This window comes from Mytilus edulis, chromosome 6 (assembly GCF_963676685.1).
Source record: "Mytilus edulis chromosome 6, xbMytEdul2.2, whole genome shotgun sequence".
Taxonomy (NCBI): Eukaryota; Metazoa; Mollusca; class Bivalvia; order Mytilida; family Mytilidae; genus Mytilus; species Mytilus edulis.
The window spans coordinates 2,634,997-2,695,944 of NC_092349.1; the positions used below are offsets into that span (position 1 = coordinate 2,634,997).

The 60,948-nt window shown below is 34.0% G+C and overlaps 3 protein-coding genes across 5 annotated transcripts; all 3 read left to right on the forward strand.

Annotated features, from left to right (window-relative positions):
• The first annotated feature begins 4,104 nt into the window (after nucleotides 1–4,104).
• On the forward strand, nucleotides 4,105–37,174 carry LOC139526931 (uncharacterized). Of its 3 annotated transcripts, none has more exons than XM_071322112.1 (9): nucleotides 4,105–4,281; nucleotides 7,099–7,153; nucleotides 8,389–8,561; nucleotides 9,598–10,019; nucleotides 12,357–12,525; nucleotides 23,240–23,445; nucleotides 26,281–26,320; nucleotides 26,973–28,802; nucleotides 36,282–37,174. In XM_071322112.1, exons 2-9 carry the CDS (start codon nucleotides 7,146–7,148, stop codon nucleotides 36,299–36,301), a joined length of 2,868 nt encoding a protein of 955 aa, XP_071178213.1. In that variant the 5' UTR covers nucleotides 4,105–4,281; nucleotides 7,099–7,145; the 3' UTR covers nucleotides 36,302–37,174. The 3 variants fall into 3 exon arrangements, with proteins under 3 accessions (XP_071178213.1, XP_071178215.1, XP_071178214.1); XM_071322114.1 differs by having other exon boundaries at nucleotides 4,107–4,281; nucleotides 8,342–8,561; nucleotides 26,973–28,613; nucleotides 36,975–37,174; XM_071322113.1 differs by lacking the exon at nucleotides 36,282–37,174 and having other exon boundaries at nucleotides 4,137–4,281; nucleotides 8,342–8,561; nucleotides 26,973–28,891.
• LOC139528993 (26S proteasome non-ATPase regulatory subunit 10-like) lies at nucleotides 37,121–37,539 on the forward strand. Its single transcript, XM_071325232.1, has 2 exons — nucleotides 37,121–37,131; nucleotides 37,173–37,539. The coding sequence occupies exons 1-2, from the start codon at nucleotides 37,121–37,123 to the stop codon at nucleotides 37,537–37,539; spliced, it is 378 nt and encodes a 125-aa protein (XP_071181333.1).
• Nucleotides 37,540–37,543: 4 nt separating this feature from the next.
• Nucleotides 37,544–38,264, forward strand: LOC139528994 (fibronectin type 3 and ankyrin repeat domains protein 1-like). The gene is made up of 2 exons (XM_071325233.1): nucleotides 37,544–37,634; nucleotides 38,056–38,264. Exons 1-2 carry the CDS (start codon nucleotides 37,544–37,546, stop codon nucleotides 38,262–38,264), a joined length of 300 nt encoding a protein of 99 aa, XP_071181334.1.
• The last annotated feature ends 22,684 nt before the right edge of the window (nucleotides 38,265–60,948 follow it).

The following is a 60,948-nucleotide window of genomic DNA, read 5'->3' on the forward strand; positions in this document are numbered from 1 at the left end:
TCTAGTATATTTAATAGTACTATATCAACGTATGTGCACGGGCAATTCGTTAAGCGGGTACTCGATGTACCGAATCTAAAAAGTATTCACAGTTAAATAACAATGCATGTATGATAATACACGAAAGCGAAGTTCAAGATTTAGTATATTATATTACAAACTAAATTTAAACCAATTATCAACTCATATTGTTATTCCTTTTTGTATAAAATTTTATGTTCAATCATTATTATAATAAAAAAAAAAATATTCGTAAATATTAAGAATGGTAATAATTATTATGTTCATACTTTCCATTTCCCTTTTTATATTTATCACTTTTTAACCATGATTATTTAAATTAATAGAAAATAATGTTCACTTATGACAGCCATAAGAGCATCATAGCTATGACTCTCTTAAAACAGCTTTGATTTACATCCTATGACATATCATATGATAGTCATAAGATGATCATAAAATATGTCCTAAGATATATCCTTTGACATATTTTATGATACTTTCGAAAACCAGACCCCAGTACTTTAAGAACAACATATTAAAAGATGCAATCTTAATGATGTCATACAAGAATATCTTGAAACATTTTTTGATCGGTGGTACAATATTTTGTCTATCCTGTTACCATTTTCAAAAGAAATTTTGGGTTATTAAGAAAAGGTTTAGATAAAATGTTAAGCTTGTTTTACGTAGCCAATTAGATGGTTTTCAAGAGAATAAACTTCTATATGTATTCATTCTGTAATATAATAGATTATTTTTCCAATTTTCCAGGTTATACTGAAAAATGCCTCTAAAAATTGGTTTTCAAAGGTTGTAAAAATTACCACCAGTAATGCAAGTCTAAGATAGCAATTTATATTGCTCGGCATTTTTTCACCCTTTCAAATAAACCAAACATCAAGTAAATCCCACATAAGTTAGTTTACTTTTCTCTTTATTTCATTGGTAACAGAAGCGTACGTTTATGATATATCACTATATAAAGTCTATCCTGTTACCTTTTTGTCTATCCTGTTACCGATATCAGTATTGCACCTGCAAATGCTTAATTGGGAAGATTAAGACGTTATAACCTTAAGATGAGTTCAAACAACGAAATATATAAAACTTTTTGCACCTATATGTTAAGATAAAATATTGAACGAAGTTATTGTCTACAGTTGTCTATCATGTTACTGTAACCATAGCAACCATAATAACAGGAAAGACATAACAGGATAGACAAATTTCTTCGTTTTTGATTGCTGTTGTGAAATAACTACTCCCTTTGGTGAATTTTGTTTCCAACACGTTATTGCACTTTTTACGAGTATCACTGTTGGTGTAATTAATCAAAATTGTTGGTAACAGCATAGACATGAAATGCACTAAAATGTCTTGACATTTTTTTTCTCTACACTGTAGTTCGATCAAAAAACGAGGCGTTTTAAATGGCACTTTTGAGATCAACACTGACTGATTCAATATTCATAGGGAGAATAATTTAACGGCTGATTTAAGTAGTGGTAACAGGATAGACATGAACCTCCCGTACGCTGATTCAATTTAGTTTGTAGATAATATGCTACATACAATCATAAAGAAGCTACGATTTTTCGTTAGAGTAATAATTAACGTTCTTAAAAAGTCCCTTTTGCAGATATCAAAGCGATCAGAAAATCGGGAAAAAAAACATTTGAAATGTGTTTTTTTGACACTGTACGCACAAAAATACCCCCAAAATCGGACTAATGCATTTCAATCTTATCAAAATAGATGTAAGGTGTGTTTATTATTAATGTTCTGAATCACAAATCCGACAAGCTTTCATTTAAAACATTACATCTGAAATTTATATTAGAAATAAAATGTTAGCATGGGTAAACTGAAAATTTGACATTTTTTTTAAATAACCCACATCTGGTCTAAAGCTCAAGATATACGTACGTTGCCCCATACATTGTACATGTTGTACATGTCCATGTAGTCCGAATATTTATTAAGTCTGCTCTTGCAACAAAATGCTGTTTTAATTGTTTGCTTTGACTCCTTGTCGCAGTAAGACGTCAAAGCAAAACAATAAAAATAGAGCCTTTTCAATATGTCATAACTATTGGGACTATATGTTCATAGTGTTGTAGGCAAAATTTTGTCAAAATCTGTGACACATCCCATTTCCTGTACTTTGGCCTTAAAGACATTATACATGATATATGCACACGCATGCGGAAGAATATCTCAAGAACGTTTTCTTTTTCAAGGAACGATAACTCTGAATGGATGATTAAATATTTTTTGCGGGAAAATACGAATGCTTACTCAAATCCATTCTATTAGAAAAATTGAATTATTACAGAAGATTGACATGTCCACCATGCACTTGCACTCCACTATTATTAATATAGTAAAATAGAATGATATACAAATCCATGAAAATTATATATACATGTAACTGTAATATACAAGTATTAATATAAATAAATATATAACAATAAACCAGAGTGTACTGAATTGTATCACTACAATATAATAGTCATTACGGTGAGGACGAATTCCCTGTCATTAATTTATCATCCACGCACGAACTTGTCCCAGAAAAAATTATGTCTGAACATTTCCTATATCTATATTAACCTCACTTTCAGGTATAGAGATGTGTTTTCTTTTCTGAGACAAGTGCTTGTCGGACCATCCACAAGAACTTGTGGCCATCCGATATTTAGTACTTCAGTACTTTGATTTTTTATTTGTTACAATCCGGGATATGCATTAGGCCCACCTCCGGGTGCTGGATTTTCTTCCTGCGTTGAATACCCATTGGTGGCCTTCGGCTGTTAATTATCTGCTCTTTGGTCGGGTTGTCTTGTTGTCTCTTTGACATATTTCCCATTTCCATTCTCAATTTTATGAAATATTTGCCAATGGATCTAAAGCAAGCAAAACTCAATCAACCAATCTATTCCACATTGTAGTTATTCTAGTATACACCAAAGTTTTAAACCATGCCATTATACATTGGACTCTTGTTTTTGGATTTTGATCAGAATTAATTACAATGATGTTTCCTAAGTAATTCAATAACATACTTACTAAAATGAATACTGTAGTTTCTACCTATAATTTTAATTGAAGATCGAAGACGCAATTTATTTCTCAATAACAACAAAATATTTATCATACGTTTATTTACTATGATTTAAATATTGATCGATCGAAAACTTGTTAAGTATATACATTAAAGGTCCCCATTGAAAGGTAAATATTGTAATAATTGTACATTTTCTACGCTACGATGGTTACTACCATTGATAAGATATTCTTGATTAGAGAGGTACACTAGGGGGAAACTTCGTTTTTAGGTATAGTAATACGGCATGCCAAAGCTAACGTTATGCGTTAAAATTTAATCAACTGATTAGGTCAGGTTAGGTGAACGTTCGTCTGTAACGCCCACTTCGTACCTAAGATAATTGAATACATGATAGGTTGAAGACGAAAGAACATACAAACACATTTAATCGATGTTTAAAGCGAAGTTATTTTTATATCTGGTTTCAACAACTTACATTTAGAGAAATAACCTTCAAAGTACATAACTAAGCTCCTGACTCCATTGACATTTGACGACAGAACAATCCCTACACCACCAAAAGTATCAATAATTGAAAACGAACCAATTATAAATTGCTTATTTTTTAAAAAGAAAATAGGACTCTAACGAGCAGTCACAATTTTTGACATGATCTAAAAAAATATATGTATTTTAAATTCCCAGTCATACATACAGATTATTATAAGATATTAAGGTTGCAACTCATCCAGGCAAAATTGACCTGATATACTGTATTACATTCGTTTTGATCCTTTTAGTCATGTATACAGCTCTTAGTGTTTCGGAGTATTAACACATCCCTGGGTTTCAAATGTATATGTTTGAGCTTACCTGATAAAAATAGACCCTTAACAGCATTTTAAAGTATTGACGTTTTTATTTCATTTTTGACGATTCTTATGTATGTGATTTCTTAATATGAATGATTTCCAAAGAAAAGACGCTACCATTAATTAACCACCTTTAACAATAAAACGATATATTTACACACACACACACGCTTTTCAAATTCCAAAACAGTAGTGAAATGATGCTACGCATCTCCAGCGATAACGCTTAGTAATACATTGCATGGAGTTTGACTAGCTTTGTACATTTACACCCAGGAAATAAATGTTGACGCTTAAAGCTTTCCATACATTTTTTTGATGGCTACAACAACACTTATTTCAATCACCCATTATCAGGTATGTTTTTTTTTTATTTACGTTTAAAATAGTAGAATTATCAGACAACATACTATCTAAACTGACACACCTTCCATAGCATGTTCTATTTACTTTCATCTTTGTGACCAAACGCTTTTGTTTTCAACGGTAGCCCAATTTGCATAGTAAATACAAAGGAAGTGTATTCCTTGTATATACATATTGAAACCGAAAGTAAATTTTAAGTAAATTTTAAAGAAGGATTGTTTCTAAATGGCATTAAACAAGCTGATACATTCAGGATCATTCAGGAACATTATTGTGACTCTGGTCAATTAAACACTACCATGACTACAGTGTAGTACTCGTTTTAATTAAGGTTCTTCATAACTAACGAACAAAAATGGCGGTGAAGAACTAACGAACAAAAATGGCGGTATTTCCACCTCAAAACCTACTCTTTGTAGGTGGCACGGTAGTATTTCCTGGCCCATAAGGGGTAATGATAGCCTTTTTAGAATTTTCACCACTTTCTTACACTGCAAAAAATTCCACATTCACAGTTAACTGAAGTACTTTCATTTTACTATTCAGAAATGAATTTGAATATGCATCATGACCGTTTACTTTTTTTGCTATTTTTAAAAACCTAAGGCCACTAGTACTTTTAGGTCTTTTATGGTGCAGTGAATAAAAAATTCTCAAAAATTCTCAAAAATTCATTTTCATCTGTATGTAAAATTATTTCATATTTTTCTACACCTGATTCATCCCTCAGTTTGGGAAAGTATGTTCAGTTGATACTGTATTTTTTGTCCAATCACACTGTTTAGATACATTAACCTAAGTAGGGTGCACAAAAGAGCAACCTAAATTCTGGAGTGCAAATACTACCATGACACCTGTACAGACTCATCTGTCCAGTTGGAAAAGTTTTAAGTAACTACAATACCGTTCCCTTTTCACGAATGTGATATTCCGAATTAGACTATTTACCAGATTTGTAATACCATAAGTAGAACGACGGGTGCTACATGTTGAACATGATCTACTCACCCTTACGGAGCACCTGCTATCTGCCCCAGTTTTTTGTGGGGTTCATGTCGCTAAGTCTTTACTTTTTGTTGAGCCTGCGACTTTAGTTGCAGAAAACTCGACATAGGGATAATGATCCGGCGTGTTAGCTCACTTATTAAAAGCTTTATATTTTAGAAGGTAGAAGACCTGGATGCTTCGATCATACTCACAGGCACAATTTTTTTCTCAGAAACAATTTTTCCTATATATATTAATATAACATTAAGGTATATAGGGGAAACAAATTCTAAGACAAGTGCCTGTGTTCATACTTTGTATATAGATGCCTCATGTTACGAAGTGTCCGTCAGTCACATTTACAATGTCCTTGACCTCATTTTCATGGTTCAGTGACTACTTGAAAAAAAAGTTGTAATTTTAAATTCTCTCTTATTAAATGTATAAGTAATAGGATAACTATTTTTGGTATTTTCACAGTTTTCACTTGACCTCAACCTCATTTTATGTATCAGTGAACAAGGTTAAGTTTTGGTGGTCAAGTCCATATCTCAGATACTATAAGCAATCACTCTTAGACTAGTATATTCAGTGTATGGAAGGACTGGAAGGTGTACATATCCAAGTGGCAGGTGTCATCTGTCCTTGACCTCATTTTCATGGTTCAGTGGTTATAGCTAAGTTTTTGTGTTTTGGTCTGTTTTCTTATATACTGTATGCTATAGGTCTACTATATTTGGCGGATTTAGGGGGGGCAGGGCAGTGGCGGATCCAGAAATTTTCATAAGTGGGGGCCCACTGACTGACCTAAGAGGGGGCCCGCTCCAGTCACGCTTCAGTGATTCCCTATATAAGCAACCAAATTTTTTCCCAAAAAGGGGGGGCCCGGGCCCCCTGGGCCCCCCCCCAAAAAAATCCGCCTCTGCAGGGGGCCTGGGCCCCCTTTTTAGGAAAACATTTGGTTGCTTATATAGGGAATCACTGAAGCGTGACTGAGCGTGGTCAAAGTTAAGTTTTTGAGGTTTGGTCATTTTTTCTAATACTATGTTCAAATAAGTCAGCTATATTTGGTGTATTGAAATATCTTATGATCTATATATCAGTCTTAACTTTGACCTTGACCTCATTTTCACAGTTCATTGCTCAGTGTTACGTTTTTTGTGTTTTGGTCTGTTTGTCTTAAACTATTAGCAATAGGCCAACTATATTTGTTGTATGGAAGAATTGTTAACTGTACATGCCTGCCTGCCATGGTTTATCTGACCTCGATCTCATTTTCATGGTTCATTGGTCAATGTTTAGTTTTCTTGATTAATGTTAAGTTTATGTGACAGTTGTTATAAATCTTTATATATTTAGGACTGTCAACATAATATCAATGATTAGTAAAGAAGGCGTGTGCACTCTTGTCTATGTTGTGTCCTGTGTAATTATTTGTCTGTTTGTCTTTTTATTTTTAGCCACATGTGGGTCAGTTCATTTTAAATCAATCTAAGAGTTTGACAGTCCCTCTGATACCTTTTCGCCCCTCTTTTGTAAGGCTTGGCATCCACTAGATATATAAACGTTAAATGCATTTTGTTTTCTATAGATCATTTTATAATCTCTGGAAAAAATTTAAATTATGTTTTAGTTGAAATTTTCTAAGTTAAATTTTGATGTATATATTTTACAGTAAATGTTTGTATATTTATTAACCAGCTGTTTATGGGATATCGTAAATTATTCTCAAGGTTTTTCGACTACCTTACGCGCCCGTCTGCTTCAAATTATTATTAGAAAAAATAAGTTTGGTAAAACATTCACAATTTCTTTTTTCAGAACATTCAGAATTTTTATTAAGTGCTAGAATTTCAACTTAAATCGAAATGTACATGTAAGTATAAACTATATGCTATTTTCAATTGTCCCAATCATATATATATGATACTGGTTCAGATTGTGACATATGGGTAGAATACTTATTCCAAATTGATCCCGGTATTAACAATCATTTCCTGAAAAGAGTTTGTGATTTAAATTAAACTTTGTTTTTGAAATTGATTAAAATGTACAAATGTTGAAAAAGAGGAAGTTTGTTCGTTATGATTGCAATTCAAAATGATGTAAAAATATAATATGCTTTTTAAAACTAATTCCAGGAGTCAGTATTGGCTTTCGATGATAAGTAACACTTCTTGAATAAAGTCTTTATGTCCACAATATGTAAGAATGAACATCATCAGTGCACGATTCAAATAAAAGAGGGACGAAAGATACAAAAGGGACAGTCAAACTCATAAATCTAAAATAAACTGACAACGACATGGCTAAAATGAAAAAGGCAAACAGAAAAACAATAGTAAACATGACACAACATAGAAAACTAAAGAATAAACAACATGAACCCCACAACATGCACAAAAAAACTAGGGGTGATCTCAGGTGCTCCGGAAAGGTAAGCAGATCCTGCTCTACATGTGGCACCCGTCGTGTTGCTATGTGATTACAAATCCGGTAAATAGTGTAATACGTGAGAAAACCTTTTAAAGAATGAAATTCAAAACAGTGTGGCTGTGGCCATTGATTGACACATTAAATTCATCCATTGACTGGGATAATTTACGTGAACGTGTGTCTGTAACGACCACTGTTCACGACGTACCTACGATAGACATTTAAACTGTGGGGCCACCAAAGGTTTCTTAACGCCTTTAATTATAAAATAATTCGAAAAATTAATCAGGAATAACCTTTATGTTTTGATTTATACAATTGATATAAATCAAAACATTGTGTTATTCCTGATTATTTTTTTCGAAATACTTTATTAAGGTGTTGAGGACCTTTGGTGACCCCATAGTTTAAGTGTCTTTAAAAAGTACACAGTGAACAATGGTCGTTACATACATGACATACAAACGTTCACCTAAATTGTCCCAGTCAATGGATGAATTTAATATGTCAATCAATGGCCACAGCCACACTGTTTTGAATTTCATTCTATTTAAAAGTAAACTTTTATTACAGACCAGAGCCTTCCTAGTGATAAATTACGAACTAAAGTCTCTTTTTGTTATTCCAGAATGAATTGACAATAAAAGTATAGCTGTCTAAGTTGTTTTAAAACAGAGTTAGAGAAACGAAAGACGATATACGTTACCATGGTGTGACATATCTAAAGGTGTTAGTGCTGCACAACATGGAGGAACAACCTTCAACATCAGGAGGCATAAAGCGTTCAATACCACAGGAATTACAAGACGAAATCGACAGGATAGCTTCAAAAGTACCACGAAACACAGGTATCTGTAGCTTAACTTATGATCATCTGAAGCCCATTGACACTGAAATTTATTGAAATTTTTACGTTTTGAGGACCTTTTTTAAGTAGACAATCTGTATTCCTAAAGGAAACACTATTGCTCTTCTCCTCACGGACTTATTCCTTGTTTTTTATAAGGCAGACTTTTAAATCGAATCGTATATACATGTAGGCATTAGTCTTAACCATCACATTTCCATATATAAATAGTACTTTCTCGCTGATTTATTCAAAGATTGAGATATCTACTTAACTGGCCTAAAAGTAAAGGATACAACAGATTCAATAGCGCATGTTTCATATCCTGACTCCAATATATATACAAGGGTTAATTGAAAACGCAACATTTAAACACTTTAAACGAGTAAAAAAAATCTTTTTATTGAAAACCAATAATAAAAAAAAACAAATATGTCAGACATATGCTTAAGCTCATTTGCAATTAACCATTGCATTATATCTATATTTTGTTTCGTTTATAGTTTAGAGTTTTAGACATAAACAAAGGCTTAGGTTGGTGGATTTAATTTCTTGCACAATTTACTTTACAATTGGTACTATTGGAGCATTTTTAAGCTGACGGATTTGATTTCACTAATTGTATTAGGTCATATGATGACATAAAGAAGCTTATAAAAATGTCAGATGAACCCCGGTGGATAGTGACTGTTCTATCATTTGCAATAAAAAAAATCCTATTTTTTATTGTTTCATTTTCAACGTCGAGTAAACTAAAACTAGTCTGACTACAACAATGTACAACACAAGTAGCCCTTAGTTTACAAAGAAATAAATGCAACGAATAATCACTCTAAATGTAATGTCAATGAATTTTTGATACTAATTATGCGAAGTTTATATTAATTAGTTTTATTCATTATTGATATGCAATAGTTCAGCATGCAGGCTGTGTAGTCAGTTTGGTGTGCATTCAATTCGCCATTGACCTGTTTGATAAATTTATTTCTGCATTTGAAGATTTTAAAAAGCAATAATATTTTAATCCTTATTTACAGCAAATCCTGCAGATTTAGATGATAACCAGAGAAGATGGTTGATTCTTGGAATATGTCTTCACAGCGTAATAACACCAATACTGAGGAAATATGTTGTTCCAATTTTAACAGTACTTTATAATGAATTAACTCTCAAACATAAGATCGATACGCAAACGTATCCTTCCCAATTAAAGCAATATCCACCAACAAAAGCCTACCTGAATTATGAATCTGTCAACAACAACAAAGCAACGTTTGGTAATCATAAAGCAAAGTACGACTACACCATCAAGAGTGTTGTAGATGTATCCAAGCTATTTCTACAGACACATATGGCACACTATATATACTTTGATGACACATGCGACTCATCTGCTTTGCTGGGATTAATCATCAACATTGACAAGTTCCCCCCAGTGGTAAAGTCTGATGCTGAAAATGTATGTACAATATCTGTGTAGGCTGGTATCTTACCGTTTTTGCCTCAAAAACTCATCATTTTAAATGTGTCTTCTATTTCAGTGATTCAAAGTCATGATATTCCCTTGTAAACCACATGTTCTTAAATTCTAAATCACAATTTATCACATTTTGTCGAGAAAACCTTCAATTACAAAGTTGTGTAAAATATAAGCTTATATGATCAAATGGCTATTAATCTGTGTTTGTTATTACTACAGAATCTACATTCACAAAGTTATATAAAACATTGATTCAAATCACTAAACAAATAAAAACAAAAGCAATGCAAAATGTGAACCGGACACATTCTTCTTGAACCAATCATGATTTGTGAGGCGAGAAATTTTAAATAAATTAAAAATAAAATCAACTGTTTAAAATATTGTATGATCATGAAGATCGGTAACCGGACATTGATATTCAAAAATTATTATGTATGTCATTACTTATTTTTATTTAATTTTTATCTGGTACAGCTGTCGAATAGATCTATCAATATACACAATGATCAGTTAGCATTTGAAAGAACACATATTTTTTTCAACAAGAAATTTCACGTTAAGAAATATGTAATGACCAGTTTTTATACGACCGCAAAAATTTTAATTTTTCGTCGTATATTGCTATCACGTTGGCGTCGTCGAGTCGTCGTCGTCCGAATACATGTACTTTTAGTTTTCGCACTCTAACTTTAGTAAAAGTGAATAGAAATCTATGAAATTTTGACACAAGGTTTATGACCACAAAAGGAAGGTTGGGATTGATTTTCGGAGTTTTGGTCCCAACATTTTAGGAATTAGGGGCCAAAAAGGGCCATAATAAGCATTTTCTTGGTTTTCGCACTATAACAGTTTAAGTGAATAGAAATCTATGAAATTTTGACACAAGGTTTATGACCACAAAAGAAAGGTTGGGATTGATTTTTGGAGTTTTGGTTCCAACAGTTTAGGAATTAGGGGCCAAAAAAAGGGCCCAAATAAGCATTATTCTTGGTTTTCGCACAATAACTTTAGTATAAGTAAATAGAAATCAGTGAAATTTAAACACAAGGTTTATGACCACAAAAGGAAGGTTGGGATTGATTTTAGGAGTTGAGGTCCCAACAGTTTAGGAATAAGGGGCCCAAAGGGTCCAAAATTGAACTTTGTTTGATTTCATCAAAAATTGAATAATTGGGGTTCTTTGATATGCCAAATCTAACTGTGTATGTAGATTCTTAATTTTTGGTCCCGTTTTCAAATTGGTCTACATTAAGGTCCAAAGGGTCCAAAATTAAACTTAGTTTGATTTTAACAAAAACTGAATCCTTGGGGTTCTTTAATATGTTGAATCTAAAAATGTACTTAGATTTTTGATTATTGGCCCAGTTTTCAAGTTGGTCCAAATCGGGGTCCAAAATTAAACTTTGTTTGATTTCATCAAAAATTGAATAATTGGGGTTCTTTGATATGCCAAATCTAACTGTGTATGTAGATTCTTAATTTTTGGTCCCGTTTTCAAATTGGTCTACATTAAAGTCCAAAGAGTCCAAAATTAAACTAAATTTGATTTTAACAAAAATTGAATTCTTGGACTTTTTTGATCTGCTGAATCTAAACATGTACTTAGATTTTTGTTTATGGGCCCAGTTTTCAAGTTGGTTCAAATCAGTATCCAAAATTATTATATTAAGTATTGTGCAATAGCAAGAAATTTTCATATAAACAATATATATTCACTTTTACTACCAACTGATAAATTAAAACAATCTTTACCATTCAGTGATAGCAAGCACCTTTTGTTACATTTTAATATTTTATGATGTATTTAAATGAGTAGCTATTGTTGCAAACTCCATTAGAAATTTGAATTGAGATCAGTTTTGGAAAAAGGGAAAGGGGGATGTGAAAAAAAAATGGGGGGGGGGGGGTTAAATTTTTCTCATTTCAGATTTCATAAATAAAAAGAAAATTTCTTCAAACATTTTTTTTGAGAGGATTAATATTCAACAGCATAGTGAATTGCTCAAAGGCAAAAAAAAATTTTTAAGTTCATTAGACCACATTCATTCTGTGTCAGAAACCTATGCTGTGTCAACTATTACATCACAATCCGAATTTAGAGCTGTATCCAGCTTGAATGTTGTGTCCATACTTGCCCCAACCGTTCAGGGTTCAACCTCTGCGGTCGTATAAAGCTGCGCCCTGCGGAGCATCTGGTTCATTTTGTTTTTGTGAAAATAAGTGCTTTTTAACATGTTTAGTCTGCCAACAACTTCTTTATGTAAATCTTTGAATACAAGTTATACATAAAGTATACATTTTCTATCACATTAGGTACGAAGAAATATAAGAAATCCATGGGCTCATTGTGATTTCACTGAGTGGGACGCTGTAAAGTATTCTGATTCATTCCAGCTGATGGAAAAGCTAGTTAAGAACCTCAGTCTGATTTCCACTGAAGAGCATCAAATAATAGGGGAATTAAAAAAATGGGAAATAAATGGTGAGAACAATAATTATTAGTTTTCAATGGACCAACAAATTAGTTTGCTGAATGTTTTGTTGAAAATATTTCATACTTGTAGGAAATAAAACTTTTTGTAACTGCACTGTAAGGCCACACCAATTTGATTAATAGTTCTTTGGATTTTCCTACTCCTGTTTTTGAGAAATCAAGTTTTCAACAACAACAAAAACTACTCCTTCTGTATTTTTTGGTCCGCATGCCGCTCCGAAATTAGTCTTGCCTTGATTTTTTTTTTCTCACTGACGCTTTGTTTTTGCATATAATCTAATCTGGGTTCAAGCTCACGTGTGATCAATCAATAAAAAGTGAAAGGAAATATAAAAATCAAAATGTCAAGCCATCAGTTGTGCAGTCTGCGACGTTAAGCGGTAGCCCGAAGCCTGTGTCTAGTTTAAATAAGCCCGGACTAGTTAACGTACGCTGCCGATAGTCCGACCGACTGGTCTAGTGCATATCTGTGTGCACTTTTTTAATCGTTACCGTAAGTTAACGCAGAATGTCACTCAACGCCATCAATAGTAATAAACTGACACTCTCTTCCTTGCAAAAATTCCGTAAACCAGTTTTGACGATCTCCCTAATAACCAATTGTTCAAAATTTAAAAAAAGCGCGAAAACGGTCAGTACCACGTTTTTGAAAATGTTAAATTTTGGTAATTATTGATTTATGTTGCAAAGGCTGAATAAAATATTTATATAATCATAACAGTAAATTAAAAAAACATTGAACATTTTTGCGTCGGAAGATATTAATTCGTAACTGCCCGCTTGACATCTTGTGTATTTTAGACGATTGTTTATTAGTACGACTTTAGTGACTGGTTACCGTTAATTTTATGAAGAAGTGGAACCAGTTTTGTTTTCATTTCGAAAAAGTACACATAATTTTGGTCACAAACATCGTTTAATGTACATGGCCTCACTGTCGGAAATTGCGAGACCATGAAAGGCACCAAAAAGGGGGTGGGTCTTTTCACCACCGAACACCACCAACACCGCCGAACACCTGAAAAACCACCAACCACTAAGAAAAACTTTGATATTATACAATAAAACGATAAAATAAATTAAATTACATATACATGATATAATTTAATCAATTTTTCGATTTTTAAGGGCATCATTTTTATGTTAAAATCGAAAATCAATATATGAAAAAACGTCTCCGGATTCACCACTTTCCGGATTACATTGTGTGTGTTATAAAATTCAATTATATATTCATAATTAGTAATCGGTTCAAGTATCCTGGATCTCTGTTCATTGGTTAGATTTTGATATTTTTCTCTTTTATTATTATTGGTACAACTATTTTAAAGAAGAGTTAGAAGAAGAAAAAATGGAAAAAAGTATATTTGAGGTGTCCATGAGGGTCAGCGGAGTTCAAAAAGTGGGGGTGTTATTATATAAGACTCTTCCTTTCTGTTTTCTGTAGATATTTGAACTTTAAATCTTCTGATTTGTTGAATTAATAACTTGAATATTATATTTAATTCACATTGATAACGATAAAAGACAAAATAATAAACTTTTGGGGTGTTCGGCGGTGTGCGGTGGTGTTTGGTGGTGAAAAGACCTACCGCCAAAAAGGCCGTCTCGCAAGTCCACCAAGTTACGGAGGCTAAAAAAAAAATACGAGGATAAACGGGTCCGAGAATTTAAAACTCATTGGACGGCCAGTCGTCCCTGACCCTGGCTCCAGTACGAGAATCTAGGATCATCTAGTTATGTTTTGTGGCTACTGTAAGGAGCAGGGAAAAGGAGGCAAATTTGTATCTGTATTTGTATTTGAACAGGAGTTGTTCAGCAAATTGAAAAATAATATGAAAAATTATGAAGAATAAAATTTTAACTGATTGATTTTCTTGTTTTCTTGGACTGCAACAGAAAGGATGATCTCTTTAACTTCCAAAGTCAAATTTGAACGAGAAATTAATTTAAATAAAATGTAATGGCAAGGGGTTTATATCTACATGTATACATTTATTTTACATGTATGTCTTAAATTCAAAGAAAAGAGTCTTAAACAGTCTTGTCAACAGTTTTGAGAAGTTTTTTTTAAGGAAAGTAGAATTTTTTATATTACATGGAGAAAAAACTCTATATTTTTGAAAAGTTATACACTTCCAGATACAAAATTGGAACCTCAGAATGCAGGATTTTACATCTAATATTCCAAAATTTTCGGGTGGCGGGGGGCATGCCCCCAAACCCCCCTAGCTGGTTCGGATCATTTCGTGATCCTCACTGGTGACACAGATTTTATTCGGTCCAGTACATATAAATTCGGGCTAGTAATTTTTAAGCAGTTAAGCTGCTTTATGCGAGCACCCTAGATTTATGTTCTACCCAATAAATGCTGAAATATGTTCCACTTTTATTATCTGGCTGGCTATCATGTTATTTATAACTAATTGGACACTTTTGTCATACTTTTTATCCTGGAATATAAAAAAATATTATCATAAAAACGTTAAATGGTCGTCAATTTTCCCAAAAGTTTTGAAGTTGCACATAGGAAGTAGTGCTCAAAAGAAATCCTTCTATAGTTTATTATCCCCTGTGCTGTTGGCTAAGATGCCAAAGAACAATTGTATGAAATATTTGGTCGCCGAAAATCTATAAAGATGAGTCGTTTACATTTCCCAAATGGCAAAAGTCGTAGGAATATTGTTTGTCATCGATACGTATTACATACGTCAGTAGTCTATTAATAAGTTGGCGGCAATTTCAAATTACAAGAAGACGAAATTTACGTACCTTTTAAATTGAGAGGATTCTGATGATCAGGGCTTTCGGTGGCTTCAAGTGCCGGCTACTTCACTGACAAAAATATAAATTCAAAAAGATAAAAAATATCTTTTTCAAATGTTTACAGGCTGCCGAGAGACGTATTGTCGCAAAGTCGCGGTCACAATAAACAAGGGTGAAAAGTCAGTGTTTACCGTGGGCTAAATATAGTTCACATGAATTCAGGTCACTGATTGGTTGTCAATTTAAAGTCAGAATGCATCGTTTCTTTTCAAAGATAACAAGAGAGACGTTCCGGTGGTCATTAAACGATAACAATAGAGACGTTCGGATGGGCATTAACTCGTTGGCTTTTTTTTTTTGGCTTTTAAAACGTGAAGACAATCAGATAGGATGACAATCTTATGTTATGGAATTAAAGAAAGTGTAGTAGATCATATTGTTCAGAATCTGGAAAACAGTATCTTTTGAAGTTCATTTTTCAAAGCCTACGTGGTGTTCAGAGAATCAAGGTCAGAAACGAAAGTAGAATATTGTCGACTCGACCTCAAATAAATAACATTTCCAAATGATTTATGTATCAGACTTATTGAACAGTTTACAAAAAAAGAAAATCAGAGGATATATCAATTTTCTGTCAATGCTTGAGAAATAATTGTATGATTTAAATACGCGTAACAGTCTTTAGAGAGAAGGGTATCGCCCTAATGACATGTTCGCCCTGTGTCCGTTCGCCCTTAGTTCGTTCGCCCATAGAGTCCGTTCGCCCTACTTTAAAATATCAATATTCGGGGCATTAAAGTTGTTGAATAAACTTATTCAGATATTTCTATGGTATATATTCTTATTGTCGAGCCTGCAACTTTTGTTGCAGAAAGCTCGACATAGGGATAGTGATCCGGCGGCGGCGGCTACGGCGGCGGTGTTAGCTCACTTCTTAAAAGCTTTATATTTTAGAAGGTGGAAGACCTGGATGCTTCATACTTTGTATATAGATGCTTCATGTTACGAAGTTTCCGTCAGTCACATGTCCAATAACCTTGACCTCTTTTTCATGGTTCAGTGACTACTTGAAAAAAAAGTTCAAATTTTTTGTAATGTTGAATTCTCTCTTATTATAAGTAATAGGATAACTATATTTGATATGTGCGTACCTTGCAAGGTCCTCATGTCTGTCAGACAGTTTTCACTTGACCTCGACCTCATTTCATGGATCAGTAAACAAGGTTAAGTTTTGGTGGTCAAGTCCATATCTCAGATACTATAAGCAATAGGGCTAGTATATTCGGTGTATGGAAGGACTGTAAGGTGTACATGTCCAACTGGCAGGTGTCATCTGACCTTGACCTCATTTTCATGGTTCAGTGGTTGTAGTTAAATTTTTGTGTTTTGGTCTGTTTTTCTCATACTATATGCAATAAGTCTACTATATTTGTTGTATGGAATGATTGTTAAGTGTACATGTCTAGCGGGCAGATGTCATGTGACCTTGACCTCATTTTCATGGTTCAGTGGTCAAAGTTAAGTTTTTGAGTTTTGGTCTTTTTATCTAATGCTATATGCCATAGGTCAACTATATATGGTGTATGGAAATATTTTATGATCTTTATGTCAGTCGAGCAGGTTTTATTTAACCGTGACCTCATTTTCACGGTTCATTGCACAGTGTTAAGTTTTTGTGTTTTTGTCTATTTTTCTTAAACTATAAGTAATGTGTCAACTATATATGTTGTATAGAAGCATTGTTAGCTGTACCTGTCTGCCTGGCATGGTTCATCTGACCTGGACCTATTTTTCAAGGTTCATTGGTCTTTGTTTAGTTTTCTTGGTTAATGTTAAGTTTATGTGACAGTTGTAATAAAGCTTAGCTTTATACTTAGGACTATCAACATTATATCAATGATTAGTATAGAAGGCGAGACATTTCAGCGTGTGCACTCTTGTATTTAAAAGTTTATGGCCTGTTTAGGATCATTAGGATCATTAATTGTTCAATGACTAATATTAAAAACAAACGTTTTGTTTTGATAAAATATTCAGCTTGAAATTAATAAAAACAATGATGTACGAACTGTGAATTATCATGAAACGGATTTTCAAGTTCATTTATTATAATAAATATTCTGGGACTAGTCTCATTTGAACTGCATACATTCGTGATTGACTGAATACAATTATTTTGCTAACAAATATCAATAAAGATATATCAATACATATTGTATTCCAAGTATTCTACTCTGCAAATCAAAGGGAAAATGATAAATTGATTGCGGCAATATAAATATTTTGTCAATTTTTCAACAAACTTGAACATATTTTGTCAATTTTTCAACAAACTTTAACATATTTTGATAAAATATTTAAAATTATGCGACTAGACAACAATTAGAAAAAAATAAAAATCAGGGCAAATGGACTCCGGGCGAACAGGTATAAGGGCGAACAGGTGTTAGGGCGAACGGATCCAGATTCAGAGAGAAGAGGGGGGTCATTTGTTTACAAATGCACGTAGTTATGCAAAATAAATCGATCAAGAGTTATAACAAACAGGATTATTATATAAATAAAACTCCTTTAAAAGTAAATGAATTTTAAGCATAAGGTAATAAAAATAAAAAACTATAACATAAAACAAATGAAATTTCTTTGAGATTTTTTTTTCTTTCTTAAATTTCATACATAAAAAATGGTCAGTTGAAAGATGAAATTAGGTGCCAGGAGATTGCGAGAATGCAGGATTTCATGCTCTATTTATGCCAGAGCTTCTGGGGGCCTTGAGGGGCCCCCAGACCCCCTGCCGTAATGCACAAAGCTTACAGCTTGGTGGGCGTCTGGCTTCGCTGAACGCATGTTACAGCCGCCTATAATTTTAATTGAGCCTTCTACTTCAATTTCATGGGAAAGCCCTGCATTAGTGGGTCCTCACTATGGACAGGTGCATACAGAATGTGGCGGCTTAAACATCTTAACTGGCACAAAACTCTCCCCTAACATAGGACAGTGTATGTGTATAATCTCAAACACTGAATCTTTATAAATATATAAATTGGAAATAACTTTTGAAAGTGGTAGGATTGCATAACATAAACATTACTGTACAATCATTATTTGATACTTTAGAAATAGCTGAGAACAATGCCTGAGATAAATAATTGACTAATTCTTTACACTATTCATCTAAACTTAGCTAAGTTTGCCTTTGGGTTTTTGATTAACTGCCTATAGCACCCTTTGGTGCTTTGATTTTTTTTACTAGCCCATAGGGCTAGTACTTCAAATAGTTTTTGGCACAGACTGGTTGTGATTCGGATCAATTCCCAGGACAAGTAATCATTGAATAAACGGCTGCCATCCGTTGTTCGTCATCAATTACATTCGAAGATATATTTTATGAAGACAAAAGGGTAAAGTCTGTCAATACTTTGTTTGATGATATCAAACACATACAAATTCAACAACAGCCGTCGTCATCACCTATATAGTCCGAGATTAGTCTGACATCCAACGATAGTTTGCCAGACAAGCTGGGTGGTAAAACAGCCGTTGGACGTCAGAAATATAAAAATAAAAATGTCAAGCCATCAGTTGTTGTGGTTTCGGCTCAATGCCGAGGACAGGCAATCATTGAACAAACGGCTATCAGTTGTTCGTCATCAATTACATTCGAAGATATATTTTATGAAGACAAAAGGGTAAAGTCTGTCAATACTTTGTTTGATGATATCAAACACATACAAATTCAACAACAGCCGTCGTCATCACCTATATAGTCCGAGATTACTCAGACATCTAACGGCTGTTTTGCCAGACAAGCTGGGGCTGGGGATTGTCTGGCAAAAAGCCGTTGGACGTCAGAGTAATTTCAATAAGCCTGCAATTTACTGTGAAATATGTCAAAATCCTACTATCAAAAAAAAATCTATCCGATATTAAAAATTATTCATTCCCAGAGTGCATCTTACAATTCACAGTACTAAGAAGTTAGTTTTGATGAGAACACATATCCTTCTGTTCTAAATACAGCTCTTAATATAACAATAAGGAGGTGTGGTTAATTGCCAATAAGACAACTATACACCAAAATTCAGAAGAAGTAGATGCAAGCAATTATAGGCAACCAAACATTCTTCAACCATGAGAAAAGCAAATGTTTTGTTAAGAACCTTTCCAGAATAAATTGTATGGGGGAGGAACTTGAAGGCACCTGTATTAAAATTTGCTGGGTGGTGGTTATTTAAGAAAGATTGCTTGAACATTTAAATGAAATAATCCAATCAAAAAAAATGTGCCTCCCCTACATTTATTTTTGGAACAGCCCTTGGTGGAATTTAATTAAACATTTAATTAGACATTGTCAAAAGGGCTTCTCACCAAAAAGTTACAAACTGAATTTATCAATTTAATAATTGTCATGTGTTTTGCATGCTCTTTACATCAATGTTACATTTGTGATGGTCATTGGTATTGCCATTTCTAAGTCACATTTAAGAGGTTTTGATACGACCGCAAAAATTGAAAATTTTTTGGTCGTATATTGGTATCACTTTGGCGTCGTCGTCGTTGTCCTCGTCCCAAGACATTTGGTTTTCCCACTATAACTTTAGTATAAGTAAATAGAAATCTATGAAATTTTAACACAAGGTTTGTGACCACAAAAGGAAGGTTGGGATTGATTTTGGAAGTTTTGGTCCCAACAGTTTAGGAATTAGGGCCCAAAAAGGGCTCAAATAAGCCTTTTCTTGGTTTTCGCACTATAACTTTAGTTTAAGTAAATAGAAATCTATGAAATTTTGACACAAGGTTTATGACCACAAAAGAAAGGTTGGGATTGATTTTGGGAAATTTGGTTCCAACAGTTTAGGAATAAGGGGCCAAAAAAGGGCCCAAATAAGCATTTTCTTGGTTTTCGCACATTAACTTTAGTATAAGTAAATAGAAATCAATGAAATTTAAACACAAGGTTTATGACCACAGAAGGAAGGTTGGGGTTGATTTTGGGAGTTGAGGTCCCAACAGTTTAGGAATTAGGGGCCCAAATAAGCATTTTCTTGGTTTTGAACCATAACTTTAGTATAGGTAAGTAGAAATCTATGAAATTGAAACACAAGGTTTATGACCATAAAAGGAAGGTTGGGATTGATTTTGGGAGTTTTGGTCCCAACAGTTTAGGAAAAAGGGGCCCAAAGGGTCCAAAATTAAACTTTGTTTGATTTCATCAAAAATTGAATAATTGGGGTTCTTTGATATGCCGAATCTAACTGTGTATGTAGATTCCTAATTTTTGGTCCCGTTTTCAAATTGGTCTACATTAAGGTCCAAAGGGTCCAAAATTAAACTAAGTTTGATATTAACAAAAATTTAATTCTTGGGCTTCTTTGATATGCTGAATCTAAACATGTACTTAGATTTTTGATTATGGGCCCAGTTTTCAAGTTGGTCCAAATCAGGATCCAAAATTATTTTATTAAGTATTGTGCAATAGCAAGAAATTTTCAATTGGACAGCATTCAGCCATAGCAAGAAATCTTCAATTGCACAGTATTGTGCAATAGCAAGAAATTTTTAATTGCACAGTATTGTGCAATAGCAAGAAATCTTCAATTGCACAGTATTGAGCAATAGCAAGTATTTTCAATTGCTCAGTATTGCGCAATAGCAAGAAATATCTAATTGCACAATATTGCGCAACAGCAAGAAATTTTCAATTGGAGTTATCTTTCTTTGTCCAGAATAGTAGTTGAATCAACTTAAATCATTGTTTTATACAATATACAATGTATATTCACTTTTACTACCAACTGATAAATTAAAACAATCTTTACCATTCAGTGATAACTAGAACTTTTTTTACAATTTGATATTTTATGATGTATTTAAATGAGTATTTATTGTTGCAAACTCCATTAGTAATTAGAATTGAGAGCGGTTTTGGAATAAGGGAAAGGGGGATGTGAAAAAAAAAATTGGGGGGGGAGGGTTCAATTTTTCTCATTTCAGATTTTATAAATAAAAAGAAAATTTCTTCAAACGTTTTTTTGAGAGGATTAATATTCAACAGCATAGTGAATTGCTCAAAGGCAAAAAAAAAAATTTTAAGTTCATTAGACCAAATTCATTCTGTGTCAGAAACCTATGCTGTGTCAACTGTTTAATCACAATCCAAATTTAGAGCTGAATCCAGCTTGAATGTTGTGTCCATACTTGCCCCAACCGTTCAGGGTTCAACCTCTGCGGTCGTATAAAGCTGCACCCTGCGGAGCATCTGGTTTTCAAATATTTGCATGCTGCAAGACGAAAGAGTCTACAGTTGTTTGTTAAGAGTCAGAATAATGTATTCAAATTGGATAACAGGCCTTATGCATCATAACATCAGTGCTTTTCCTTCTTATTCTGTTTGATAAACATAGCATGTATCACTTTTAAAAAAAAAAAGATACCGCTCGCTCCTTTTGCAGACCACTCGCCTGTCAAAAACTCATTTTCAAGAATTTTTAAAAACAAAAAAATTTCGCTTGCTTGTCCCATTTTTTAAGAACAAATGTCCGAAGAACTATTTATCAAATTGGTATGGCCTAATGATGTCATCCTAAAACCACATTTGCAGCAATATACACTTTTTGAGTTGAAGAGGCGAAAAGCTAACACCAAGCAATCAATCAATACATTTATCATTGGTTGTAAAATGCAGACTTGGAGAGCTGTAAGTTGCACATTGTAAATATAGCTATTTTGGAAACCACACACCTTTAGGGAGAGGGTTGTTGTCTCTTTGACACATACCTCATTTCCATTCTCAATTTTATTGAAGTGAAGGGAGGGTTAGTTCAGTATTTTAGTAAAAGTTTTTAACTCTACAAAGTTCGGGGAATATAAACGTTGGAAATATGCAGCACACATATATATTGTCTTTTGCCAAAAATAAAAAGGAATTTGAAGACCCTAATCTAGAATATGATGTTTTACGAAACTTCATAGCAAAAGTGGTACAGTTTTAGCCGAAATAGCAGTTCCTCTGAAAAATTGTATTGTCTATATTTATAGATGTGCAACGTGTGTTATAACAATGGTATACATAGGATAAACAGATAAAACAAACATTTGTAATGGACATGTTTTTTTTATTCAATAGATATATCATCAGTTTAATAGAGAGACTTTTATAATCCTGATCCCCCATTGTTTATAACATTCTAGCTGCAGTTTCATTTACCATATAAATTCATTAAAGTATCCTGGTTGGTTTGCCCTTGTTTCTTTGAGGTTTACAATTGTGGTATAGTAAATGGCAATGAGAAAACTTACAGTTGACAGTGGTATTTAATAATTATACCCCCGCTTTGAATACCCCCGCTTTGAAAAAAAAGGGGGGTATACTGTTTTACCTCTGTCTGTCCTTCCTTCAGTCCATCAGTCCGTCCGTCCGTCCCATGAATATTTTTCGTCACATTTTTCTCAGGAACTACACTACCAGGATTTCTGAAATTTGGTTTCAGGCTTGATATAAGTCAGCTATACCGTGTGATGCATTTTCAAATTCATCACTCGACAACTTCTTGTTTACCGAACACTTGTATCATTTTTACACCTGATAGCCAAGTTGAAAATTTTCGCCACATTTGTCTCAGGAACTACAATTAACACAAGGATTTCTGAAATTTGGTTTAAGGGTCAATATAAGTCAGCTATACCGTGTGATGCGTTTTCAGATTCATCACTCAACAACTTCCTGTTTACCGAACTCTTGCATATTTTTACACTATTAATATTATCCACTTGCTGCGGGGTATCATCAGTGAGCAGTAACTCGCAGTTTCACTTGTTTGAACTGAATCAAACTACATGATTTAGAAACTGATAAGACCATGTTTCATGTTTATGTAGTCTTGCAGGCGTAAAGCAAACCATAATGTTTATTCTATTACCAAACTATTTTTGATAGGTCAACATTTTTTGAGCGGTACAACTCTTGGTCTGGAATTAGTCAATGATATTCGAAAGCAAACACAAGTTTTAGCTGAATATACTAACCAAGTAGCCGGTAAAACAGATTATAATTCTATCAGGATCATGAATGTACTAGAGAATTTTGATACTCTCTTCAATGCAGTAACTCAGTTGAAGAAAGACATGGAGGAAATTGACAAAGTAAGTAAAACTTTAATCCTGTCGTCTTCATTATGACCTTTTTAGTGAAATTATAAAATGATTAAGATGAAACCACCAATTAACACAATATTTCCACTGCTGGCTGGCACATAAAATGAGACATAGAATGAAGTTTATACAGGTCTATGACCTTGATAACATCTATGCTGATAATGCTATTACATCATTAAGTTTTTTTCTGATTTTAATGCAGAAATGTAACTCATTCCATCATATTCCAAAATAAATTTAATAGCAATAAATTTTCTTTTTTAAATTTCAATATTTCAGTTTTATTATTGAAAATCAAAACAAAAAATAACCACAAAAGAGAGGGTTTTTTGTTCCTTATTGTTAGTTGTTTTTCTTGGATTGCATCTTTTCTCTTAGCCCTTTCAGACCGTGCAACATTTTCCAAGTCGTTCACTGTGATCGTATCTCTATTGATGTTTTTTTTAATTTCAATTACCTTAATCCATGTATAGCTGCTTTTTTATTAAATCAGCGATTTCGCTGCCATTTCGTACTTGCATTTTTTTCTACAAACTTTAATATATACGTAGATTTTTGTTTTGAAGGTTGGTTGTGCCTTTAGAATTCTTATTCAAAATGGAATATCACATTTGTATTTATACATGAATGTTGCTTAAAAAGACCGTATGCTTAGATCCATGAAAAATCATTGGTTATTTAAATTGAAACTTAAAGAATACCAATTTAACTCGAAAACTAAATTTTTAGTTTTCTTTTCACGGATTAAACATTGATTTGTTTCTGATAATTTGAAATATACCTGAATATATTTTCTAACGTGCAGTACGTGTTAGTCTTCAAATAAAATTGAAAAAGGAAATGGGGAATGTGTCAAAGCGACAACAACCCGACCATAGAGCAGACAACAGCTGAATGCCACCAATGGTTCTTCAATGTAGTGAGAAACTCTCGCACCCAGAGGCGTCCTTCAGCTGACCCCTTAAAATATATATACTAGTACAGTGATAATGGATGTCATACTAAACTCCGAATTATACACAGGAAAGTGAAATTAAAAATCATACAAGACTAACAAAGGTCAGAGGCTCCGACTTGGGACAGGCGCAAAATTGCGGCGGGGTTTAACATGTTTTTGAGATCTCAGCCCTCCCCTATACCTTTAGCCAATGTAGAAAAGTAAAGGCATAACAATACACACATTACAATTCAGTTCAAGAGAAGTGGTCAGTCATAAACCTTTAATTTGTCGAAATACTAAGAATTTTCTACCCCATAAATAGATTACTTTGACTGTATCTGAAAAAACATAACGGAATTTTGGACCCTCAATGCTCTTCAACTTTGTATCTAGTTTAAAGGTTTTGACTTTCGAGCGCCACTGATCAGTCTTTTTATAGATATATTGCACAAATTGCATACAAAATTGTAAGCCTGATATCTAAGTTGTTTTAGAACTTTGATTTCTAAAATCTTAAAGTTGGTAATGAAAATTTGAACCAAAATCCTTGGTAGACTCCTTTGGAATTTTTGTTTGAATATGCCGACTTTTACAAGGTTTTGCATTTATGACCAAAAATATAGATTAATAAAAACTGTAAACAGAATAAATGAGCAATATGACAAGATAGAGGCATTTTAATGATGGCAGAAATTGTCGGTTGACATTTTATTATTATCTATTGCTTGTTATGAACCATTTTTACCCTTTGTCTTGTATATTTTGCCAAGACTTAAATTAGTAGAATTATAAATTGGAAGCATAACAAAACGTCTTCAAATATGTCAACATTGCTGAAATTTCACAATCAGTGAACTCTTCATGGGAGCAGGCATGGGGTAATGGAAATTTCTAATTGAAATGCATGGTCGAGAGAATGCTGAGTCCATTTTATATGTAAAATATGGATAAACAGGATTATTTGTTTTACAAAATTTAGATCTGGATGCTATCTTATGATCATAAACAAGCTTCTGTCAAAGTTTTGTATAAATCAATGATGGTTTAAGAAAGTTATTAAAATTTCAAACACTTTAACCACAGAGTGAATATTTGTGTACGCCAACGACGGAATGTAGGATCGCTATGTCTCGCTTTTTCGACAAAAGTCGAAGGCTCGACAAAAACAAATGTAGATTTATAAAAGTAAAATAAACATTAAATTAGAATATATATATATCTTTATCTTTATTCTCGCAAACCAAATTACAAAGGTATAGAGATAAATAGTAAAGAAATAATAAGTATTAAACTTCATCGCCATAATTTCTATTTGAGAAAACACAGATATATATACCTTGAAATGTAGAATTCGCATGAAGGATAAGTTCTTCAAAAGACTTATGATATTTCAAAAATTTTAATATTAGTATCACATATTGATTAAATTTTTTACATGTATACGTAGACTGAAATTCAATACATGGAACATTTACTGCATATGCGATAATCTTTTGTGACCAAAATGTTTGTTTTTTCTTTTGACTTGATATGCCAAGATGCTCATCCTGCCTCTTTTTTTTTTACTTGAAACTCCTGTACTGCCTATTTTTTTTCAAATTTCATCCTAGCCCCCCCCCCCCCCCCCCCTCCCCCCTTTCTTCCCCCTAAAAATCAAATGGTAGCTCCCTTAGACACTGAAAACAGACAAATTGTTCATCAACAAACAATGGAAAATGGTAGTCATGAGTTATCTTCTAGTCTGTAATGTTGGAGAGGTTGTCAGTTTTGAATATTCAAATTTATCTAGCTCAGTGACATGTATTTTAGGCTCTTAGTGCCTGTAGTTTAGTCGTTAATTGTATGAATAGCATATATATAGGAACGTATTTCTTACTTTACAGAGGTTGTTAGTTAAAGAAGAAAAATATGATTCACTAAACGGTAAGTAATACATCTAAAAACAAGATTTCTGTTTAAATATAGGATATGAGTAACCAATACCACTGTAGTTTGTTTACGTGTATGACAGATGTATACTTTTATTTTATAAAACTTAAATATAAATTCCATCGGAAAACGAGTAAAAAGGAGACGACTATAGCTAAGGATTTTCCTATCCCATGCATAGATTACCTTAGCCATATTTGGCACAACTTTTTGGAATTTCGGGTCCTGAATGCTCTTTAACTCTTTGTACTTGTTTGGCTTTATCATGATGTTTATAAATATTTTGTTCTGAGCGTCACTGATGAGTCTTATGTAGACGAAACATGCGTCTGACGTATCAAATTATAATCCCGGTACCTTTGAAAACTATTTACACCACTGTGTCAATGCCACTGCTGGTGGACGTTTCGTCCCCGAGGTTATCACCAGTATCACCAGTCAAGTAGTCAGCACTTCAGTGTTGACATGAATATCAATTATATGGTTATTTTAACCTGTGGACCAAACTGTAAGTTTTCTTATCCCAGCAGTAGATCACCTTAGCTGTATTTATTAAATTATAATCCTGGTACCTTTGATAACTATTATTAATACATTCGAGATTTATTTAAAAATGATTAAAAATTTAACTTTGCCTTTTTTTTAGATTCCCAGAAAGGCGAGATTGAGTTTTGGAAAGAACAAGAAGTTACTTTCGTTGATACACCTGTGGTACACAGGATTTCAAAGATCATTGAATCAGAGCATAGTGTCTTAATAATTGGTGAACCTGGCATTGGTAAGAGCATGTTGTTGCATTATGTCGCTTTGAAACTACAGAAAGAAAATGATTATAATATAATTCCATGTTCTGGAATGCAGGATATACTGCATCTTTATAAAGAGGACAGAAAGCAGATGTTTGTTCTAGATGACATATGTGGACGATTCACAGTTAGTAGGTCTGGTATTGAATATTGGATGAATAATGAAGAAAAGATGAAAAGAATTTTGAAAAAGGGGAAAACAAAAATAGCTGCAACGTGTCGATTAGATATTTTCAATGACGAAAAATTCAAAGAATCATGTACTGTTTTCAAATGCAATATCTGTAATTTATCTGTAGATTATTCAAGGGAGGATAGATTAACAATATGTAAACAATATTTATCCGAAACTAATATTAAGTTGTTAAAAGATACAAATGTATATTTTACACCTTTGATGTGTTATCTTTATTCAAAAAGCAAAACTTTCAAGCTGACTGATTTTTTAGAATGTCCTTTTGAAACATACCAAAAGGAATGGGACACGTTAAGAGTATTTGATCCATACAAATATTGCTCACTATTTTTATGTGTTATTTATAATGGCATCATGAAGGAATCGTTATTTGATATATATAATGAAAATAGTGCCAAAAACAAATTGGTCTGGGAAAACATATTTGAGATCTGTCTAATCAATCGAGGTACATCGAAAATTAAGATCAAAACCATTTTAGACAGCATGATTGGAACTTACGTAATGAAAATAGGACACAAATATAAAGTAATTCATGACCAAATGTTTGATTTTATGTGCTGCTATTTTGGTAACGAAGATGCAATGGTCAGATGTATATTGCGTTTTTCAGATATCCGAGTGTTCAATCAACGAACACAGCTAGAATCTATTAATAAACAACATGGCAAATTTACTATAATGATATCAAAAAAGCATGAAAAGGAATATTTTGAGAGAATTAAATGCGATTTCCTACTTGGAAAGATGAACCAATGTTTCTGTAATACTCAAATGAAGTATGAAGTATATAGAACTTCTTTCCTCAAAACATTAAAGTCGATCGACGACACGTTTTTAAATCGAATTAACGTTACGAATGCCGATTCAATTGAAACAATGGAATTTGAAGATTGTTCAGACGATGATCATCAGCATGATTGTTTTGATTCTGATTATGAGGATGATTATGCGGATGATGTTAACCCTTTTATACAATCATGCCTCCGAGGATATTATGATATAGTTCAATACTTTATTTCTAAAAGTGTTGATAGAAAGAGTTGTGATTCATTTCATTCCCCTCTGACTGCTGCCTGTAAGGGAGGAAATGAGAAGATAGTACAGTTACTTATTGACAAAGGAAGTGATGTTAACCAGGTTGATAGTAGGGGATGTTCCCCTCTGAATGCTGCCTGTCATAGTGGACATGAGAAGATAATACAGTTACTTATAGACAAAGGGAGTGATGTTAACCAGGTTGGAACTTATGGATATACACCTTTGACAGCTGCGTGTAGTGGAAGTAATGAGAAGATAATACAGTTACTTATAGACAAAGGAAGTGATGTTAACCAGGTTGATCGTAGGGGATGTTCACCTCTGACTGCTGCCTGTAGTGGAAGTAATGAGAAGATAATACAGTTACTTATAGACAAAGGAAGTGATGTTAACCAGGTTGATCGTAGGGGATGTACACCTCTGACTGCTGCCTGTAATGGAAGTAATGAGAAGATAATACAGTTACTATTCCGCAGAGGTGCTCAGCAGATAGATAACCATAAACACCGTTGCTCATATTAAAGTTTATTCATAAAGACAACTGTGTATGCAGGTAAAAAGCTGCAACAAGAATGAAAATACCATATAATATTTGGAAAGGCTATTATATTGAACCAAAAATACAACAATAAAAGTGTAATTTTCTAGCTTAAAATTGACATAGTTGAGCAAGTTTAGTAGATACAAAAAACAGCATTTAACAACTTCAAAATCAAATTAAATAAATGAATGTGTTATGAAATATTCAAACTTGACAAATGCTTGAACAGAAACACTAGAAATATAGCTCAGACGGGGTTCCTTACTCAAAATATCATAGGAAAAATGTATGTAAATACTTTGCTCTAGAACTTCATAATTAACTTATTTCCATCAAAAATAAATATGCACATACAAAATATAAACCTTAGTAATAAATATTTAACTTACATAGTGGTTAGCCATAAACGGATGGTAAAGCTACTCGCTAGATAAAGATTAACATTGGTCCAATGTCATTGTGGTTCACAATTCAAAACAGGAAACAGGATATCAACAAAGTAAAAGTGAAAGTGAAAGTGAAAGTAACTTTAAAGTGAAAGTGAAAGTACAATCACATAAGGTCAAAATGAAAGTAAACAATTAAAGTTCTCAAAAATGAAAGTAATTAATTTACTGATAATAAATATGATATACAAACAGAACACTCCCCGTCTGATATGAAAAATATCACCACATTCATAAAAAGAAAAATATGACCTTCAATACATATAAACCCTCAAAAATTAGTTTAACTAACTAATGTCAATAATACAGACAAAAACTCAATAATATCAGTCTTTTACAATGCATTGCGACACAAAAGAACAGTCTGTGTGATTGGTCGCACATATACACGAACTTGTCCATCTCTGATTGTTCTTACTAACACCTTCCTAACTAAATTGTCTTTACTAGGAAATATATGTTCAATAAGTCCTATTGGCCAAAGGTTTCTGTGTTGATCACCATCCTTGAGAATAACGGTATCACCTTCTTTAATGTTCTCCTGAGTTTGTTGCCATTTTCGTCGAGATTGCAACGTTTGTAAGTACTCACAACGCCACTGAGTCCAAAACTGTTCAGCTAATACTTGAACGAATTTCCATTGAGTAGTGTATACATCTCGAATGTTCAAATGACTAAAATCTTCATCACAGTCAATGGTTTTGGTAGTTAGCAGAGCATTTGGCGACAAAACACACGGTGAATCAGGGTCTGATGAAATTGGAATCAATTGACGAGAGTTCATGATGGCCGTTGTTTCCGCCATAAAGGTGCACAGAACCTCGTGTGTTAGTTTGTTGTGTCTTGCATCATAAAGAATAGAGTCAATAATGCGGCGAGCAATGCCTATGAGTCGTTCCCACGAGCCTCCCATATGTGACGAATATGGGGTATTGAACTTCCAAACAGTACCTTTTTCGTTAAGAAAGGTTTTCAAAGTTCTATCTTCCACACATATTGCAGGAATTCCAAGTTCATTCGCTGCTCCAACGAAATTTGTCCCTCGGTCGGAAAAGAATTCCTCAACTTTGCCTCTTAATGACACGAACCGTCGTAGCGCATTAATAAAAGATGAGGTGCTCATCTCTTCAATAACCTCAATGTGTACAGCTCTAGATGACATACATGAAAATAGTACAGCCCATCGTTTTGAGTTGACGCTTCCTCCACGAGTTCGTCTAGTTACAATGTCCCAAGGACCAAAACAATCCACTCCAACGTAAGTAAAAGGTGGGCACGATTTCAGTCGTTCCTCCGGTAAATCAGACATTTTTTGAGTCATAAGGTTACCACGAAATCTACGACACAATACACATTCGGAAATAACAGTGTTAACTAGGCGCTTAAGACCAATTATCCAAAATCCTGCACTTCTGATACTGCCTTCCGTTAAATGACGTCCTTGATGTTTTATTTGTTTGTGATAATGTAAGACAATAAGTTTGGCGAAGTGATGACTACCAGGAATAAGTATCGGATGTTTCTCACCAAGTGTCAAATCTGAATGTTTGAGTCTACCTCCTACTCTAACCACACCGTGTTCATCAACAAACGGATCTAATTTCAACATTGAGCGTTCCTTTGAAATTGGTTTGTGTTCGTTCAAATTGTAAATTTCCTTTTCAAAAATCTCATTCTGAATTTGACGAATTATAAAAGATTCGGTCTCCTTTTGAAATTTTGGACTATCTTTGTCTTCAGACACTTTTTGACTAGAACGTTTTGATTTCCAAGTACGTACAAAATGTCTCAAAAACGAAACTGCCCTAATGAGAGCTTTCAAACTTGAAAAATTCGTAAAACGATGACAACCGATCTCTGGATTTCGAATAACTATTTTCTTAGATAATACTAAAGGACGAATTTCCTTGTCCTCAGTTGGTGTTACTAACGGATAAGAATTGTCTTCAATCATAACATCATGTGATGATAAACATGTCGGACCTGTAATCCATCTAGTGACAAGAATCATATCTGGTGAGCTTGAAAATCTAGTTCCGGCATCAGCTGGATTGTGATCAGTTGATATGTAGGACCACTGAGACGGATTTGACGTTTTGTGAATTTTTTCAACACGATTTGTGACGTAAGTGAAAAATCGTCTTTTGGTATTGCTAATATATCCTAGGACAACTTGACTGTCCGTGTAGTAATGACAAGTCTCTGGTAAAAGCTTCATGTTGTCGCAAATGACTTCACCTAACTCAGCGCCAAGAACAGCAGCACAAAGTTCCAATCTAGGAATTGTGTGACCTTTCAGAGGTGCTAGTTTTGTTTTTCCCATCAGAAAACCTAAAGATGTATTTCCAGTCTCATTAACGGATTTCAAATAGGCTACTGAAGAAATTGCTTGTTCGGAAGCATCACAAAAAATATGAATCTCAAGATGGTGCGCTGTCGACACTGATTCAGGAGTAATCATTCGTGGAATTTCAAAATTGCCAAGAGATTTCAAAGACTCAAGCCAAAGGTTCCATCTATCAGCATGTTCAGAACTTAACGGTTCATCCCAGTCAGTTCCAGGTGGAACTACTTCACGGAGAAGAATTTTACCGCTAATCACAATAGGTGATACGAAACCCAAAGGGTCAAACAAACTGTTTATTGAAGATAGGAGTCCTCTTCGTGTTATAGGTTTGACATCATTATTTACATGAAACACAAAATTATCGGAATGAAGATCCCATGTTATACCTAGACTTTGTTGAGTAGGTAATATATCTGAACACAAGTCCAACTGTTTCAAGTCTTTACCTAGGTCATCACTGGGGAAAGCTTTCATGACGTCAATATCGTTCGACACAATCTTGTGAAATCTTATATGTCCATTTGTCTTTAAATCGTTTTGAGTTTTCTTAACAAGATCGATTGCTTGTTCTTTGTTGGTGAATGAAGTGAGACCATCGTCCACATAAAAATCATTACATACGAAAGCACGTACGTCTTCATCGGAAGTTGCAACAGCTTGTCGAAGGCCGTAAGAAGCCACGGCAGGTGAAGGCGTGTTACCAAACACATGAGATGTCATACGATATTCGATGAGAGGTTTAGAAAAGTCATTATCCTGGTACCAAAAGAATCTAAGGTAGTCTCTGTGATGATTTGACACTCTGAACTGGTAGAACATTTGCTCAATGTCTCCAGTTATAGCAATAGCATTTTTACGAAATCGCATAAGAATTCCAACTAGGTTATTTGTAAGATCTGGTCCTGACATTAATAGACTATTTAACGACACATCTCCGTACACTGCAGACGAGTCAAATACTCCCCTAATTTGGTCTGGTTTTTTATGATGATAAACCCCGAAAAGCGGAAGGTACCAACATTCTCTTGAAATAACTTTAGGTGCAATTTCTGCTGCACCGCTGTTCAACACTTTCTCCATAAATGTCATGAAATGTTCACGTTTCGTTTGATTCTTACGCAAACTAGTGTCAAGTATCTGTGCTCGTTTCCAGGCTTGTGAGCGGTTGTTTGGAATAGGTGGTTTTGGTTGTTTGAATGGCAATGGCGCTGACCAATGACCAGTGTCATCCTTTCTAAAATCAGTATCCATCAAACTAAGAAATTGTCTATCTTCAACAGAAAGTCCTACTTTGTTGTCATTTGTTGTCCTGATGAAAATGTCATCTTTGAGATCACTTATCTCTATGTTGTTCTCGCAAAGAGGGAACGTGGTGCATCGTCCATCGTTGAGAACATGAGTTTTACGCACACTGATTTTGTTTGGAGCATGTACTTTGCCCAAGCACACTTCTCCTATTACCACCCATCCAAGTGCTAATCTTTGAGCGAAAGGTTCACCTTTATCTCCAGTAATTTGTTCTTGCACATGGTGAATCTCAGGTATATCTCGACCAATCAAAAGTTCAACCTTGATGCTCGGATCAAGAGGAGGTAAGTATGATGAAATACGATGAAGGTGTGAGTAGGCAGATGCAACTTCTGGAGTCGCAATCTCCGGTAATTCACTGGGAATAGAATCGCATTCAATTACGTCTTGTAATTCGAATGTGGATTTTCCATCAATTGATCGAACGCATATACTGTCAGCAACTCGACACTTCATGGTCGAATTACCATTACACGAAGACATGTTAAATTGTGCATGTTGTCCTTGAATTCCAAGGTCATCAAAGAGTTCTGGAGTAATCAAAGTGCGGTTACTTTGATCGTCTATGGCAGCATAGACTCTCGTCGACTTCTCCGGGGAGTTTGGTAAGTATACATCTACTAGAACGGTCTTTCCACAGGACCGACCAACCCGGATGTCACCACAAAGAGTGGTACATTTGACAGTTACATTGTCCTCACTATGCTCCCCGCCATCAGCTGTGAGAGGCTTTTCATTATCGGCTTGTGTGCGATTTTGAGTATATCGGTCTATATGCATTGCTGTGGCATGACGTTTGTTTCCACATACGGCACATTTAACATTAACTGTACAATTGGAGGCGAAATGTTCATTTGTTTCACAGCATTTAAAACAAATTCTCTTTTCGCGTAGAAACTTCTGACGATCTTGTATTGGATATTTCCTGAATCCACGACAGTCGTTGAGGGTATGTCCTGCCTTGTGTAGTGGGCACCGAACTGAACTTTCGGAAGAAACGTCTAGTCTCCTAGATATCACTGACGAACGTTGTTTAGAATTCGTAGTTGAATTGACACTATTGTATGAAAAGGCAGGATCATTACGAATTTCACACATGTCTCGAATATAACTAACAAACAGACTGAATGGAGGAAAAGCTATGTCATGAGACTTCTTGTAAGACGAAGCACGAGTAGTCCATTTCTCTTGCAGAAAGTAAGGTAACTTGGCAACAATCGGATTTATACCAGAGGAGGAATTGTAGTAGCTAAGCAGTGTTGTGTACTTTGGATTTAACATAGATGATTCAATTTCAGTAAGTATGTCCAAAAGATCATATAGTTTTACACAGTCTTTGTTTGTAATTGTTTGAAATGCATTTAACTTACGTTTCAGTGCGCTTTCAACCATTTCAGGCCTACCGTATCTTTCTTGAAGACGATCATATATTCTTTGTAGACCTCTAGGCGGATCATGAGCATTAGCAGCACGGATGATTTTTGCAAATTTGGAAGATTCTGTACCCAACCATTTGACCAATAAATCCATTTCCTCAAAGGGTGTTACGCCAAGCTCTCGTGTTACACTTTGGAATGATGCTCTCCATGATTCGTATGCTTCCGGTTTATCATCAAAGTTTGTGAATCTTGACAGCAGAAAGTCTTTTCTGTACATAAATCGAGTTATGTCTGTCATGGCATCGTGAAGTAGAGAATTTGTAGAATTAGCGTTTTGCTGTACAGGATATTGTGATAAAGATGGTTGAATGTTTGGTTGACTAGATAGTGATGTGAAAACTGTATTCACAACACTCGGAATTTGAGGAACACTTGTCAAAACTGTATTTACAATACTCGGAATTTGAGGAACACTTACAGCTGCACTAAAGGCCTGAGAAGCAGATGAAGCAACCACAGGAATGTTTGGTTGTTGATTTAACCATGATGCAACTGGTTCTTGAAAATGCACATTATGGACATAATTACTAATGTCATCCTTCTTTTCGCACACTTCAGAAATTATATCCTGTTCTTGATCACCTTGTTCAAGTATACGCACCTCAGTTTCAGCTGCTGCAACTTTACTCTCCTGTTTCACAATGTTTATGTCAGCTTCAATAGCTGCTTTTTGTTTCATAAGTTCGCCTTCCTTTCTAACAAATTCAAGTCTCACTTTCTCGGCTTCTGCCTTTGCCCGCTTACTACTTGCTTTTGAACTTCCATTTGAACTACTTACTTGTGATAATTGTTCAACTAAGTCAGCTTTCTTTTTCTTAATTTCAGAGTTCACTTTTCTGTATGTTGAAACACACGTCACAAAATATTCATTATAATCACTTATCAACTGTTGTGATTCGTTTGTATCAGCTCTTGTTATGAAACTTTTGTATTCTTCGGACCGACGACAAAAGTTTTTATAGCGACTGTCAATATCTGTATTTAGCTGTCTTAATGTTTCTAATGTGTTGCTAGAAGGAACAATTATCATAAGATCTTCGATTTTAGACCAAATCTTCTCACATTTTTCGCGCAGTTCGTTACTCTGGTCGTCAAACATGGTTTGTCCTTTAGGTGTAAACTTTCGGTCACGCTTCTCACGCGTTTCAGACATAAATTTACACTATCTTTTTACTATTCCGCTAAGGTGCTCAGCAGATAGATAACCATAAACACCGTTGCTCATATTAAAGTTTATTCATAAAGACAACTGTGTATGCAGGTAAAAAGATAGTGGAAATTTATGTCTGAAACAGGTTGATCGTAGGGGATGTACACCTCTGACTGCTGCCTGTAATGGAAGTAATGAGAAGATAATACAGTTACTTATAGACAAAGGAAGTGATGTTAACCAGGTTGGTAGTTATGGATATACACCTTTGACAGCTGCGTGTAGTGGAAGTAATGAGAAGATAATACAGTTACTTATAGACAAAGGAAGTGATGTTAACCAGGTTGATCGTAGGGGATGTTCACCTCTGACTGCTGCCTGTAGTGGAAGTAATGAGAAGATAATACAGTTACTTAAAGACAAAGGAAGTGATGTTAACCAGGTTGATCGTAGGGGATGTACACCTCTGACTGCTGCCTGTAATGGAAGTAATGAGAAGATAATACAGTTACTTATAGACAAAGGAAGTGATGTTAACCAGGTTGGTAGTTATGGATATACACCTCTGACGTTTGCCTGCAACTCAGGAAATGAGAAGATAATACAGTTACTTATAGACAAAGGAAGTGATGTTAACCAGGTTGGTAGTTATGGATATACACCTTTGACAGCTGCGTGTAGTGGAAGTAATGAGAAGATAATACAGTTACTTATAGACAAAGGAAGTGATGTTAACCAGGTTGGTAGTTATGGATATACACCTTTGACAGCTGCGTGTAGTGGAAGTAATGAGAAGATAATACAGTTACTTATAGACAAAGGAAGTGATATTAACCAGGTTGATCGTAGGGGATGTTCACCTCTGACTGCTGCCTGTAGTGGAAGTAATGAGAAGATAATACAGTTACTTATAGACAAAGGAAGTGATGTTAACCAGGTTGATCGTAGGGAATGTACACCTCTGACTGCTGCCTGTATTAGAGGATATGAGAAGATAGTACAGTTACTTATAGACAAAGGAAGTGATGTTAACCAGGTTGATCGTAGGGGATGTACACCTCTGACTGCTGCCGGTATTAGAGGATATGAGAAGATAGTACAGTTACTTATAGACAAAGGAAGTGATGTTCATCAGGTTGGTAGTTATGGATATACACCTTTGACAGCTGCGTGTAGTGGAAGTAATGAGAAGATAATACAGTTACTTATAGACAAAGGAAGTGATGTTAACCAGGTTGATGGTAGGGAATATACACCTCTGACTACTGCCTGTAGTGAAAGTAATGAGAAGATAATACAGTTACTTATAGACAAAGGAAGTGATGTTAACCAGATTGATGGTAGTGGATGTTCACCTCTGACTGCTGCCTGTAGTGGAAGTAATGAGAAGATAATACAGTTACTTATAGACAAAGGAAGTGATGTTAACCAGATTGATGGTAGTGGATGTTCACCTCTGACTGCTGCCTGTAGTGGAAGTAATGAGAAGATAGTACAGTTACTTATAGACAAAGGGAGTGATGTTAACCAGGTTGGAACTTATGGATATACACCTTTGACAGCTGCGTGTAGTGGAAGTAATGAGAAGATAATACAGTTACTTATAGACAAAGGAAGTGATGTTAACCAGGTTGATGGTAGTGGATGTTCACCTCTGACTGCTGCCTGTAGTGGAAGTAATGAGAAGATAATACAGTTACTTATAGACAAAGGAAGTGATGTTAACCAGGTTGATGGTAGTGGATGTTCACCTCTGACTGCTGCCTGTAGTGGAAGTAATGAGAAGATAATACAGTTACTTATAGACAAAGGAAGTGATGTTAACCAGGTTGATGGTAAGGGGCAGACGCCTCTGATAACTGCAAGTAGTGAAGGAACTGAGAAGATAGTACAATTTCTTGAAGATAAAGGAGGCGAGGTTAACCCAGCTGTGCTCTAGGGGGATGACAGCTCTGATAACTGCGTGTAAGAGAGAGAATGAGAAAATAATACAGTTTCTTGTTGACAAAGGAAGTGATGTTAACCAGGTTGACGGTAAGGGGCACACACCTGAATGTTGCTTGTAGTGGAGGAAATGAGAAAAAAATACAGTTTTTATTGACAGAGAATGTGTTGATTGTATGATACAGACACCTCTGTTAGCTGCTTGTAGTTGAGGAAATGAGAAGTTAGTACAGTTACTTATAAACAAAGGAAGTGAGGTTAACCAGGTTGATGGTAAGGGGCAGACACCTCTGATAACTGCTTGTAAGGGAGGGAAGGAGGAGTTAGTGCAGCTACTTATATACAACGGAAGTGAGGTTAACACGATTTGTGAAAAATGGCAAACACCTCTGATAATTGGTTGTAGAAAATGAAATGAGCAGATAGTACAGATATTTTTAGACAAGGGATGTGATATTAACAAGGCTGATGCTTAATGGAGAGACACCTCTGACGATTTGTTGCTTGGCAGAAAATGAAAAGTTAGGAAAATTACTTATAGACAAAGAGGTTGATGTTAACAAGGTAAATGCTGATGGGGAGACGCCCTTGACAATTTCTTGTTGCGTAGGAAATAAGAAGATAGTACAATTACTTATTGAAAAAGGATGTGATGTTGACAAGGTGGATGCTAATGGAGACACACCTTTAACACTTTCTCGTATGTTAGAAAATGAATAGATAGTGCAATTACTTATAGCAAAAGAGTTGATGCGACAGGTGATGTAGGACAAACATCTCTTTCATTTCGGGTCGAGGAGGGAATGAGAAGATAGCAGATTAACTTAAATACAAAGGATGGATTGTTAACTAGGCTAATGTATGTAATGATAGTGGGGGATCACATCTGACAGTTTAGTGTTAGGGAAGATCTAGGAGACTATCATAGTTAAATATTAGGAAAAGGAGCTGGTGTAAAACAAACTATTAGAAATAAGGATATACATCATCGAGAACTATTTACGACAAAGAAATGAAAAAGTCGTATGGCGTCATGTGTAAACGATAAAAAGAGAAAGGCTTAATTGTTTACTGTTACATTCAGACTGTTTGTTTAAAAGTGTCTTATTATTATGTAGAAAATTTGAGTATTTGAACTAGCATTCCTTATCCATTATTTTCAAAACAAGTATTTTTAAAAATCTCATTTAAACAATGTATATTGTCTTTCTCAACAACTACTTGAATACTGAATTATATTGTTAACAACTATCACTGGAGTAAAGCTGATGACCGTAACTGCATTCACGGTCATCCCAAGATGTCGGATGAAAAATTAGGTCAGTTTCTGTATTGTCTGTTAAAGCGTTTCTATATCATTTTCTTTACAAATCATACATTGAAACGATGAAAATTAATAAAAGAATCACTCGGAAATCACTAATTACTTCCGAGAAATGTAAATGAAACGGGAAATTCGATTTGAAAAAATCATGAAGATGACCGTAAATCATAATCAAAATATTTTCAAGATGACCGTAACATATAACAAGGATGACCGTGATTGGTAAACAGATGACCGTAACTTTACAAGGATGACCGTAATTTGTAAAGACTGACTGTAATTTAAATAGGACGACCGTAACTTTTATAGGATGACCGTCAATTCTAAGAAATATCCGTTTTTGTATTGAAAGCTTTTTGTTGAGTTTGTCGATCTCAATAGGGGCTCGGTTGGCGGATATAAATATGTTTCATCAATTTCTTTTTTTAAACTATAGTATGATTGGCCGTATTTGGGATTTATGACAATGATAGTAAATTGCATATTTCTCGTAAACAATGAAATATTTATTGATAACGACGTTAAAATTTTAACACAAATTGACAGCGATACGACGAAAATTTGAAGAAACATGAATATGTCCCTGGTACACGGATGCCTCATATACACTATCATTTTCTATGTTTAGTGGACTGTGAAAATGGGATAAAACTGTTATTTGGCATTAGAATTAAAAAGATCATACCATAGGGAAAATGTGTACTAAGTTTCAAGTTGATTTAACTTGAGCTTGACAAACGGACAAACGAACGGACGAACGTACGCACAGACCAGAAAAACATTATGCAAATTAATGGAGCATAAAAAACATTAATAATACATATGGATATTCTGTAATCGAGCCCATGTGTATGGTTCCAGAGCAAGCAGATTAAAATCTTAAGTTGTCTTGATATATGCAGGCGGAAACACTCTTGAAATAGAACAAAAGAATCGAAACTCTTTGTTAGAGAAGGCGATAAATATTTACTGTAATGTTTACTATAGTGACAAAATTTTTAAAAGTTAATAGAAACAAATACAACGACAATTTTCTTCTCAATTACGAAGTGTTTTATTTTAAAAACACCATTTGCACAAGTTTTCAATTTATCTATTACATAGTAATGAAAACAATAAGATATCAGGTCGACGATATGGGTATCTATAAGTTGGATGTAGAAAATGTTTAACCTCCTATTTATTTAATTTTTTAACGAGGGACGGAGAACATATCAATCTTTTAGTTCAGAAATTTTCGTGTCTGCCCTTCCATTATGTGAATCCAGAAAAAATTCCCCAAAATAGGTAACGATTGTATCGAAAAGAGAAAATCGAGTGCACCTTTTTATGTTAGGGCATGTTTGAGGTGTATATTTTGTCTTTAAAACGTACAAAGCAAGAGTATTTGATATAGCATATCGCTTCAGATTCTATCATTTTTATATATCAAAGCTACAGGTTGACTTTATACCGTTAAAACAATGACACTACAAAAAGATGAAAATTGAATATATGGGTCAAGTGAAATACCTATCTAATGAATCACAAAAACAGTAGGTGTGTTCGAATAGCTATTTTTTCTAAAAGTTCTTGACGACAGTCTTTTAATTTGGATGATGAAAATAAATATCTTCGAAAAAATATGATTTTCTTGTGTGTGATAACTAGGGTTTATAATCTTCAATCACTGAAAATATTTAGTGTGCCCTTCCACGAAATATTTAATTAGATTTTTTTTTCAAATGCTTAAGAATTTTCGAAAATTCCACCTGACATCCGATCAGACATTATTTTTAAGTTGAATCAATGCAGATCATTAACTGATGCTCATTAGCTAGTAGATACATTTGTATTTTAAAATACAACTGAAGTATAAGGATCATAATGGTGCTATGTGGATAAATTTGTCAGTTTTCAAGAGCAAAATTGGCAGATCTACGATTGTGAGCATGAATTGGCGTAATGGGGAGATAATTTTGACGAAGTATAATCCTGACTGTATGAATAACATTTCTGTATATATACAAATTGACAACGTTCCGCCTTGTGATACGCTATTCGTACAAGACTATTTTAAGGATCTACTTTGCTGGAGCTCACCTTCACTAGTTTAGTCGTATGATATTTTCAAAATATTTTCTGTGATTTTATTTGCACGACAAAATGGAAGACGATATAATATCAATGGGTGTACATGCATTGGCATTTTTAAAAATGTGTATTTATTATAATGCATTAAAAGGAATCCCAGAAATAAAAAAAAATCTTTTGTCGTGCAGTTGGAGGCTGTGCTCCGCATTTTTTTCATTATACTTGTAAGGTGTCATTTTATCGCGCTTTTGTAGCATGTTTTCCCTACCTGTTTATTTGCATGTCTTTTTGCAAATTCATTTTAAACATTAAACCCTCTACCGTAAAAAAGATACATATGGAAAACTTTGTATTTGAAGCACGTCTTATTTTCTTCTATCTATAGGATAATACTCTCATATTAATATGTTTATACCAACACGATTTATCATTTGATACAAAAAGGTAGTTATATAAATACGGATATTTCTTAGAATTGAGGGTCATCCTTTAAAAGTTACGGTCATCATTTGCAAATTACGGTCATCTTAAAACCAATTACGGTCACCCTTGTTATGAATCGCTGTTTCTGTTACGGTCATCTCGATTGTGATTTACGGTCATCTTCACGATTTTTTCAAATCGAAATTCCTGTTTCATGCACATTTCTCTGTAGTAATTAGTGATTTCCGTGTGAATTTTTTATAAATTTTCATCGTTTAAATGTATGATTTGTTAAAAAAAATGATATAGAAACACTTTAACAGACAATACAGAAACTGACCTAATTTTTCATCCGACATCTTGGGATGACCGTGAATGCAGTTACGGTCATCAGCTTTACCCCAGTGAACTATATTCAGCACCAACTAATTTGTTCAAGGTGTCATGATGTTGGTTTAGATTTTAACCTGTCTTAAAATTTGATGTCTTTGTTCAAATATTTTTTTTAAATCATTGTAATTGATCACTACACCAAACACTTTTCCACTATTTTAAAGTCTTTGTTTGTTTATATAGTATTACATTCATTGTACCGATAAGAAAACGTTGGATTTTTTCCATGTTCTAAGGATAAATTTGAGTTTTGAATGTCCCCCTTGTATCTTACCCAAGCTTTGACTACATTGTCGGTCATGAATGTATAACTGAACAGAGCCTTGAGTCGATTGGCCGTGTACGTAGTAATATTGCACTAATTTTGATTTTGATATTGTTTCTTGAGAAAATATTATTTAAACAATCTTTCTTGTGTGTGGTAAAGGCAGTCCCATGATGCATTTGTTGAAACTTGTTTAAAGTACATTTGACAAGGAATGAATTTCCTTACAGATTTTGCTAAAGTTTTGCATACTATACATTCTATACTTTACCTACTAGTATTTTGAAAGAATTCAATCAGTAATATTTCAGAAAAAGAAAAGATATCAATGCATTATTTTTTATCTTCGATTTTTAGTTCAAGTCAAGGTTGGATGTCTCATTTTATCAAATTATGTGACAAAGCTGAAGCCATTTACTGTTCTTTTACCTTAAATACAATTTAAAAAAATCTGAAATGAAAACAAATACAAATACGAATACTTTCTTAATTCCAATATGTGGAATTTACATTAGTTGGGAAATAATACAGGTAATACTATTTATAAATGAACATGTTTTATTTTATTGATATAGCTGCAATGTGCATATTTGTCGTCTATGTTTAGACTGATTACAAAGTTACCATGTTGTTTTTTCTGACTTCTAGAATACATATCCATTTATATTTTATATAGAATGCCATTTAAATCATATTTTTGTAATATATTTTACAAAAACCGTTCATCATTGTCATGTTTTGGAGGAAATAGTTTCATAGCATGAAAATAATCAGACTGAAGGAAAATCGTATGCCCAATATCTATATATATGCAATTTTTTTTATTACAGTTCAGTTAATACACTGTCTGGTATTATCGGTTGTCTCGACAAAAATAGTCATCCTACTTTTTTCTATATTTTTTAAAACCTTTTTATTATTGTTTTAGTATTGTTGTACGTTGTGTTTTGCAATTAAATGTATATGTAATTATGAAATTATGTGTTATGCAATTAATATTTCTAAGTAGTGCTCAATTTCTCCAATGTATGTTCTATATGCAAAAAAATAACCATGCCGAATGTAGTGCTAATAAATTATCTATTTTATTTTGAATGTGCAATTATTGGATGATGTCTCTGTTTTTGTCTCTTCTGCGATGAAAGCGAGACATATATAAAAAAGAAGATGTGGTATGATTGCCAATAAGACAACTGTCTACAAGAGACCAAAATGACATAGACATTAACAATTATAGGTCACCGTACGGCCTTCAACAATGAGCACAGCCAATTCCGCATAGTCAGTTATAAAAGGCCCCGAAATGACAATGTAAAACAATTCAAAGGAGAAAAGTAACGGCCTTATCTATATAAAACAAGAGTGCACACGCTGCAATGTCTCGCTTTCTATACTTATCAATGATATTATGTTGATAGTCCTAAGTATAAAGCTACAAATGTAAGCTTTATTACAACTGTCACATAAACTTAACATTAACCAAGATAACTAAACAAAGACCAATGAACCTTGAAAATGAGGTCAAGGTCAGATGAACCATGCCAGGCAGACATGTACAGCTAACAATGCTTCTATACAACATATATAGTTGACCCATTACTTATAGTTTAAGAAAAATAGACCAAACACAAACTTAACACTGTGCAATGAACCGTGAAAATGAGGTCACGATCAAATAAAACCTGCGCGACTGACATAAAGTTCATAAAATATTTCCATACACCAAATATAGTTGACCTATGCCATATAGTATTAGATTAAAAGACCAAAACCCAAAAACTTAACTTTGACCACTGAACCTAAAAATGAGGTCAAGGTCACATGACATCTGCCCGCTAGACATGTACACCTTACAATCATTCCATACAACAAATATAGTAGACCTATTGCATATAGTATGAGAAAAACAGACCAAAACACAAAAATTTAACTATAACCACTGAACCATGAAAATGAGGTCAAGGTCAGATGACACCTGCCAGTTGGACATGTACACCATACAGTCCTTTCATACACCGAATATACTAGCCCTATTGCTTATAGTATCTGAGATATGGACTTGACCACCAAAACTTAACTTTGTTCACTGATCCATGAAATGAGGTCGAGGTCAAGTGAAAACTGTCTGACAGACATGAGGACCTTGCAAGGTACGCACAATCAAATATAGTTATCCTATTACTTATAACAAGAGATAATAAAACATTACAAAAAATTTGAACTTTTTTTTCAAGTGGTCACTGAACCATGAAAATGAGGTCATGGACATTGGACATGTGACTGATGGAAACTTCGTAACATGAAGCGGCTATATACAAAGTATGAAGGATCCAGGTCTTCCACCTTCTAAAATATAAAGCTTTTAAGAAGTGAGCTAACGCCGCCGCCGGATCACTATCCCTATGTCGAGCTTTCTGCAACAAAAGTCGGTTTGATAGTAACTACTTGTGTGAGATCAATGATATGTTGTATGAAGTTGCATTACTATCATTATATATCAGTCTGACGACTTTAATGAGGCCCTGTCCCCTATGATATGATCCATTGACTTTATAATAATTAGCAATTTGCAATCTTAAGATTTGTTCTTAAGTTAGTTTGATGAGATCTTCTTTTAATAGATCAATGATATGTTGTATGAAGTCGCATTACTGTTAGTAAATTTCAGTTTGACCACTTTTTTTAGGCCATTCGCCCTATAACATGGTCCAGTGACTTCGAATGAATTAGATATGTTCAATGTTAAGGTTTCTGCTTATGTTGGTTCGATATGATCTACTTGTGATAGATCCATGATATTTTGTACGAAGTTGCATTACTGTCCATACATATTTGTTTGAAGACTATTTTGAGGCCCCGGCCTGAAGCGTAGGTTAGTGAATTAATTAGCTTTTTTAATGTTAAGTTTATATGCTCAAGTTATGTTGACAGGACTACCTACAAAAACAAAGATATTTTCTATAAAAATACACTATTGCCTGTTCATCTTAGTTTTGTCGATCACTTTCAGTTCCTGTAAACAAGATTAAGATCCAATGTTTTAATTAACAAGCAAAGTTGCTGTCCATTAGATTGTATTTTTATAATTTCATGTCAATATGCGAGACACGTCTCTGTGTCAATGGTTTATTCTTGTATATGGAAATTAATAGTAATTGGTACAGTTATATATTGCAATGTTTTCCATTCAGATTAATTAAAGAATATGCTCGTGGTTCACCAATTATATATCAGAATAATGTTAGCTAAACAGCTAAACAGACACCAAAACAATCAATTATGTATTTAAATAATGTACAAGATAATACGTGTAGAAATGTACAGTTTATATATGTATATTTAGGGTTTTATAATCCAAAATTAGTGTGACTCTAAAAGAAGAAGAAAAACACATGCTAAGCCTCTGTTCATCTGCTTTTTGTAAATTGCGTCTAGCAATTTATGTAAAAAAACTTTATTCATATTAATATGATGATTTACTCTATATCATCTGAAAATAAATGCAAAAAATCGAAATACAATAAGCAAACAATTATTTTCTGAACTTATTGAATTGATTTCTTCATAAGTTAAGATTGACAAATCATACTTATAAAGCAAGATTATCATTTTTGTATAGTTGTGGTTAAAATAATATAACTATAATTATTTTAAAAATCTTGAGTGAGATGTACAATTCTAGAAAGGCTTTATTGACAGAACGTGAACCACATATGATGGAGCAAACTTGACATGTCGAAATTGTTTACATTGTCTTTTTGGTTTTTTATTGCACTTTAATGTTTCTGTTGTTTCATTGTTTTCCTCTTATAGTTGATGTTTTTCCTTCGGTTTTTTATTGTAACCCGGATTTGCTTTCTCCAAATCGATTTATAACTTTCTAACAGTGGTATACTACTGTTGCCTTTATTTAGAATTCCAACGAGCAACGTCGGTTCAGTAATGCTAGAGGTAATCGATATGAAAAGCAGGGTTCTTAGCTTTCGGTATAACAATGAGTATATTACCAAAGATACCAGAGGGACAGTCAAACCCATCAATCTAAAAATGAAAATGACAAACAGATAAACAATAGTACACATAACACAACATAAAAAACTAAAGAATAAACAACTCGAACCCCACCAAAAACTACGGGTGATCTCAGGTGCTCCGGAAGGTCAAGCATATCCTGCTACACATGTAGCACCCGTCGTGTTGCTTATGAGATAACAAATCCGGTAAATAGTCTAATTCGGTAGGTCACATTTATGAAAGGGAAGGGGACTGTAAAGGAACATATCCGATATCATTTTTGAATCGGTTATTCCATAACGGTCGACCAACTCGTGATGGCGTCCGTAAAATTTACGAAGAGATGATGTCAACTTCACCACTTGGAACTCTTGATTTAATAGCTTCCTTGTGAGCATCAAGAAAATCATGATAGGAAATGTCCTTGAGACAAAGTAATATGCATGTATTAAAATATTCAGCTTCTTTCAAGCATCATGCAGACTGTTACTGACTTGTTCTTCTCTTTTTATGAAGAAGAAAAAATAATGACTATACGAAAGAAAAAAAAAGAGCTCACTAAACTCGAAAATTAAAAATCCGAACCCTTTCAAAACAAGACAAGGTATAAAAGACAAAATCACAGTATAAAAAATGAACTGAAAGAAAGTTCAAAAAAGGAAAGTCCCTAATCAAATGGGAATATCAAAAGCTCAAACAATCACATCATGGGTTAAGACTGTTTTAGACTAGGATAAATCCTACTTTGTAAAGAATCACTCTGATTCAAACAAAAAATTCTCTGAAACTGATATTATCAAGATGCTTGATTTCTTGATTGACAACCTATTTGTTACGTTCGGAAGACGTGTTTTTCAACATACTGTCGGCATTCCAATGGGAACAAACTGTGCCCCTCTACTCGCCGACTTGTTTCTTTATTATTATGAGGCTGACTTCATGCAGGAACTTCTTAGGAAGAAAGATAAGAAGTTAGCTATATCCTTTAATTCTACTTTCCGCTATATAGATGATGTTCTTTCACTAAACAATTCAAAATTTGGTGACTATGTGGAACGCATCTATCCAATCGAACTAGAGATAAAGGATACTACAGATACAGTTAAGTCGGCTTCATATCTTGACTTACATCTAGAAATTGACAATGAGGGTCGGTTGAAAACAAAACTTTACGACAAAAGAGATGATTTCAGCTTTCCAATTGTGAACTTTCAATTTCTAAGTAGCAACATTCCAGCAGCACCTGCATACGGGGTATATATCTCTCAATTGATACGATATTCCCGTGCTTGCATTTCCTATCCTGATTTTCTTGATAGAGGTTTACTGCTCACAAGGAAGCTATTAAACCAAGAGTTCCAAATGGTGAAGTTGAAATCATCCCTTCGTAAATTTTACGGACGCCATCATTGTCCCATATTAGTTATCTTAGAAAGTCTTGCTGATTGCTGAATAAAACTACAATAGGGAAAAATTTGACAAAGATTGAATTTAGTAGTGTCGGCCCTTTGATTATGACCCGTGTATATAGCAAAATCCTAAATACACCGTTTGGTGGTGCGCCTGTCAAATGCGGAACGTACCCTTTAATTATGACCCGTGTATATAGCAAAATCCTAAATACACTGTTTGGTGGTGCGCCTGTCAAATGCGAAACGTACCCTTTAAGTCTTGCTGATTGCTAAATAAAACTACAATAGAGAAAATGTTGACAAAGATTGAATTAAGTAGTGTCGGCCCTTTGATTATGACCCGTGTATATAGCAAAATCCTAAATACACCGCTTGGTGTTGCGCCTGTCAAATGCGGAACATACCCTTTGATTATGGCCCGTGTATATAGCAAAATCATAAATACACCGTTTGGTGGTGCGCCTGTCAAATGCGGAACGTACAGATAAGGTAATAGGTAACAGGTGAATATATTATTGGTATCGGTATCGGATTCGACCCGGAAGTTGTTAATTATTGGCAATATTAATTATGTGGAAAACAAAAGGGTCTGGAGTGGTGTAATTTTTAATCTACACCATTGTCCTATATTAGCTATTTATAGAGTTGAATTCATTGATTTGTCGTTTTTACCCGATGACGGCTGACAAATTAGACCTCGTAATTTTAGTGTTATAGATATGTTTTCATCGGAATCACAGATATTCTGTAGTGGTCAATCAAATTATAATGACATAATGGTTACAACAGGTTGAATATTATATATGTTATCATCTATACAAATCTTTTCTTTATAATGTTTTTTTTCATTTCCCTCTGTTCTGAGGCCATAATAAGTCGCAATCTCCAGCATAAAGCTCACATCCATTCCTCACTTACTTCGTATCACTACACTTAATATTTAAGTATATGGAAAGGAAACGAGCACTAATATCTAAGTATATGGAAAGGAAACGAGCACTGTACGGAGATTGAATAACTCGGTTAAATTGTGAGTCTTTTCTTACGGTTTTCATCTGTATGAAGAAGCTTGCGTCTATTCTGATGGCTCGTGCAAAGAGAGTTTCACGCTTCCCGCTCGTTAAGAACACATGTAACAACCCGTAGTGTTGTTCGTAGGTTGCCTAAACTTCAGACTATATCCAGTTATCCCTCATTTCGTATTGGGGGTCCAAGTTGAACGACTTTCAACCCGTATAACCACTATTACTGAACCTTCTAATTATATATATATCTATCTTCATTTTTTCTTGTCCTCAATATAAATTTGGGAATGGAAATGGGGAATGTGTCAATGACACAACGACCCGATCAAGAGAACAAAACTACCAATTCAATGGGTCTTAACACAGCGAGAAAATCCCGCACCCGAAGGCGTACTTCAAAAGAGGGACGAAAGATACCAAAGGGACAGTCAAACTCATAAATCTAAAACAAACTGACAACGCCATGGCTAAAAATGAAAAAGACAAACAGAAAAACAATTGTACACATGACACAACATAGAAAACTAAAGAATAAACAACACGAACCCCACCAAAAACTAGGGGTGATCTCAGGTGCTCCGGAAGGGTAAGCAGATCCTGCTCCACATGCGGCACCCGTCGTGTTGCTTATGTGATTACAAATCCGGTAAATAGTCTAATTCGGTAGGTCAAATTCATGAAAGGGAAGGGGATTGTAGTTACGACGTGAGGAACATATCCGATATCATTTGTGAAATGGTTATTCCATAACGGTCAACCAGCTCGTGATGGCGTCCGTAAAATTTACGAAGGGATGATTTCAACTTCACCATTTGGAACTCTTGATTTAATAGCTTCCTTGTGAGCAGTAACCCTCTATCAAGAAAATCATGATAGGAAATGCAAGCACGGGAATATCGTATCAATTGAGAGATATATACCCCGTATGCAGGTGCTGCTGGAATGTTGCTACTTAGAAATGGAAAGTTCACAATTGGAAAGCTGAAATCATCTCTTTTGTCGTAAAGTTTTGTCTTCAACCGACCCTCATTGTCAATTTCTAGATGTAAGTCAAGATATGAAGCTGACTTAACTGTATCTGTACTGACTCCAACTGATCCCTGAACAAACATGTGTACTAGTCTCGGGGAATTGAGGCATGACATATTGTATCTAGATATATACTAACCAACTGCAATTTGATCAGCGAAATATATTGATATATGCAAATAAAAATATAGTAATATCTAATATCATAATAGATACATTCATAAACATCATCAATGTAACTATCATCTTGAACGAATACCTTTTATTTAATGTTATTAGAATTAAAAATAATAAAATAAATTGTTATAACAGTTAAAAAAACAAATGTCTGGATTTAATATTGTTTATCTCATCAAGTTGTTTGACAAAACGTTTTAGTTTGATACAACTAAAGCAGCTATCATTATTTTACAGAAACAATCATAAAATTCCTTGTGCTGTTAAATGATCATTCGCAGCTGATCTCAATACACAATCTAACTAAAATAATATGTATAAATTTATACTTACAGGTGATATGGTCAAATAGAGGTTAAATCTCTAGTGTTTATGCTTTACCTGATAATTGTTGTTATTATTTAATATTATAACATATATATAAGTGTTATATATACTATCGGGAATAATAATGTAATCTTATTTCTATAGAGACCGCATTCAAAATATCCTAATGAGGTTTATCTCCAATTGTGGTATCCGTCATTAGAGGATTTTAATTAAAAAGTATAAAATAAAGATCTGCTAAAAAATCTTCAATTACAATAATTAAAATTTCAAGTTAAACTTTTCAAAACTTTGATTTTGTCCACACATCATGTTATATTCATTTTACTCACTAGAAAGGTCGACTAAATCGTCTAATTATAATTAAAGTCTTTATATTTGTATGGGAATCGTATGTTTATGGGTAATATTAGACTTGCTACATGTCCCTTCCTTTTTTGTCAATTTTGCCCATTTAACAATTTACTATTATAACTAAGAGATTGCCATTATACTGACATCTGAGGAAGGGCAAACAGTTAACTGGCTGGTTTTAGTCAACATAAAAAAATATATGAAATTAGTAAGAAAGAAAGAAAAGAAATTAACGAGAATTGTAGCAAATGTAGGGTAATACCGATGTGGCCCGTTAATAACTGAGAAACGGAAAGTTGGTGATAGGAAAACTGAAATCGACATAGTTTTTGATATAGAGTCTTGTTTGAAGTCAGCTTTCTGTGTAAATTCCAAAAAAGACATCCACATTTCAAGTAGACTTTCTGCTACTTTACACGATATACATGTACATGTTTCATGTATTATAGTCATCAATAATCTCAGGTGGGGGTCTTTTGAATCAAGCTGTATTGATTTGGCAATCAGGAAAAAAGCTCAAAACCAGAACTTAAACATTTTGTAGTTATCAAAGGTATCAGGATTATAATTTTTATGCCAGACGCGCGTTTCGTCTACATAAGACTCATCAGTGACGCTCGGATCAAAATAGTTATAAAGCCAAACAAGTACAAAGTTGGAGAGAATTAAGGACCCGAATTTCCAAAAAGGTGTGCCAACTAAGATACTTATGGGTAATAGTTCTAACAAATAGAGAGACAAAAATAATACAAAAGAATAAAGAATAGAGAAAATGGAGAAAAAGAATGAAGAATAGAGAAAATGGAGAAAAAATATGAAGAATAAAAAACAATGAGGTGCTAAAATATAGGGAATAGAGAACAATGGGTAAAACGTGTAACGAATAGAACAATAAATACATAATTGTAAGTCCCCCATCAAGCAAAAGCAACTGAATCAAACTATTAACCGACGTTACACGCAGGATACCCAAACGCAGAATAAATAGTTACTTAAACCCAGAACTAAGCGAACAGAGAACAAGAATTTTAAGAATAGTGAAAAAGAAATTGAAAAAAAGAATAAAAAATAGAGAAAAACTGATAAAAATGAATAGAGAAACGTTGATAAAAAGAATAAAAAATGGACAAAACAATATATAGATAATAAAACAATGAAGTGCTAAATATAAGGAATAGAGAACAATGACCTGAAAAATAAATACATAATTATATGTCCCCATCCAGACCCTCAACAAACACATTTTTATTTTATCACCACATTCAAAGTTAATCATGCAATAGTATTGTTCTACAGTATGTAAACACTGAATAAATCCACTGAGAGAGAGAAATATCGGTTGGTATAACTAGAGAAGAAGAACAAATAAAGGCAACAGTAGTATACGGCTGTTCAAAACTCATAAATCCATGGACAAAAAACAAAATCGGGGTAACAAACTAAAACTGAGGGAAACGCATTAAATATAAGAGGAGAACAACGACACAACATTAAAATATAACACACACAGAAACGGACTAGGCATTAGACAAAATCCTATGAGAATAACAAATATAACATCAAAACCAAATATATGAAATACAAAATGTATTACCGTTACGTTCATAGCGTTATTGATCTGTGCTGTACGGCTTTTCATACAATATATAATACACAACTGATTAAACCTACCATGTAGCTTAGGTGAGTAATTATAAATACATTCATTTTAACTGACGAAAATACACCAATTGTTAAACATAGTTTTCATACTCTCTACATCTTATAACCATAGGCGGATCCAGGGGGGCTGGGGGGCCCGCCCCTCCCCTTTTCGTGGGAAAATTTTGGTTGATTATATAGGGAATCATTGAAGCATGACTGGAGCGCCCCCCCCCCCCCCCTTACGTATGTCAGCGGCCTCCTCCTTAGGAAAAGTTCTGGACCCGACACTGATAACTGTTAGTTTTAAATAGACATATATAGTACATTGTTCTAGTCATGTATTTATTCATTATTAAATCCTAACCTGTTGTTACATGGATGGTGCGATATATGTCCGTAAATTTTTATCTGTTCCACCTTACAGAAATTCCATAAAATCTTATCTTTATTAAAAAAAATAGTCTTGACCATTTATTTCGTAAGTAAGAAATTATTGATGTTGTACTGTTTATGCCCTTTGGGGCCCATAATTGAAAATAAAATATCTTTTTCTATAAGGGTCTTCTATACGTGATCATAACTTAAGAATCATGCTGTATACGAATTTTGTATTGCTTTTAACCATTTTTATATTAAATAAATGATTAATTAAAGACATGAAAGATATGAAACTTAAAAGATTTCACAGTTAAATAATTGAAAATGAGACAACTCTCAAACAGAGCCATAAAGACATATGTATAAGTAAACAACTATAGGTAACCAAACGACCTCCAACAATGAGCAAATTCCATAACGCGTAATAAGCTATAAAAGGTCATGAAATGACATATGAGAAGCAATTCAAACGAGAAATCTTACGGCCTAATTTTAAGTCATTTATGCAAAAAACAATGAACGAAAAACAAAAACGATATACATGATATACTACAACAAACGAAAACTACTGCATTACAGGCATTCAGATGAGCAAATGGAGGGGGCCTGGGTTAATCAGTAACCGGAAATAGACTCGAGCAATTGTTATACATCGTTCATATGTATTTCAATTTGGGGTCAATAAGATAACTTGTTGCACTATAGATTTCAATTTCAATGAGGTTTTCTTCTTGATGTCTTGGGGTTCTTTTATATGCTGAATTCAACCGTGTATTACGTTTTTGAAATTTAGGCTCTTTTTTATTGGTCTACATGAGGTCCAAAGGGTCCAAAATTAAATTGTTGAGGTTCTTTGATATGCCGAATCTAGCCGTATATTTAGATTTTATAATTTTGAGTCCCGTTTTCAAATTGGTCTACATTAAGGTTCAAAGGGTCCAAATTAAACTTAGTTTGATTCTAACAAAAATTGATTCAAATTGGGATCCAAAATTTAACTTGGTTTGATTTCAACAAAATTGAATTTATGTGTTTAACCTAACCATGTATTAAGATTTTTGTTTTTGGGTTGTTATCAAATTGGTCCGCATTGAGGTCAAATGGGTCAAAAATTAATCTTTGTTTGATTTCATCAAAAATTAAATTCTTTGGATTCTTTGATATGCTGAATCAAGCCATGTATTTAGATTTTTGATATTTGACCATAATAGGTAAATTAAAAAAAAATAGTTCATTAGACCACATGCATTCTGTGTCGGAAATCTATGCTGTGTCAAAAATTTAATCACAATCCAAATTCAGAGATGTATCAAGCTTGAATGTTGTGTCCATACTGTCCCCAATCGTTCAGAGTTCGACCACTGTGGTTGTATCAAGCTGCGCCAATCATTGATGTCATATTAGGAACTCTTAAAGATTAAAGTAAATTTGATACACCATTACACCATCCATACACCTTGTACCATTACACCATACACGTTACACCTTTGCACCATACACCTTACTCATTACACAATACACTCTTCCCCATTCTATCTACACGATCCGAAATTACCCATAATGCAATCAAATTTCAAATATTAAGGTTATTATTATTGTTTATGTTTACAATACAAAAAATAAAATAAAAAGAACTTCGTTTTCAACCATTGAAATGTCATACACCATCATTCACACCGTTCCTGATTGCACGTTACACAATCACATCATGCCTCAAACATCATTACACCATTACACCATTCCCCTTACACCATACACCATAGCACCATACACCTTACACCATTGCACCATATGCCATACACCATTACACCATTACACCATACACGTTTTTTTGGGGAAGTTTACACCATACAAGGGCAGTAATTTTTAAATCGAAGTATATAACACCAGTATTTTCAGTTCATGTATGTATCAATTAGGCATGCAGTGTTTTATGGATTTTTTTCTCATTGTCAATCATACCACATCTCATATTTTTTTACAAGCAGGTTTCTCCATATCTAATTGTGATAAAAGCCTAGACATTTAAACGGTTACTTTCGTTGCGTAAATATACAGTAAATAGGTCAGTAATTATTATCCTGCTGACAAAACAGACTATGCCAATCTATCGATGGTGGTTGTTCATTGACAGTTGTTTGCCCAACTTTTGGTTGAACACCACAAGAACTAAGTAAAACACAGCAAACACATACTGAACGTTCAACATGAAACTATTCAGACGGTAATTTAAAATATATAAAATGCTCCGCATGGGCCGCACAGACTCACACGTCCGTATAAAGGATCACATAATCTCAATCTATTGACAACCTCTACCATGTATACCGAAGGGAATAATTGCGATGATCACCCGGAAATGCTTATAGATTATTTCTGTATACACCACGATGTTTTGTGTTGTGGAATATGCGTTTCTAGTAACCATTAAACATGTCAAAATTTTATGTCGTTAGAACTTGCATCAAAAGATGTGAAAAGCTCTGCATCATTGACCGATATTAGGCAAAAAATTATTCATCTTACTAAGGTGTTAGATCAGTGAACAATAACAGGGACGCAAACATCAACTCACTGACAAAACAGATGGCAGATATACTCCAACAGTTGGGTACAACATTAGCGCAAATACCTGCGGAAAAAAATGATGATTTAGAAAATGAATTGATAACCGAATTAACGTCTCTTCAGACGAAACATGAGGCTGCTATCAACGAAGAAAGGAAAGAAATAACTAAGTTATCGACAAGATTGAAAGAAAATGAAAACAAAGTTTGTTTTCTGGAGGAAAATGGTACAGACAATCACTTTTTGTGACTTTACATCAACAGGCAATTAACCTACAAAGGTTCAAGGGCAATGTTCGAGATATGATATCCAAAATACAAGAAATTAACATAACATTAGAAGAAAGTCAAAATATGTCACTGGAACCATTTGGGAAGGTAGTAACTACAACCAGACCATGTGAAATCCAGTGGAATCATAATCCAAAGAAATTACAGCAAGCTCAAAGCTTTATAGATAAATCAAAACAGGATTCGAGAAGGAAAGCGAAATAACTCTGAAGTCCGGGGTAAAGTACGAACTTTATGGTGTGGCCGTTAATAGGGACAACAGGTTACTGCTTAGCAATTATCAATATCAAAATCCTAAACTCTTTGTCTACAGAGATTGCAAAGATTTTCAGACGGAAATAAGATTTTCTAGTAGACCTTGTGGTGTCGCTGTGATACCGGAAACAGATACAGCAGTTGTTACAATACCTGAGGAGACATCAGTACAGTTCGTTAATACTACAAACTTCACAGTGGATATGAAAGTTGATGTTGAATTTAATTGTTGTATCATAACTGCTGTTAAAGATCAAATTGTCATAGGATGATTTTCTAGAGTCAAAACACTGAAGACTGATGGCTCCATTTTGCAAAAATATACATTTCCCCGACTCAAGATACCCGATCTGTTGGCGTATTTTGTACGATAAATTAACACGGCACATAACAGTCAAGACTGATTATAACCTATACTGTATAAAATCAGATGGAACACTCGTTTATACAATGGATGGAACGAGAATAAGAGGAATTTCTGCAGACCAACGGGGAAATATCAATCGACTCTCGCCGGACTGGACAATCTCGGAAGAAGTACCGAACAAGAACCATTGACTTGTTGACGCCCCTTCTGGTGCTATGACTTTTAATAGAGACTTCACGAAACTGTTTGTAATAAACAAAATTGATTTTGATCTGTTTTTGTATACAAATGCATATATTAAAAGTATTATATTTAACTACCTCAAATAGAATTTAAAAATAATTCTTATATATTATTCGAGTATAAGTTTAGAAATTAAAAAATAATTTGGTGAAGTTTGTGTTGCAAAATCTTCAGTTGTTTGTTACTTATTTTGTGGACTTGTTTGTTCATCCGCGGTATTTGTGGGAATTTGTGTTTTCAAATCTTTAGATTTTAATTTATTGTGGACTGTTGTTTTTCTGCTCGTTTTTTTCTTTTGGTATAATAATTTTTCGTGTTGTCTGTTTTCCTTCGACGTATGGTTTTTGTTCCCTCTTGGTATAGTCTCCCCTTTGTATGCCCTTACCGCTAGGCGAATAAGGAAATTACGTGTTACCCTTGACCGTCCGTCCTTCTGTTCGTTCTTCCATCCGTCCTTCCATTTGTCCTCCCGTCCGTTCCAAAAGTATTTTCACATATTATAAGCAAGCTTGAGCGGGGGCATTCGTGTCCTCAGACACATTCTTCTTTTTAATATTTTATATTATATAATTTACGATAGATCCAAAAACCTACAAGCAAAACAATAAACAATTGCTTATAATATGTGAAAATACTTTTGGAACGGACGGGAGGACAAATGGAAGGACGGATGGAAGAACGAACAGAAGGACGGACGGTTCAAAAATTAACACGGTGGTTTCTTGGTGCTTCAAACCACCGTGTTAATGTTTGCTTCATTCATATGTACATACTTTATGATAGTGCGAAGCTATCCGAACCTTTTTTGAAAGGCTTAACGTGTACATCTTTAGTTTTATTAACAAATAAATAAATTTGGTGTATTTACTGTCTTCTGATTGGTTAAAAGTATTACCTTTATTTTCAATGTTGTCAATTTTTATGGCGACACGCCCACTATGACGTTGTGTATTCATACGCCAACATGTGTGTACGTTGTTATTACTTACTTAATGATACTTAATGATGTTTTCCAGTACAGGATCCTCACGGTTCCTCTTCACCAGACTCATATAATTGATTATTGTCTCCATTATTTCTGATGCTGCTTCCGGTTAATTCAGCTCGATAATCAGAATAATAGATTTCTTCGTACTCCCAGTATCTATCTAGTCTATTTTTGAATGAGTTTATAGATGGCGCTTTAGTTACTTTATCCGGTAACTTGTTCCATAATTTGGCTATTCTTACAGAAAAACTGTTTTTCTCAGACTTGTTTTGAATCGTTGGTGAATGATTTTATTACTGTTTACTCTTGTGCTATGTCTATGTTCAGTGCTTGAAATTAATTTAAGGAATGAACTCGTTTCTGGATCGTAATTACCATTTAGTATCTTGTATGTCTCAATCATGTCCCCTCGGACCCTTCTATATGACAATGTTGGCAGCTTAAGTTTTTTCAGTCTTTCCGGGTAGCTCAGTTTATTGAATCCTGGTATCTGTCGTGTTGCCCTTTTTTGTACATTTTCTATTTTGTCAATTGATTTCTTTTTAAAAGGTGCCCATACAGAACTAGCATAGTCTAAGTATGTTCCACTAATGTTTTGTATAGAGGTATGAAGATTTTTTCATTTAAGTTTTTAAATGTCCTTCTAATTGCAGCAACAGTTGAAATAGCTTTGAGTTTTTCGCATATGTGTTTTTCAAAGGTTAAATCTTCATCAATTACTACTCCAATATCTTTCTCTTCTTTACATTTGCTTATATCATGACCTAATAGTTTGTAACTTGTCTTATCTTCTCTTACCCCTCTACTTATATTTATGTATTTGCATTTTTCTGGTTGGAACTTCAACAGCCATGTATTACTCCATTTCTCGAGATTTTTTAGATAATCTTGCAATATAATTTGATCTGATTTGCTTTCAATAATTCTGAAGATTTGTGTGTCATCCGCGAATAAGTAGGCAATCTGGCAAATCATTTATGTGTAGAACAAATAACAGGGGACCTAATACTGAGCCTTGTGGAATTCCTGATGTTACATCTTTCCACTCTGATGTTTCCCCATTAACTGATACTCGTTGTTTTCTATACGATAGAAAATCTGTAATCCACTCTAGGAATGGATTACTTTTTAAATTGTTATTTGTATGGAGAGTTGTCTCATTGGCACTCACACCACATCTTCCTATATCTAGTTATCCCAAAATTTTCGATTTTCTTAACGAGTCGTCTGTGGGGTACTGTATCAAAGGCTTTCATGAAGTCTGTATATATGCAGTCAATCTCATAGCCATTGTCTATAGCTTCTGTCCATTTATCTATTACCTCTAATAGTTGTAGTGATGTCGATCTCCGTGAGATAAAACCGTATTGTTTGTTTGAAAATAGTTTATTTTCTTTCATGTAACTAATTATATGTTCTCTTATAATTTTCTCCATTATTTTACAGACGACTGATGTAAGACTTACTGGTCTATAATTTTTAGCTTGTGATTTATTCCCTTTTTTGAATATTGCACTCACTAGGGCGCTTTTCCAATCTTTTGGAACTACTTTTTGTGTTAAAGATTTGCTAAAAATGATGCCAAGTGGTTCAGCTATACCTTCTTTGACTTCAAACAGCAGTCTTGGGTGTAGATTATCAGGGCCGGGTGATTTATCCGTTTTTAGTTTCTGTAAGTGTTTCAAAACCAAATAAATGCCAATTTTTAAATCCTCTATTTTTTTATCTAATGGAATATGCTTAGGCTCTGGAATATTGCCTTGTGGTTCATTAGTGAATACGCTTGTAAAATACTCTGATAGTATCTCAGCCTTTTGTTTATTGTCATCTGTTTTTTTCGGATTTTACATCTTCTGTATCTACATGTAGGTCACCTATACCTTCCCTGGTCTTTGATTTGGATTTTATGTAGCTCCATATAGCCTTTGGGTTTCTTTTGGCATTTTCAGATAATCCTTTTTCGAAGAATTTCTTTTGTTTATTGACTGATGTTTTGGCCTGGTTTCTGACTTTATTGTATTCAGCTCTTGTTTCTGGATCTTGTTTAGTTATAATTTTTTGGATAGAATATTTTCCCTTCTAATTAACTCTCTCGTTTTTTTTTTTTTTGTCTATTGGGAATACATTTCTCTTTTTTCCTATTTGTGTCTTAGTTTTAGTTTTTGTTGGTACAAATCTGCTCTCTAATTCTTTTAAAATGCATGAAATGATTAATAATTCCAATTTTTATCAATAGAATTTTCAGCATTAAGCTTATTATGCCAGTCTATTTTATTCAGCTCTTGAATAAAATCTTTGTAATTTCCATGATTGAACAGATTAGCTATTCTCAGTGCTCTTTTTATATTTACATAACAGTTAAAATCAAAGTATAGGACGCAGTGGTCACTTTTTCCAAGCGGGCTCATATATTTTAGGTTTGAAATCATCTCTTCTTCGTTTGTAATTAGTAAATCAAGTGTATGGGGTGTGTCAGCTCCTCTCCATTGTGTTGGTACAGAAAATTGTCTTGTAGTGCTTCCAGAAATTTATTTTCAATGCTATTTGGTCTATCCCCCTTTGTGTTCCATGTTTCCCAATTTATTTCAGGATAATTAAAATCTCCCATAATGAGTATGTGGGAGTACCCCATATATGTTGCCTCTGACATTAGGTTTACTAGCTTATCATTGTATTCCTTGGAACTGGTGGATGGGGTTCTATATATCAGACCCACAAGGAGTTTGTCATTTTGATTAAGTTTTACCTTATAAATATATTTTCCTGAAACTCTGTCTTCATTGTAATTTCTGTAGCTTCTAGGTTGGAGTCTACATACATTAAAAGGCCTCGTCCTTCATCTGACTTTATGTTTTTCTCAAACATTTTGTAATTTCCTACCTCTGGTATTGAATATCCGCTGTTGGTGGTTTATATCTATTAGCTTTCGGTTTTACTTCTGTTATACCAATGATATTTGGTTTGTTGTCTCTTGTACGAACGATCAATTCTGACATTTTGTTGAATAGCTGATCTGCATTAGTATAAAAACAGTTCAATTTGGGTAGAACTGTAAAGTTATTTACATTGCCGTTAAAAACCTTTCCCTTCTTTTGTACATTTATATTTACATTTTTTGTCTCTCTTTTCACTTTTTTATTTTTACTACTTTCCTCTCCCATGGCGGTCCCCGCACTTTGAACAGGAAGTCCCCCGAGTTGTTCTCTTGAAGTTTTTTTGCCTCAGTCCACAGCCTCTTTTCTTCTTCTCTCTCACTTTTAGTAAGGTCATTGCTTACATTTACTTTTTGGTATTTGGGATATGATCTAATATTATGCATGTTTCTAAATAGAGTTTGTTTTGAGTCTATGCTCTTCAAATGGACTAATAGAGGTCTGTTAGTTTTTTCTTGATCATATTTCCCTAGTCTTTGTGTTTTTCTGATGTTTTCAATATCCAATGTTATCTTGGCATCTTTAAAGAGTTGGACTATATTCTCTACATCATGTTCTATTCTTTCTTGTTTATTTTCCGACTCATTTTCTGTTATCCCAAATATGATCAGGTTATTTTCCCTTGTTTTTCTCTCATTTATTTCCTCTAGTACTGTGGTTACTGTTCCTTGATTTGGTAGCATTCCACCTTCAATATCCTCGGATACAATATTAACTACTGCCCCTCCATTCAAGGCTTCTTCTTTAGCTATTTCTCTTACTCTTTCCTCGTCACATTTATGTTTTATAATCTCCTGGCTTACTATTTCTCTTTCTTCTTTTTTATTACATTTCTTTTCTATGGCGATTTCTATACTATTTATTCTTTGCTCATAGTTGTCCATGATCTCTCGGCATCTCTCTTCAATTTTCAGATCAGTAA

Coding starts and splice junctions, on each gene's coding strand:
- LOC139526931 (XM_071322112.1), top strand. Junction 12,526..23,239: donor AAAAAAATGGGAAATAAATG/GTGAGAACAATA, acceptor TATTTTTGATAG/GTCAACATTTTTTGAGCGGT. Junction 26,321..26,972: donor AAAATATGATTCACTAAACG/GTAAGTAATACA, acceptor CCTTTTTTTTAG/ATTCCCAGAAAGGCGAGATT.
- LOC139528994 (XM_071325233.1), top strand. CDS start 37,544: ATGACAGCTCTGATAACTGCGTGTAAGAGAGAGAATGAGAAAATAATA. Junction 37,635..38,055: donor TGATGTTAACCAGGTTGACG/GTAAGGGGCACA, acceptor GTTGCTTGGCAG/AAAATGAAAAGTTAGGAAAA.